The following is a 71,552-nucleotide window of genomic DNA, read 5'->3' on the forward strand; positions in this document are numbered from 1 at the left end:
GGTTTCACCTGCCCAGCTTCATACAACAGTTTCTCAGGGCTTCAGAGACACACGTTGGCTAGCCACACATCTATGCTCTGAAGCTATGGAAGGAGACACAGGGATCCTCTCAGCCTTGCATCTTTCATGCCTGTGAACCCATCACCACATGGACAATGCTGTTCAGTTCTGCTGTCAGCCTGGCCGCCCTTGGACCACAGTGCAGCGGTCGACCCTAGGGGAACTCTCCCAGGCAGTCGCTTTCCAGGAGCAGCGAGCCCCTTAGGCATTCTGAGTTTAGGCTCCTTCCTTTCAAATTATTTTGGATTTTCACATGTCGGAGCCTTTGATGGGCAGGGTCTTGCCCTGGGCTCCTTTCTTACTGCCCCAATGCAGAACACTTTAACAGTTACATCCTCTTTCTTATTATGCGCCTTAGCTGTAAAGTTAAACTTGCTTGGGCTTTTTTTTTTTCAGGAACAACTGCACTTTTAAAATGTGTTTTTGCCCTGCTTTCTGCTCTTCTTCACTGTAGGCCTGGATATGTTCAGTAATAGTAGCCATGCCTCAGCCTGAACCTTCTATTATCTTGAAATTACCCCACCACCACCACCACCTATGAGATTAGCCTGTTGCTTCTTACTTCATTCAGGCCCATTTAAGCTCTCAAGCCATAGGTCAAATGCAGTCAGGATCTTTGTCAGAATATAATTTGAATAGACTCCAGCCCTGTTTGTGATAGAGTCCTTCCTGCTCCCTGTCTGAAACCTCATGAACTGAGCCACCCACTAGTTTTCCAAACTCCCACCAGAATGACCTTTTAAACTCTGCTTACAACATTCAAAGTTTTTTTTCTTTCCCTATCCGAGAATTTCAGATTCTTCTACATTCCTCTTGCAAACCAGATCTAAAGGCCAAAGAACCACATGGTCAGGGTTACCATAGCAACAGCCTCATTTCTCAGTACCAATTTTCTGTATTAATTACATTTCCTATTGTAATAAAAACACTCTGACTAAAGCAACTTAGGGGAGAAAGGGCTCATTCTGACCCACAGTTCTGAGAATCGTTCTGTCATTGTGGGGAAGACATCTGTCTTTTGTTGTTGTTGTTGCTGTTGTTGTTTTGAGACAGGATTTCTCTATGTGACAGTCTTGGCTGACTTGGAACCCACTTTGAAGACCAGCCTGGCCTCAGACTCAGAAATCTGCCTGTCTCTGCCTCCCAAGAGCTGGGATTAAAGGTGTGCACCACTATCGCCCAGAGATATTGTTATTCTTTTTCCTCACTTTTTAATATATCCATCCTACCATGTGTGAAGTGACACCTGACTGTGGTTCTGATTAATATTACCCTACTTACTAATGATGTTAAGCATTTTCAAGTGTATATTAGACACTTCTGTATTTTCTTTGAAATATTATGTATTAAAATTTTATTCCCATTTTGAATTGGTTTACCTATTTTTTGTTGTTGGTGTTGAGCTGTAAAAGTCCTGTATATGTTCTAGGCATTATACTGTTATCAAAAATACAATGGTAAAATATTTTCTCTTTGTGTGTTGTCTTTTCATTTACTTTGTGGTATCCTTTGAATTTAAAATGTTTAAAGTTTTTCTTCATTTGGCTGCATGTATTTGGTATTGTATTTATTGCATGGTGATAAGACATACTCCCCAGCATTATTCTGAGAGTTTTATTGTGTTAGTTTTCAGAGTGAAGATTTGCATCCTGTGTGTGCATACATGCATCGGTGTATGTGTGTGTTGAGCTAAAGAGAGATCCACCTTCAGTCCTTTCCACCTGGTTTTTCCAGCACTATTTATCTAAAAGACTGTTCTTTCTCCACTGAATTATGTTTCTGTCTTCATCAAAATTCAGTTGCTAATAAAAGTACAAACTGTCTATTGTATTCCAATGATTTCTATCCTTAAGCCAGTGACATACAGTCTTCTGAAAACTTTGCAATAGATTTTGAAATACAGAATTAAGAATCTTCCAATGCTATCTCTTAAAGATTATTTGGCCATGCTAGGTCTTGTACATTTTCATATCAATTTTAGATGGCTTATCAGTATGTAAAATTTTTCACCTGGGATTTCGACAGAAATTGTATTGAATCTGTAGCCCAAGAATACAAATACCTTCACATGTACTCAGGGTTCCTTTAGATGATATTTTGTACTTTTCAGTGTGCATGTCCTATTTCCTTAACTTTATTCCTAGGCATTTCATTCTAATTGTATTTTTTTAAATTTTCGGATTGCTCATTATTGATACAAAGAAATATAATTGATTTCCAGGACTGGAGAGATGACTCGGTGGCTGGGAGAACTAGATGTTCTCCTAGAGAACCTGAGTTCAATTCCCAGCACCCACATGGCAGCTCGCAGCTGTTTATAACTCCAAGATCTGACACCCTCACATAGACATACATCCACACCAATGCACATAAAATAAAAATAAAGAAAGAAAGAAATATAATTGTTTTCATATTGATTTTGTATATTATACCTTGTTGAATTCTTACTTCTTTCATTTGCAAAGAGATTAATTTTTTCATATGTATGAGTGTTCTGTCTGCATATCTGTCTGTGCACCATGTGCATACCTGGTGCCTGTGCAGACCAGAAGAAGGCTTCAAATCCCCTAGAACTGAAGTTACAGATCATTGTAAGTCACGTGTAGGTTCTGGGAACTAAAACAAGTCACAAGTGCTCTTAACCTCTGAGCCAGCTCTCCAGTCTCTAAACTCCTCTCTCTCTCTCTCTCTCTCTCCACTTTCTCTCTTCTCTGTGTGTGTCTTTGTCTTTATCTCTCTGTCTGTCTGTCTCTATGTCTCTTTCTTCTGTGTGTGTGTGCGCGCATGCGTGTGTGTGTGTATGTGTGATCCTTGAAATTTTCTACAAGATCATGATGATGTTATCTACAAATAGAAATACTTTTATTTATTTATTTCCAATCTGGGTGCTTTTTATTTCTTTTATGTTGTTATTGTTGTACAAGTTGTTTCTTTATAGATTATATGCCGCCAGCACCGATTTATAATCAGTTCTTTACATAATAATCTAGATTTTATATATATACAGATTATTATGTAAAGAACTGATTATAAGTCGGTATACTTATATATATATACCGACTATATATATATATATATATATATATATATATATATATATATACTGTGTACCTTTATCTTTTGAAATGGAGTTAAGATAGTCCTGTGTCCTTTCATTTAATCAAAGAATTCTCTAGGTTTTGTTTTGTTTCTTTTTGTTTTGCTTTGTTTTGTTTTGTCTTTGCTTGGTTTTGGTCTGCTTGTTTGTACTGGGACCAGGGAATGAAACCATAGTCCTCCACGTACAACACAAGTTCTCTCCCATGGAGCTACACCCCAGTCCTGTTTGATTGGTTTGGTTTGGTTTGTGACATGGTCTCACCATGTAGCTCAGGCTGGCCTTGAACTTGTGATCCTGCTGCCTCAGCACCTCAAGTGTTGGGATTATAGCCACAAACTTAACACACCACCCACCTGAAATAGGTATTTGCTTCTTTGTTTTGGTGTTCAAGCATTGAACCAGAGTGATGGACCAACCTGGACGAGCTGTCTACTACTGAGGTAGGTCTCCAGCTCTTTGATGCTAATGACATATTCTCTCCATGCTTTTGTTCCTCTAGAAATGTCTACATTTTTCTTGTTTTTTAAATACATCATGTTTTTTACATCTTATTTATTTATTTTGTATCCATGTATATGAGGCAGTATGTACATGCCATGGCACATATGTGGAGGACAGATAGTGTGGGTTGATTTTTCTCATCATGTGCATCCCAGAGATGAAACTCAGGCCATCAGCTTTGATGACAAGTACCTTTACCTGTTGAGCCATCTTTCTGGCCCTGGATACTTAATTCTTGATGGACAATCTTTGTCTTTCAGTGCTTTGGGAATGTCATCGCTGACTTCTAGCCTGCATGATTTCAGGAGGGAACTCAGTTGGCTTGTTAGACCCGTAATACTAGATGAACCACATCTTTCTTTTTATTTTCAACAATTTCACTGTGATGTGTCCAGATAGGGAGCTTAGAATGTGTGCTATTTAGAACCGTTTATTTTAATTTTTTTCCATAGATTTTTTTTCCTTCAAATATTCTTTCTCCTAGGAAGGCCATGGTGTGTGTGATTACGTCCTGCAGATCTCCGCTGTTCTGTTCATTTTGTCGTTGTTTTCTCTCTGCTGCTCAGACACGGAAATCTCATTTGGCCCACTCAAGCTCCCTAATTTTCCCTTTTGCCTGTTCCAGTTTGATATTGCCTCCTTCTAGTGAATTTTTCATTTAAATTATATTTTTCAACTCCTAAATTTCACCTATTTCTATTTAAAGCACCTTGCAACCTTTTATTATCATTGCCTTTTTAATGAGACGTCATTCCACTTTACCTTGGCTCTTCGTAAGTAATTTCTTTGGTTCTCTGACTATATTTTAAATATATTACTTTTTTGGGGGGAACCTGTCCTGGAACTAGCTCTTGTAGACCAAGTTGGCCTCGAACTCACAGAGATCCGCCTGCCTCTGTCTCCTGAGTGCTGGGATTAAAGACATGAGCCACGACCGCCTGGCTTAAATATATTACTTTAAGTCTTTGTCTAGGAAAGTCCGACACCTATGCTTCCCCACAAACACTTTCTTTGATTGCTTCCCCCACTGTGTGTCTTCTGCAGTTTATTGTTTCTTCGTATGCTTACTCATTTTTTTGTTGTTGAAACCTGGAGTTTTTATATGACATAGCATAGATACCCTAGGTGCTAGCTGGGTTCCCCTGCCCTGCATGTGTTGCTTGCCGCAGTGACTTCTGGGGAGGTTTTCGGGAAGGGTTGCATCCTTCTGTGAGTATGGTATTGAGATTTCCACTCAACTACTTTAGTGGTTAATCAATGACTGGGCAGAGATTTCCTAAAATATTCGAAACTTGTAAATCATCCTGTCTATGCAGAGGGGTTCTTTGTGGATGCAAAGATTTGCTCTCAAAACTCAACTAGGCACTTGGTTACCTGTAAGGCCCGGGCCTTCCCCTGCCTCTCGAGGTGCAAATCAAGGACTGTTTTGGCAACCAGCTAAAGCTTCCTGCTAAGTTCCGTGCTTGTTCTGCCCTAGCCTGGTATAATAGCCTAGAGCTCTATATCACTTTAAAATGGTAATTTCTCAACCTGCCCAGAAGAGCTCAGGCATCAAGGTACCTCTCACCTGTCTGACACTGCCCTGCACTCTTCGCCCACCTGCCTGCGGAGAAGCTCACTCGGCGCCAGCTTCCCCATCCCCCTCTGGCTGGGAGGGGTTTCCGTTACTGGGGCCAAAGGGTATTTTAACCCCGGATTAAGTTGAATAAACGGGCATTCTCTCCCTGGAGAATGACTCGAACTCTCTGTATGTGTTGTGTCCGTCTTGTGTTTTAACCCCCAGGACCTTACCTAGCTCGTGGAAGGTATGGAGTCTAGGTCCATACCAGGTGGGTGGTGATGCAGACCCCATGGCGTGGAATGTTCACCACAGTTACCTGTTGGGCTATCATTTTGATGCTGTTCAGAGAGGAAATGCAGAACCCTTTGCTGGGCCTATGCGTGAGTGTGGGCACTGCACAGCCCTGCAAGCATATAGTTTTGTAGATCCCCAGTAACTGGTCAGAGTTTTCCGAAGCCCCTGTGAAGCTTCTCAGTCTCTAGTTATTCAGTTTAAGTTTTTTTTGGTTAGTCTATTGTTCTCCCCAAATTTTATCTGCCACCAAAATCGTTCCAAAGTTGCACAATTGCTTGCAAATGCTTTAGCAAACATTGCCCAGAGAAAAAGGCATGAAAAAAAAAGCCTTCTGTGCTGGGTAAGTTGGAAGTCAGGTAAAACAAAAACAGTCTTGCAAAGCGGGGTCTTCCAATGACTCACCAGAAAAAATGCCTAATTACAATTCTTAGGCCTTGAAGGAACTTTTGCCCCTATCTGCCCCTTCTGGTGGTTGTCGGAATGATGTTTCACCATGGATGTGGTGTCGTTATCCAGAGCTATCACAACACTGGAAATGAGTTAAGATCCACAAAGGCCACTGCCTCGGCTCACACTCAGCCTTCTTTCTTCGTGTATGTGTGTTCATGTGTGTGTGTGTGTGTGTGTGTGTGTGTGTGTGTGTGTGTGTGTGTGTGCGCGTGCGCGCACATATGGAGGCCAGAGGTCAACATCAGCTATCTTTTTCCATCATTCTTATTTTTTGAGACAGGGTCTCTCACTGAACCTGGAGCTCACTGATTGTCTATAGACTGACTGGTCCCAAAAGCCAAGGGATCTTCCTGTCTCTGCCTTCCAATCTCTGGAGTTAAAGGCATCTACCCTGTGCCCAACTTCTCACACGGGCATTGGAGAGTCAAACTTAGGTCTTAAGTCTTACAGAATGAGCATTTTTTAAACCAACTGAGCCATCTCCCTAGCCCCTTCACCTTCTTCTTTGAATAAATGATCCCTTAATTGCTTCAAGCCTTTGATTAATCACAAAGTTCTGAAAAGGTTGGTTCTGACCACGCTTTCCAGTTTTCTTGTTGCTTTTCTGAAGGAGAGATGTTCAGTTTTCGCTCCTATTTCCACCCTCTGCATATTGACCAATTATCACCACAGCCTCCCCACAGCTCCCAGCACTGTTGGGTATGAGCCCATAGCACTGGATCAAACCTCATCTCAGCTTCCTCCCCAGCTCCTGCACCAACAGGTAAGGAGTCTCGGAATCCTTAGTCCACAGCCCAAAGGTCTACAGTTCCCTTAGTTCCTGGTATTGACATGCAAACCATTCCCAGAATCTCAGATCCCAGATCACCATTCCACTCAACCAATTCACAGATCTCAGCACAGAAAAAAAATAAAACAAAAACAAAACAAAATAAAACAAACAAAAAAACATGAAAACCCAAGATGACCTGTCTCCCTAGCTATCACCACAGCCCTATGGGAAGGTAGTCTATCCATCACTAAATCCACTTGCAGAGGAAGAAAATGGGAGCTAGACATGCCATGTGCATTGTCAACGCCCCCATCCAACTGGCGGTAGAGCTGGGATGCAAAGCAGAACCTGGCTCTGGGGCTGGTGTGGTGTAACAATCTCTTCCCAGATGGAAGCATTCATCCCTGCTCCGTAAGGGAGGCAAACAAAAAATTTAGCTTCAAATTCCCTGAAACTGATCAGATTCACTAGGTCCCTCCCTGCCAGAGGGGGCAGGTCCCAGTTGCCAAGAAGTCTCTCAAACCAGCTTAGCAGCAAAGATTCTGAGAGAAGACAAGACGCACAGAAGACTCTCAGATAAGAGGGGCTGCCCAGAAGACGGTTAGACCAACTGAAGCACCTTGGAGGGACACTCTCCAAGCTGGAGAGCTGACTGCAGGCTGTGAAGTGGGCTCCGGGTTTCCAATGCTAGGGTGGGCTTTAGTGATACAGCTGTCCTTGAGTCTTTTCTGCTCCTGTGAGTAACACTCATCCATATTTCTGCAAGTAACACCAAGAAGACTCACTGTGGTTCACCACGTGGGACTTTGGTGGTATCTGTACTTTGGTCTGTCGTGTGTTCCCTGTCTCAGGTGACTCCCAGGAAAAGTTCTGTCACACGAGTGTACACGCGGATCTTTGGATCCTCAGAACTGAGCAAGGGAGACAGGCTTTGGGGAATCAGAAAGTCGGGTCCCAGCTTTGTTTCTGTCCGGTTGAAGCTTTTCCGAGCCTCACTGTCCCACTTCCTGTCATTCTGTCACATTTTCCTGATCTGTAAAATGAAGCCGTTGGCCGGGTTTTCCTGTGCCCCCTCCAGATTTTGGGTTCCCAGGAGGCTTGTAATGTCTACGCTACACTCTCTCCCACGAGGCTGTGATCCTCAGCCGAGGACAAGCCTGAGCACCGCTGCCACTGCAAAGCCCTGTCACCCAGGGGATGGTGGGTGGTAGCGGATGGCAACATGGTTTGGCACAGGCCACTCACCTGGGGGCTTCCAGCATCTCAAAAGGGTGGCAGCGTGTCACCAACAGCAAGATCCTTGGTCAGCCTTGCTATGTAACCAGACACCAGTCTTCCCTCTGGCTCCTCACCTGGACATCCCGAAACTGAGGGCCAGGCTGGTTGCCAGTGGCGGGTCTTGTTTTGTCTCTGTGTCCTCCACTTCTGTCCCCTTCATCAATGCCCTGCACCAGCAAAGTCTGAAAGAATCTAATGGTTTTCAGGACATGGAATAAAAGATTTTCCTAAAATATTTTTCAGCTCAATTCCCTGACCCTACAGGGCCTGGGTAATATTTGTCACCTCTGGCTTCAGGTCTCATGCCATGCCTCCCTCTCGGCTTGGGCCACATATGTCAGGCATCCGTGTTCCTCAGTCTTTGCACCTGTTACCCCATCTACCTATGTTATCACCTGACTCCATTCATCATTGGGTTATTACTCAGACATCTTCTGTCAGTATGGCCTTCTCAGCTAAGACCTACTCACCCTTGACCCCTCATCTTTCCCTGCTTTTTTCTCCTTAGGACAGTTTGCTATATAAGCCATAAATCCATTCTTTTAGCAACAGTTTGAGTTGTTTTTCTTTTCAAACTGAGTCTCTAAAAGGCAAGGGCTCTTTCTGCCCTATCAGTGGATGGCATGGATCTGGGTCATTAAAGGCCCTAACTGTTAGCAGGAGGCCTTATCTTGCTGCCAGTGTTGGAAAAGGGGGGGTCCTGAACTGGTGGCTCTAACCAGGTGCCAGCGAGGTCACCTACAATGCATGGGAACACTGTTGCAGAGGAGGCTAGTCCCTGACCATCCTGCTTACCCTTCCCATGCACTTAGGTTTGACCCAGTGGGTGAGATATGTCTTTTTCTTTCCTCTTATTAGAGTCCAGCTAGTCCATATAGGACCTCTTATATAGTCCTGTCTGCCAGGCCATGTGAGCAAGGTGGAAACTCTGGCAATGCTGGATGGTCTGAAATTCGCATGATCGAGGCTGGAAGCCACCCTGCTCCATCCCTGCCAGTTGCCATGACTCACCACAGTCATGCCACCTGCCAGGCCCTTCCCAGGTGGCACTGGTCTGGAAGCTTGGCAGCCGTGCAGTGCCCGGCAGGGTGGATAAAGCAGAGAAGGCAGCCTTCGGGGGGGTGAGTTCTGCATCTCTCCTGGGGAGATGGGCAGAGGAGGAGGTCTTGTCAGGAAAGGAGACCTGCCTGAACCATACAGACATTCAACAGAACCACTCGTCCCTTCCCGTGACCTACAAGGCCCTGATAGTATTTGGCTTCCCTGTTATTACTCTCTGACCTCATGGCCCATTCGTTCCTTATCTCCCTCTGCTCTCTGGATGCTCATGCCAGGCCAACCCTAACCTTCAGTTGCACTTGCGATTCCAAACTGTTCCTGGGGCACCACTTGATTCAATAACCTTCATTAGGTCTCCAATTTGTGATAGTTCTCAGAGCATCCTTGAAGTGCCAAACCTTGGTGGGTTTGGTCTGCTACTCAGAGTTTCGCTCACGATGGGATGTGCCAAGGATGGAATAAGACATACCAAAACAAGGCGTCTGATCCAGGCATGGAGGATTCTGGTGAGAATATTAAGATGCTTTGAAAGGGAGGTCTAAGCTTGCTCACACATCATGAGCCTCATTTTAAGTAGCTAGCAGTTCATCCCACCTCCTCAGCAACTCTGCAGGGAAATCAGTTAGTAGACACATTTTTACAGAGGAGGAAACCAAGACCCAGACAAGCTGAGGAGAGCAGCATTTGCCCAGGATAAGAAGCTGGAATCTCCGAGCCTGTAAGTCTGTCCCTTAGGCTTGATACCAAGGCCCTACTCCTGTAAATTATAGATAACTATAGCTGTGTAAGCTTTGTCTTGTCTGGTAGAATCTTTTTATTTCCCTGTGTGGGAAAACAGACTTGGCTTTTATAATTCAATCCCTTTAACAAGTTGTAACATCCGTGTGGGTCCCCCGTGGTTTAACAAGTGAGCTAAAATCTTACGATGTGTGTTGTTTTCATAGCTCTGCAAGAGTTATGATCTTAGTTCCTTTTCCTGACAACTGTCTTTTAACAGGGCTGTAGAAACCAATGGCGGATTCTTACTAAAGCGGCCAAGGAAAGAGGCACCTCTATGCCTCTGGTTCCTCTTCCCTGACAGGGTTCTGGGAAGGGTGTACTTCCAGGATCAGAACATCAGAATTCCCTGAGGACTGCCTCTCCTGAAGTCAAATGAAGTGCAGAGCTGAAGGTCGTGGTGTGGACACAGCTTCCTGGGATCTTGGGCCAAGGGCTCCTTGGAAAACTGAGAAAACAAAGTAATGTAATGATGTATGCCCCTCCCCCTCCCTGGGCATTTGGCTGGATACTGGTGCCCTCTAGTGGCTTCCCTCACCTCTGCATGGGCCATTCTAAGTCCCTGCAGGTGGAGGGGTTTTTCTTGCTTTTATTATTCTTCTGTCCCTGGTTGGTCTCTCTTCCTGATTCCTAGCCCTTCCTGGCCCCAACTGATGCCTTTAAAATAGCACTTTTTTTTTTAGTAAATTTTATTAAATTATAAAAGTTTCCATTTCCGCCCCCCCTCCCAACACCCTCCCACTCCCCCCACTCCCCCCCTCCTTCCCCTCCGTCCCCCAGGGCAGTCAGGGTTTCCTGCCCTGTGGGAAGCTCCAGCTCCCTCCCCCTCCCTCCAGGTCCAGGAAGGCGAGCGTCCAAACAGACTGGATCCCCAAAATCCAGCATATGCAGAGGAAACAGGTCCCAGTGTCATAGTCAATGGCTTTTCAGAAAGACCCCGGGCCAGCCACAGTCAGAGAATCCGGCCAAATTCCGAGAATCTGGCTAGATCACGTCCTCGTTCAGTCCCAGTCCGACTGGCCCTGGTAAATTCTCATCAGATCCGTTCCCTTGTATCAGTGGGTGATAGCATCCCTCGCAGTACTGATTTCGTCTTTCATGTTCCTCCTCCTTCCGCTCCCCCTCCGGACCTCGGGGGGCTCAATCCGTTGCTCCAATGTGGGCCTCCGACTGCATAGCCGTCCTTCGCCAGACGAAGGATCTATGGTGATAAGCAAAATATACATCAGTATGGTCATGGGCCACGGCCGATTCAGGCACCCTCTCCTCTGTCCAGAGAGCAATCTGGGGGATTTCTCCTTGGACCTGGGATCCCATATATAATCAAGTCTCCTGTAAACCCTAAAATGGCTCCCTTAGTTGAAATATATTGTTCCCTGATCCCATATTCATCCTACCTCCCTCCCCCCCCATCCCCGGCCACCAAGCTTTCCCCGTTCCTCCCCTACTCCCTTCTCTCTAGCCCTCTCCCCCTCCATCGACCCTCCCACCCCCCCATGCACCCGAGGTTACCTGGGACTCTTGTCTATTTCCTACCTCCTGGTGGATAGCTAAATAATCTTCATCAGGTTCATCTTCTTATTTAGCTTCTCTAGGATCACGAATAATAGGCTCAAAGACCTTTAATTATGGTTAGAATCCACTTATGAGTGAATACATACCGTGTTCCTCTTTTTGGGTCTGGCTTACCTCACTCAGTAAAGCGTTTTCTATTTCCACCCATTTGCATGCAAAATTCAAGATGTCATTGTTTTTAACCGCCGAGTAAAACTCTAATGTATATATGTTCCACACCTTTTTTAACCATTCTTCTATTGAGGGGCACCTAGGTTGTTTCCATGTTCTGGCCATTACAAATAGTGCAGCTATGAACATAGTTGAACAAATGCTTTTGTAGTATGTTAGGGAATCTTTAGGGTATATTCCCAAGAGTGGTATTGCTGGGTCCTGAGGGAGGTTGACTCCCAGTTTCCTGAGAAACCGCCATACTGATTTCCACAGTGGCTGCACGAGTTTGCATTCCCACCAACAATGGATGAGTGTTCCCCTCACCCCACATCCTCTCCAGCATAGGCTATCGTTGGTGTTTTTGACTTTAGCTTAAAATAGCACTTTTTAAAGTGCTCTTTTTCCTTTTTCCTGCGTTGACCTCAGAATTCAGGGATGGGTTCCTGCAGGACAGGAGAGACACTGGTAGAGGGACGGCCATGCAGTGTGTTAGTTATTAATGCTACTCTTCTTGCCATTAGATAGCAACCCAACAGAAAGCAGCGTGAGGAGGTGAGTTTATTTTGTTTCGCTGTTTCCCTGAGAAGGCATTGGGGGGGGGGGGGGCTTGCTTCTGTCTCTGGCCACAGGAGACCATAGCACAATTACCTCACAACACGGTGGATAAGGAGGCAGAGAAACTGGGCTAGCTTTGGGATGGGCCTCCCAGAAGCCTCTCCTTCCAAAGGTTCCACAGGCTGGGGACTACTTTAAACAGATGGGCCTCAGGGTGAGGTGGGGAAGGGGAGACTTTTATAGGAAACCATAATAGCATTCTTTAAAAAAAAAGTCCTTTTATTATTTTAATATATATATGAAGTACATGTGTGGGTGATGAAAACCAGAGTGTAGATACCCCTGGAACTGGAGTGACGGGTGGTTGTGAGCCACTTGATGTGGTTGCTGAGACTTGAACTCAGGTCCTCTGGAAGAGCAGTTTGTGCTCTTAACCACAGAGTCATCTCTCCAGCCTTTCATTGTTTATGGTCTCTTAAATAAGCTAAGACATTGGAGGCTGGGTTCATTTGACTCCCTAGTTTGTGCTGTTGTTAAAACTATCAGCTCGACACACTCTAGAATCACCTAGAAGAGAGTCTTAATGGGGAATTAACTAGGTAAGTTAGCCTGTGGACGTGTTCATGGCACTTGACTTGATTGTCAGTTGATACAAGAAGACCCAGAGCACGCTCAGTGGCAGCTTCCTCTGGTCTTGAACCCTGGGATATGTAAAAGCAGAGAAAGCCAGCTGAGTACTAAGCAAGTAGAAGTCCCCATGCTTATTTTTCTCTCTCTTAACTGGACATGACGCTTTAGGTGTCCACCTTGACTTCCCCACAATAATGCCAATCCTGGCAGCCGTTCCTATCCAGGAGTGAGGTGCTGCCACAAACACAGTCCTCCAGCTGCACTAAAGACTGGCATGACCGGTGCAAATGCCTTTGCTGTCCCACTTCTGGTTTCGGCTGTAGGCAAGGGTTAGGTTCTCTTCTCCAGCCAGCCGGGAGACACCTGCCTGTGCTGCAGCATTAGGCCCGTTTAAAGGATCCTCTTGAATATTTTGTTTTTGTTTTGTTTTTGTTTTTTTCAAGACAAGGTTTCTCTGCAGCTTTAGAGCCTGTCCTGGAACTAGCTCTTGTAGACCAGGCTGGCCTCAAACTCACAGAGATCCACCTGCCTCTGCCTCCCAAGTGCTGGGATTAAAGGCGTGCGCCACCACTGCCCAGCTGTTGTTGATTTTTTAAAGACAGGTATCTTAGATACTTTTCTATTGCTGTGAAGAAACACGGGCAACTTAATGGCCAAAGTCTCTTTAAAAAGAAAGTGTTTAATTAAGCTCTTGCTTACAGTTTCAGATGGTGAGTTCATGACCGTCGTGGTAGAGACCACAGCAGCAGCCAGGCAGCCAGGCATGGCACTGGAGAAGGAGCTAAGAGTTAACATGTTGGGACAGCAACTCTGTGTGTGTGTGTGTGTGTGTGTGTGTGTGAGAGAGAGAGAGAGAGAGAGAGAGAGAGAGAGAGAGAGAGAGAGAGACAGAGAGAGACTGACTCTGAAAATAGATGGCTTAGGATTTTGAAACTTCCAAGCCTGTCCATCCCCAGTGACATTCCTCTTCCAATAAGGCCATGCCTCCTAATCCTTCCCAACTGGGAATTAAGCATTCAAATATATAAGCCTATGGGGGTCATTCTAATTCAAACCATCACACAGGGTCTCACTGTGTAGACCAGGCTGGATTTAGAGTCATTGAGACACCCCACACACACACACCGCTTCCCATGTGCTGGGATTGAAGGTGCGCCACCACACTCCTGCCTACTTTTAATCTTTAGCATTAACAGAACAGGATGAACTGATAACGGGAAGGGGTGGGCACAGACGCAGTAATGACAAGAGATGTGCTGGAGACCTCCAGAGAGTGGCCGGTGGTGGGGAACAGTGGGAAGTGACATTGGCCATGAAACACAACTGTGAAATTCTGCCCTCCTTGGCATGGCCATCACACCTCAAAATCAGAGCAGCTCTGATTACCCACGTGACTCTTACTGCGGCAGGAGAGCACAAGAGGAATTGTGGGAACAGGGGAAGGGACCACAGCCTTTCATGCACACCAGAGTCTGATGAAAGCCTCTCGCCAGCTGGGAATCCAGAATTCCAGCACAGTGAACATTGTTGTAAAGGTGGTTACAGAGAAATCATAGTCCTTTCATATGTAGATTAAAGAAACAATGGTCCAGGCTTGTAGCCAGAATGCAAATGTCTTTGAGCTGCGACTGCTAACTTTGTTTACAATAAAGGTAGTGTGTCTTCCTGCCTCCTGGAAATCTCATCAAGGGTAATCCTCTCGGGCATCCATCAGGAACCACCCTTAAAGATGGTGTCTTATTAAGGTTTCTTTTACTGTGATGGAACAGCACAGCCAACCGCAGCTTATTGGGGAAAGGTTTGCTTCTATTGTGCGTCCACGTCACAGTGCATTATGAAAGGAAACCAGGGCAGGAGCCTGGAGGCAAGGACTGATAGAGAAACTGTGAAGCAGTGCTGCTTACTTTATGGCTTTCTCCGCACGGCTTGCTCAGCCTGCTTTCTTATAACACTCAGGACCCCCAGCCCAGGGTCTTCACTGCCCACAGTAAGCTGGGCCCTCCCACATCAATCATTAATTGAAAATGCACTGCAGGCTTGCCCGTAGTGTTGGGTCCAGGGGGGACGCGCAAAGATGAGAGCACCACCAAGTCTAATAAACCAAAAGCAAACTTTATTCCAGAAACCAGATCCCAGGAAAACCAAAAGCAACTTGAAAAAAAATAAAAAGCAAAAAGTAAAACACCGCGGGGCGCAAAAACTTATCAGCTAGCTGAGACCACAGGCAGAGTTCAGGCTTCTGACACTGTGGCAAACAGCTGGTTTTTGAACCTACTTTTTATAGCAGGGGCACCAGGCATTATCCTTGATCAAAAGAATTTTACAACCTTGCCCCTGACCCTTGGGTTGGTCAGCAGAGACCCTAAAGAGGGGAGTGAGTGCTAGTGTCCATGAATAATTAGGCAGCCATCATGAAATATGTTTTAGGAGAGACTACAACGAAAGTCACTAATTGCAAGAAAACATATATCTTTAGCAATTTGTCAGAAAGGGGGCTGCTTGTAACACTAGAAGGTTAATAAATTAGGATTCTTGGACTGAGAACTTAGAAGAAAAGTCTTTCACATTATTTTTAGGTAAATTTTCAGATATTGACTGCCATACTTTACAACCTTCATTATCAGAGCTCATTAACTAAACCTTCTTTTATTTATCCACTGTCTCCTGGTATCCCCAAGTACAAACTGAGGTCATGCCTCTCCTCTGGTAGTGCCAGTTTCCCATGACAGAGACAGTGTCTGTCTCAGAGGTCACATATCTCTGTCTCCTAAGGGTTAAACTCAGTTCACACCTACTGTTTGTTAAGGACAGTCAAGACACTACCCTCAGTTTACAGGGAGATGCTCTGGCCTTGTAATAAAACAGTCAGTTGTAAATAGCTAACGTGATGGAGATTTCCCAGGCATCCGAGAAAGTAATCCCTGTGAAGATTGATCTGTGATCTACTGAGAAAGTTGTTGATAGTTTACTTAGGTTTACAGCTTTATGTGTCCTTCTTCCTACATCCTAAACTTCTACCTTCTAATCTTTAGTGTCTATATTTTTATTTCTATATTTTTATTCTTGTCTTCAGACCCTTCAGTAGGCCAATCTGATGGGAACATCTTCTCAACTGAAGTTTTCTCTTCCCAAATGACTCCACCAGAATCCAATATATACTTCTTTTAGAGAGGTGGGGCGAACTCTTCAACTCATCTTGGAGAAGCCTACGTCCATTCTCTTGGGTGTGCCTTACTTTCTTCTGAGAATCCCTCTTAGCCTATGGCTTAAGCTTATGTTAAAATATCTTTATTAAATCCTAACCCTGACTTGTAAACTCTCTAGTTCTGAAATTCTTTTCTGTTCGGGCCCACGACGAGATCCCTGAAGGCCGAGAGGAGCTGCTCAGGCTGCCGAGGGTGACAGTGGGGAGTTGTGCTCTTGTGGCCAAACCTCACACCTCTGACATCCCATTGGCATTCTGAACTGGAAGAGGGTTAGCAATCACTTGAGATTCCAGAGCTTCCACACACATACTTCCTCCTCCTCCTCCTCCTCTCTCTCTCTCTCTCTCTCTCTCTCTCTCTCTCTCTCTCTCTCTCACACACACACACACACACACACACACACACACTCTACCCCCATGCACACCACACTGAGTCCTACTCCAGCTGGATATGGCCTCAGAAGGTGTTGTGGCGTGCAGGAGGTGGAAGGCACACTCTACCCCCATGCACACCACACTGAGTCCTACTCCAGCTGGATATGGCCTCAGAAGGTGTTGTGGCGTGCAGGAGGTGCAAGGCTAACTGAAGAAAGACTTCCTCTATGCAGTTTTGGGGAAGTCATCACCCATGCTAACGTGGGACTTTTCAGGAAAACAGCGGGTTCTGTCCTTTAAGTAACCTTAATAGACCCTCTGATCCCCCCAACATGGGTTTGGGCGGAATCATGTCTTTGGTATGCTGCTGGTACTGTACCAGGGATGAATAGAAAGAGACTCCTCGGGAAGTGTTACACTATCCAGCTGTTTCAAAAGCACATTCTTTATTAAATCCCTTCCTGCTGGATGTGAAGCAACAAGGACTCTCATTCAGTGCTGGGGGTGAGGGGACGGAGTGGCATAACCATTTCATAAATCCATCTGGCAGTGTCTGATAAACATGGGCCAGTATAACACAAAGCTCTCACTGCAAGGAGTTCTCTCAAGACTAAAGGAAGCATATGCCCACACCAAGACTGGTACATGAATGTTCACAGCAGCGCAATCCATTTGGCCCATGGAAACAGCCCAGAGGTCTATTAATAAAGAAATGGGTACATTGGGCTATATCGGTACAACAAGGCTATTAATCAGAAATAAAAACAAAAATGAGATTAGCACCTCCATCAGCATGGGCAAATCTCAGACATGCTGAGGAAGACAGGCACAAAGAACTATGTATTTCATGTCAGCCATAACATATGGGGAAAATCCTGAAAAGCAATTCGAAAACAAGCCAGGGCATTTCTCCAAATAATGGCAAATAAAACCAGAGGCTGGTCAGCAAGAGGGAAATGGAAATTAAAACCACAATGAATGTCATAATGAAACTAACACTGTGTCTCCTAAGAAAAGAATATCACCTCAGTCCCATTAGGGTGGCTCTTGTCAAAAAAAAAATATATATATATATTGGCCAGATATGAGCAGAATGAAACCTTTATGTTCTGCATATGGGAATAAGAAGTAGTATAGACCCTGGGTAAACAGTGTATGGGGGCCTCAGAAGCTTAAAAATGGGGTATGGGGATGTAGCTTCCTTGGTGGAACATTTGTCTAGAATGCAGCAAGCCCTGGACCCCAGCATCACATTAGCTGGGTGCGGTGGCACACACCTGTAATTTCAGCACTCAGGAGGCGAAGGCAGGAGGAGCAGATATTCAAGGTCGTCTATAATGAGTTTGAGGCCAGCCTGGGATACACAAAACCCTGTTTCAAAGTAATTAAAAATAGAAATGTGATATGATTCAGCAATTCCATTTCTAGGCTTAAACCCCTAAGGGATTAAAAGCAGTCTTGAAGTCATATAAGTGTGTCCACGCATGTTCATAGCTGTGTTGTTCATAAGAGTCAAATTTATAGAGATAGAAAGTAGAACAGTGGCTGCCACCCACGGAAAGAAGGGGATGTGGGAAGTTATTGTTTAATGAGCACAGGGTTTCAGTCTGGCAAAATGAAAAGCTTGGAGTTGAAGGGTGGTGATGCTTACACAATATGAATGCCCTTAGTGTCACTAAATTGTGTGATTACAAATGATTAAGATGGCAAATAAGTTCTGTTCTGTGTGTTTGGAAACAATAAAAAGTCTTTGAAAGACTAATAGTATTACATGAAAATTATATTTCAAAAGAAAGTTGTCTGCTCTTAGTGTCAATTATATTGTAACCCCAGTGGCAATGGGGATGGGAAGTCTTGGCTTCTGGTCAGCCATTTGGTGGAAGTAAAGGACAATATCTATGACATAGATTCCTCTGGAGAAGGTGGGTGGCTGAGCTGAAGCCGAAGGAGAAGGACACTGATCGGATTCCTCCCATTGCCTGCCCCGTAGCTCTTAATAGTTTCCAAGGGAGCACAGAGCTTGGAATGTACACATTGCTCTCACTTGGCAACCAGGAACTGGTGGCTGCAGCCACCACCAAGTCCTTCCCATCACCCTGTGCCCTTATCTGGCATGGGCCCTTTTCCACCAAGATAAACAGGGCATACCTGGTGGGGAGGCATCTCCCAACTGCTCCCTATCACACAGGCAGACTGGGGCCCTTGCTGATGTAGGTAAGTCCACGGGAAGATCTGGATGGACCAGGGAGGTGCAGAGAACGTCGAGTCTAGAGAACCTTCTTACTTGTTCTCCGTGGGTGGAAGATGCAGGGGATGGGGTGAGTGGAACACAGTCAGGCCCTTGCAGACTGGTGTGGGGAAACAGAGCTCAGCTCCATTCTTTCAATGCGCTAATGCCTTTTCCAAATTGACTGCTAAGACACAGACTTTCTAAGGCACAGGTCACCATTAGCTGGGGATAGGAGGACCACAGACGCCGCGCCCTGACCATCTCAGCAGTCACCTGTAAGCACCAAAGCCACTTCCTTGGAATTCTGTAACTCTCACCTGAGGGTTCTCCGTAATGCTAGAAGTAGCTTTTACCTGAGTAAAACATTCCCAGTACCCCAGTCTTGAGTTGGGACATCTCTGAGATCTTTCATACTCTCCCCTCACTGGTCCCCAGCAAGTGTGAGCCCCAACTGCCCACAGAGGCTAGCTCAGGCACCTCCTTTAGCCCACCCCTCCTGATAGGTACTGAAATCCACTTCCAAATAAGCCACTCAGAACGTCTTTCCCCAACAGGATCTCCTGAAGCCCAGGATGGCCTTGAACTCATTATCCTCTGCCTCTTCCTCCCAAACACTGGGCTCACAGACACAAGCTCCCATACCTTCAGCATCGACTTTGGGAGAAGTCCTGCTAAGATAGCCACTGGTGTGTAAAAGAAAGGGGAGGTGTGTGAGCTGCAACTCACAATCAATGACTTGCAGTGTGGAACCAAAGGGTAGGAGAGAAAGAACTGACTGCTCGGGAAGTAAGAGGCTGCATTAAAAACAAAAACAAAAAACAAAAAACAAGCCAAGACAACAGGGAAGGACAAAAAACTTAAACACATTAATAAAGCTGACCGAAAGTCTAGCCTGCCTTTTATTATCATCATGAGGCAGCAATTCTAACCTACCTCAGTGATAAAATTCTCCCCCCTACTGGTGCTGATAGCTTTCTCTGCTGAACGCTAACCCCTTGGCATGCCGCTGACTTCTGGAGCAGAGTGTAGGGAGTAGTTAAGACGAGCAGATGAGAGAGGCGGTGTTGATTCTCCGGTCTCACAGGAGGAGCTGCGTTTCACATCGCTGCCTTTGCACATTTGGTTCCCTTTCACAAGGAGTTTTTTTTTTTCTTTATTCTTCCATGAGAGCTCTGTGAAGTCAGTCATCTTTCTCCAAGAAACCTTTCCTAACCCTCACATGCACAGACCACATGATTCCTCTGGCCTTGTGTGGGCCTCTGAGCACTTCCAAAATGGTAGTTTTCACACTGGATTGATTTTGTCTGTTTTGCTTTTTAAAACCACTAGACAGCTCCATTAGGACCAGACAATGGCTTGTTCACCTAGGCAGGGGAGCTGAGGGAAGTCAAGCTCTTATAGGCAGAAGAGCAGGGGGTGAAAGGACACTTGGAGGTGACATCAGAAAGGCGTAGGTCTGTAGAGTAAGAGGGTGGCAGACCTAGAGTGGACTTCTCTTCTTCTTTGTGGTGGGCGTTCTGGGTAGTTTGTACTTAAGGAACATGATCTTCCCTGTGTGTTAACAGAACCTCTCTGGTTGCAGGCTCAAAACAGCGTAGCAGAAAAGGCTGGTGCCAGGTACCCAAGTGAAAAACGATAATGGCTTGGGTCATGGTACCAACCAGAATGGGGAAAGTGAATTTATTTGACTACCAAAAAGTACTGAACTTGAAAAAACTTGGAGAAATAATAGGTGGTAAAAATCTTGACGAAGACAGACTAACAAGTGACTGACACATTTGACTATTGGCTCACGGGCTCCAACAATGCTCTGATCCGGTTTGTCACTTGCAAAGGGAAGGTGGGTAACAGAATAGACCCCATGAATTTGTTAAAAGGGAGTGTAAAGGTTTTGGCACAGGATTTGGCATGTGATCTACATGTACAAAAGCTATCCTAGAAGCCAAGTTATCAGCTCCCAGGAGCATCTAAACCACTTACCGGCTGACTGTGACACGGCTTCCAAATCTACAAAGTGCTAGAGTGCTGTCATTAATACCAACTGCATAAGAGATAATCTGGGGAGTTCAATAAATGCATCCAAGTTTAGCATGAAGAATAAGGTGCTACCAGGCAAGCACTACAGGCACGCTAATAAATTACTATAAAAAAAAAAACCCAAAAAACCTAAACCAGATGGTCTTAAGTTCTTCCCCAGTCTTCCCCACACTCCACTTCGCAGATGAGACGGCTGCTGTAGTTGGCAGCAAGGTGGCCCTCTCCAGGAATTAACTGCCTGACACTTAGCGGTCGGGTAGGCGGAAGCAGAATCTGGCTTTGAGTAGCCGCGTCCCCGCCCGCGTGCTCCCTGGTGGAACCTTCCAGCGAGGCGCCGACAGTTCCAGCCCGGAGCGTATACAAAGCTAGGAGCTATTTCCGGCGCAGGTTTCCGTGTTTCTGCGCAGGTGCGAACGGAGCCGGAGCCGAAAGCGAACGGAGTTTCTACCCCAGGCGTCGCCACTGGGCGCAGTCCCGCTCCTCCGAGGCGGAGTGGCTTGCTGCACTGCCAGCTCCTTTTCTTCCTTCCCTACAGAAGCCGCGAGCGTCCATGGCGGGCTTGGAGGTTCTCTTTTCTTCGGCCGCGCCGGCCATCAGCTGCCCGCAGGACGCGCTCGTCTGCTTCCTGCACTGGGAAGTGGTAACAAACGGCTACTATGGCTTGGGCACCGGCGACCAGGTACGCTGCGGAGCCGGCCTGGGTGGAGGGGAGTCTGAAATCAGAGGCTCACAGGCCCAGAGGCCTCGCCTGATCCTGCCAAGCCAGGGCCCCAGGCTTCTGACGCCGCACTTTAGCGCGTCGGGGGCTGGTGCCAACGCTGGCACAGCGTGTGTGTAAACCCGAGAACGGAAAGGCGTCCCGGCAGAGCCCAGCAGTCGCTCAGGCCATGTTATGTGGATCTGACACCGAGACAAGCTAGTAGCTTCCTTAAAGTCCTTATCCACCCAATTTCCACAAAGCATCTTTATCATACAGTCATGGCGTGGAATACTAAATGCTACACACCTCACTCTAGACACACACCGCCTCGCCTCCCCGCCTCCCCCCCGGTCTGGTTCCAAGCACAGGTGTGGTGATGAACTTTGACCTACTCAGCCATATTCTAGAACCCCCACTCAGCAGGATGGACCAACCACCATCTACTCACTACTCTTCTTCCCGTTCTTCCCTTAGCTGTCTCCACCAGAATCCCATCTACTCTCCCATCTCCAGGTTCTGCCTCTTAACTAATGGGGCCTTGTTGACATCCCCGTACAGGCCCAGTATGGACCCAGTATACATGACAGATTCTCTGTCCTGGCCGCCTCCTTTTCTCTGCCCCTTCCTCATGACCCCTACGTCTATCTGTATGGCAAGTTTTTGGGTGAACTGACCCTAGTCCCCTTACTGCCCCATCAATACTTATCTGTTCCATCAGAGGAAGTATCCTCCCGGCCACAGTCCCACGAACACATCCTTGAGGACTCAGGGACTTCAGGCTTGCCCCTCTATCTCTGTCTTGAGAGTCAAAATTCAGACCAGTTCTGGAAAGAAGGTCCTCTCACCCCCTGGATCTTACAGAGAGATTTTCATCTTCATCTCATTTCTAACTGCATCAGTTCCCAAGCCCCTACGTATTTTTAACTTCTTTGATATATATGTTAGTACGCTTTCTCTCCTAACACAACTTTATGAACTCCTCCTTTGACACACTTTGAACTGTCTGAACACTTAACCAGGCATGACCCTACTGGAGTTCCATTCTTGTCTGTACTAAGACCACTCAACCCCTTTCACGTTTTACCACCCATCAGAAGGAAGCAATACACAAAGATTTTTATTGATTTCTTTCCTCTCCCTGTTCCTTACCAAACCTCAAGTAGCTCCCCAGAACTAGAAGATGCAGAATCCAGACGTCTTCCAGAAGGACAAGGAGCCTGGGAGCTGGGGGTTTTGGAAGGCATTGCCTGCTGGCCCTTTGTCTACCTGCATGCCCTTAGAGGGGATAGGGTTGTGGTGTGTTTGTTTCCTGCTGCCCCATCTCCGAGTCCTTGCGGGGCTCAGGTTGCACTTGTCCTCTTGCTGCAGATGGGTGTACTCGTGTTCAGAGTAGAAGCCAAAAGGATTTGAGAGCCATCTTTCCTGTTAATTTATCTAGTAGAGAACTTTATTTTCCAGCCAGGGCCAGCAAACCAGTAGTGCTTGCCTGGCTCAGAGGGTATTTGTATCGTCTCTCTAGCCGCCTCCTGCCACCCACCCTCCCCAGAGTGATAACAGGGAAACAAAGTCCTCAAAGTATGCACTGGATTGTGTGACACCAACTCAGCAGCTAAATGGAAAGCTATCTTGTCCACTTTCTCTTTGGCTTTGTGTCTAGCACTGTAGAGCTGTGCATGGAATATTTGATTTGAAGACCAACAGATCCCTTGACTTGGAACAAAAATCTGACATTGGTTTGGCCTCCTTATTGAGGTCAGGGCAAACAGCTCAGTAGCTGTGTGGGATGACTTAAGTGGCGGGGGCATGGAGATGGCCACAGACATAGAATTTGGCTTTCTGTTGTGGGAGTCTGAAGATTATGAAGAAAGAGAAAATGACCTGTTTGTGTGTGTGGTTTTCTTGGTTTGGTTGGTTGGTTGCACTCTATCCTGTTGGCACTGGGGTGAGCTCAGCGGCCATTAAAGGATGTTTCTAACCTCAGGATTTTGCCTATGATGGCAGTTCCCCTTACCTTCTTAGGACCAGTCTGCTTGGGAAGCTCTCCAGCCTGCCCTGCACTGCCCTGCCCTTGAACAGGTCTCAGCTCCTCTCAGGCCGTTGAGTTTTCATCTGAGGGAGTTAAATTATACAAACATGCATTGGTCACTTGCCAATTATCGCCTTCTGGGACACTTGATAGTTATATCAAGGTGCCGAGGGTGGCCACATGATGTGTTGGGCCTGTGCCACTGCTGTTTTCTGGGGAACACCAGTCTTATCACAGTGAGGCGTCAGCTTTACCTGACCCCAGCAATTCTCTCTTGCTCTGGAATGAAGGTGTTGAGGTGGGGAGCAGAGCAGGTTGTCTGTATGCCAAGAGCACATGCCGGTGGCACATGTGTAGAAGGCAGGAGAAAGCCAAAGGTCTTGACAGAACATATATAAGGTTTGTCACCCCGGCTTCCAAAGTAACCCTTAAAATCCACAACACTGTAGGAGTCACCCAGTTTAGGCAAGAGAGTGGTTTCTCAGGGCCGTGGTTAGTTTTGCTTTCGTTTTCTCAGGCTCTCCCTTGAGGCCTATATGATTGTCACCTAGCCAAGTTTCACTGGGCCTCCTCTGCCAGTGGATTTCCAAGCACCAGGGGTGGCTTCCTTGTACTTGTATGTAAAGTCCTCTTTGTCAGTGTTCTCCATCGCTAGCCTCCTTCCCTCCCGCATGTTCTCATGCACACAGCTTCTAGTCATGTCCTAGGTTGGCAATGTAAATGTGTAGGTTTTATAGGTTTTTTTCATAAATGATATTGGACCTTAAACCATTTTCTAATTCCCCCACTCCCCCTGTAAATTCACACTTCCCAGATAGCCCCCCCCACCATAGCCCCCCTTGTAAACCCCAGTCCAGTTAGTGCTTCCTGCTGGAATATTGCTTATCCTGTTGACTTGCTCTTATGTAGGTAACTATGTCAGTGTGAGCTCATGTGTGTAGTGGCCATGATGTGTCCCGGAGGACAGTGTTCCATGGAGTTCCCCCTCGTCCTCTGACTTGTACATTGTCTTTGCCAACACACATGCGGAGTTTTCTCTAGAATGCTGTATTTAGATCTAGTGTGTTCTTTCTAATAGCCATGTTATATCTGCTGTCAGTGTATTTTGCATTTTACCTCTGCTTTGACTGCTCAAGCCCAGGCTGAGGTGAAGATCCCAGTTGCTTATCAGGTCCCATGTGTCTGCACAGGTTACTTCTAGGAGGACATTTGAGTGTTGGCTTATAGGCTAACCTAATAGCACTAAATACAGCTAGATGGTATCCCAAAGAGCCTGTGTAAGTTTAAATCCCCATAAGTAGTTATTTTAATTCTAATTTTTGGTGATTCTGGGAATTAGCACATGGTCCTCATACATGCTGGACACGCACGCTACTACTCTTCTGTATCCTCGCCCTAGGCCGCAGATTGCTGACAGGTTCCTCCTGTGCTGTGTTGCCAAGGCCACTAGGTAGCTGAGTGAGAGTGCTGGTTCCCAGACCTCTGACTTTCTGTGCATCCCTGAGCATACATCTGTGATGTGAGGGACGGGATTAGGTATGGGTAAGATGGTCGGTCCTTTACAGTTCTGTGTTCTGAGGCCAAGATCTTTCTGTTCTCAACCCTTGTGTCTTCTCAGCCAGGTCCCAGTGATAAGAAGTCAGAACTCCTACCAGCTTCATGGAACAGCAATAAAGAACTGTATGTCCTCCGGTATGAGTCTAAGGATGGGGCCAAAAAACTCCTCCTGAAAGCTGTCTCTGTGGAGAACGGCATGATCATCAATGTCCTGGTGAGTTCGAGCCCGGGCCTGCCGACGGTGTGGGGTGAGATGCATCCAGAGACTCACTTCAGCAGTGCATTCGGAAATGTCCCCAAAGTTTAATCTAGTAATTCTCCTGAGGAGAGATACTGTAATAGATGTAGAAAAGCTTTGTGTATTTATTGCCTGTATTATACAGAAAAGGAATGTCCTGCCCACAGCAATGTTCACTCAGTGACAGCGCAAGAGAAAAAGGCTAGTGTAGTCTCAGCAGCTCTTTTCGTTTCTAAAGTAAGAAGTTTTACTGCCTTGGGCCCTTTGCATTTCATGTTTCTTGCTCTGCAGACTCTTCCCCCACATTACATCATACACATATATACCCTCCATCATTCCGTCATTCCTTTAGTGCCTCTCTCTCCCTCTCCTTCCCTCTCTGTCTGTCTCTGTGCCTCTGCGTGTGTGTGTTCATGTTCTACTCAAAAAGTTCAGTCCTGACTATCCACCTCCACCTGCCAGACAAGTCTAAATGATAGCTCTCAAGTCTGTTTATTTTCCACTTGATAACGTAACATCTTGTATTTCTGTACATATATATATATATATATTATATATATGTATATATATAAAAATATATGTGTGTTTGTGTGTATATATATGCTCTTTTTTAATGCTGGTGTTTTACCCCTGAACTGTGAGCACCCTGAGGCAGATGACTTTCTTTCTGTTCCATTTTGTATTGGTGGTTTGCATGTGCTCTTGAAAGTGTCTGGCTGTATTAGTCGTACTTGGCTTTTTCCACTCAATATGTTTTGGAGATCTTTACATAACACAGATAGATTGACAACATTCTTTTTCAGTATTATATATTATTGATGAACTGGGTTCTTAGTTGCCAACAGTTAATTCCTTCAGATTAGTTTAAGTGGATTAAAAGAACTGAGATGGCTCACTGAAGTAGGTTCTAAGCTAAGCTTCCAAAAGTAGTACCTCAACCCCTAGAAACCACTGTTGATTGCCCCCTTCCAGACTTGGGTATTGGTTAGTACTGTCATTGTGGAGTGTCCCATGCTGTGACTCCTGCAGCCTGGTTGCTCCCCTCATGAGCAAGATGTCTGCCCATAGCTGGGGATGCTTTCCAGTGTTGTTCTAGGTTATGATTATGTATCCATTGGGTACCTCAATTCCTTGTCCACCTTCCCCTGTATACCAATGAACTGAGAACTGTACCCCCATCTCTCATTTTCTGTTTTCACTTCTAGGAACATGGCACACAGCAGGTGGCAGACTTGACTCTGAACTTAGATGATTATATTGATGCAGAAGACCTGAGTGATTTCCACAGGTACTTCTAAAGGATGTCTTTTCCGTGAGAAAAGGCAGAGGGGGTCAGTAGCAAGAAATAAGGAATGGTATGGAAGTGCCCAGAGAACCAAGTCTGGTTGACTGAGGAGCTTGCCTCCTAGGTACAGTCAGTTCTCCATTCTCTTATTGTGTGTGTGTGTGTGTGTGTGTGTGTGTGTGTGTGTGTGTGTATTTGAAGACAAGACTCACATAGAAAATAATCCCATGAAGTAAGGTGATGCATTCAAGAGTCCACAGATGCTACAGTTGCTAGAGACTTGGGTCTAGGCCAACTCCAGCAAGTGCCTCCATGGGTAGAGACACTTTCTACTAGAGGCTCTTGTGCACAGGCATGACAGCCTGAGTTCTGACCCTGAGTCCCACAGGTGGCAGGAGAGATCTATGAGAGAGTTGTTCTCTACTCATGTGCCATGGCATACACACACACACACACACACACACACACACCGCACACACAAAGACATTCTAAAAAGGAGGAGCTTCCTTAGAGAAAGTATGCTTAATCAAATCTCCACTCCACTCCCACCTTTTTTTTTTTTTAATAAACATTTTAGAGCCCAGAGTTAGTTCCCACCTGCCCACTGTTCCCATCATCATCCGATGCCAGAGTATCTGTTTTAAGCCCTGTACCTACACCGACACATCACCCCCATGGTGGGGTTCACTCTCAGTTGTACCTTATGGAGTGGCATACTCAGTTGTTGTAGTGTCATGTGGCATCCTTTGTGTTCTGCCTGTTCATTTCCCCCTTCCACACTGTCCCAGGGAAATGTTGATCCTGTTACTGTCTCCATAGTTTTACCTCTTGCAGGATGTTGTGGTTGGAAAAGGAGCCCACACAAACTGTCTTCTGATGTGGCTGTGCTGCTTGCAATCCTGCTGGCAGTGACTAAAGAGAGTTTCCGCGGTCCCACACCCTTGTCAGCCTTTGGCAGTGTAATAGTGGTGTCCCGTTGTTTCAAGAGTAGCTCTTTGGAGATAGGATGTGGATCCTCTTTCTTAGGCTTATTTTTCCATGTAGTTCTTCTTTGATGAGGCTGTTCAGATCAATTTTGCTCAGTTTTGACTTAGTTGTTCATTTTCTTACTGAGTTTTAAGAGTTTTGTATAATTTAGGTGACAGTGCTTTATCTGGTAAATGTCCTCCACATATTTTCTCCAAGCTTATGGTTTCTCATTCTGCTGACATCCTAAACTTTTAATTTTAAAAACTGTAAGCTGCAGAAGAGAGACGATTTACAAAAACACACAGTGGATACCCATTTACCATTACCCAAATTAACCAACTTTTAACATTTTGCTGCTTTTGCTCAATAAGAAATTATGGCATCTTTTATTCTTGAACCATCTGAGGATTATTTATAGTCTTTATGTAGTTTGATCCCTAAATACTGTAGTATGGAACAACAGGGTGGGAGGCTGGTGTGTGTGTGTGTGTGTGTGTGTGTGTGTGTGTGTGTGTGAGAGAGAGAGAGAGAGAGAGAGAGAGAGAGAGAGAGAGAGGGAGGGAGGTATGTTCATGTGAACATGCAGGTGTGCATGTTCTATAATAATGTGTTTGCAAGTCAGTGCAAGCCAGAGGACAGCCTCAGGTTTAAGTCCTCACTTGTGACAGGGTCTCTGTTGTTTTGCAGCTGTGTACACCAAGCTAGCTGACCCACAGCTTCAGGGGTCTTCTGCCTCTGCTTCGCCACAGGATCACTAGGATTACAGATGTATGCTACTGTGTATGGGTTCTGGGGATTTGAATATGAGTCCTCACACTTGAGTGGCAAGTGCTTTACCTGTCCTTCCCTCAAGACCCCAACACAAGCCATCTCCTTAGACTAGCAATCTCATAAGGATGTCCTCTTCCTTAACTTTAAAACAATTATCACACTTAGGAATGTAGCATTAGTTTAATGTTTAATATGCACTCCACATCTGACTTCTACACCTATCCCAACAGTGTTCTTCAGAGCTGTCCTTTTAGTTTTTTTAACCACCTAAAAAGTGCCCATTGCATTAATTTTCATGTCTTTTAAATTCATTTTAATTAGCATAGTTCCTAGACTTTCATTTTTTTCATTTTCTTGTTTTATTAAGACTTGAAATGTGTAGTGTATGTGTGTCTGTGTCTATGTGTGTATTCCCCCTTGTTTTTGTGGTGCTGAGATCAAAGTCATACCTCATGTGCCGTGTTCCTGGTATTGCACAAAGGAAGAAATCATCTCATGAAAACATAGGCTCTGAGAGCTGACTATGATCACCTCTTCAACACTAGCCCCTTCCCTCCTGCTGCTTCTACCTACATTGTGGTGCTTCTAGGCGCCTCCTTCCATCTGATTCTCCTTTTAACAGGTATGGGCACCACCTCTTCTAGGTAGGAGTTTGTGCCCCTTGGTATGCTTTCTGGCTAGCTAAGAAGTGGAACCCTGGTTTATCCCTCTTTGCCTTGGCCTTTCTGTATCAGACAGCATAGTAGGCTGTCTTTTGCCGCTACCAAAATGAAATGACATTTGTTCTTCCAAGGAATACTCTTCCTGGAAATTCTTTAGGAAGTTCTGCTTTAGGAGTTGGTAGTTCTTGAAATCAGGGCTCATTTCTACAAGTGAAGCCCATAAAGGAGATAGATGTCTTCTCATATCACATCTGCATAGGCAGAGAAACAACAGAGTCTGTTGTGTTTTGTCTACCAAATAGGAACATAATCGGTGTAAAGTTTAGTGGGCAATAGGCTCTCGGGTCTTCTGACCTATGACAGCTGCTAAAGCATTTGACTTTTTGTTTTGTTTTGTAGTATTTTGGTTTGGTTTTTATGAGACAGGGTCTCATTCTGTAGTCCTGACTGGCCTAGGACTCACTTTGTAAACCAGGCTGGCTTTAAACTCACAGAGATCCACCTGCCTTTGCCTTCTGAGTGCTGTGATTAAAGCTACAATGCTTGCCCCTTTGTTATTTTGGTGTGTGTGTGTGTGTGTGTGTGTGTGTCTGTCAGGATCTTGCTAAGTAGGCCAGGATGCCTTAGCCTCCCTGGCAATTTGTTCTCCATTTCTAGAAATTTATCATTTCAAACGTTTTATATAGATAGAATTCATATATAATCTTGACTTTGCCTTTTCCATTCAGCATAATCTTGTGATCCATCTAAGCTGTAGTGCACATTAACTGCTTGTTACTCTTGTTTACTGAGTATACTTGATGCTGTGTATACAACAATTGAGTTAATAACTCACTGACTAAAGGACAAGTTAAATGACTAGGCTCTGTCCAGTTGGTGCAGCTATGGATAAGGACGCCATAGCATTTACAGACCTGTGTGCAGTTAGTTGTGATCTCATTTCTGGGGAAAATGCCCCAGAGTGCAATGATAAATTCATACTTGATTTAGTTTTGCCGTGTCTACTGTTTTACATCCACTACCATTATGAGTGAGCCCACTTCTGTGCATCTGTCCTAGCATTTGATTTTGTATTCTTTATGCAGTGTGCAGTGATGTTCGGGGATCTCTCATTGAGATCATTAATTTCCATTTCTCTAATATTGAATGACATTTTGAGGTGTTTCATTTTGTTGGCAGCAGATTTTCCTTGGAAATTTGTCATAGGAAAATAATTTCATTGTTCACTTTTTAATCTTTATGATTTTTTTCTTTTCCCTTATTATAATGCCATAACTTCCAGTGTTATGTTAAATGAGGGTTGCCAGATTCCCACAGTTAGGGGATAAAGGATTCTGGTTCCACCGTTGCTTGTAGGGGCATATAGCAGACTTTTTACTAAACTGAGGATGGTTTCCTGTGTTCTTCGTTCTTTGTTAGTGCTGAGTTTTTATCTTGAGTGGATTTCTCATATTGTTTTGGGAAATGGTTTTGCTTTATCAGTTGGCTTGATTTTCTGATTTTTTTTCTTATTTGTTGAAATGGTGGGCCACACTGATTTGTGTCTACTAAGCCTTGCTTACCTAGAATAAATCCTATTTGGTCAAATTGTATGGTTTTAATATATTGTAAGCTCAATTTTAATATTTTGTTGAGTTTTTTGTTTGAGTTGGTAAAGAAATTATTGAGTTTGTGCTTTCTCTAGCTTTGATATAGACTAGTGTCGGCTTCCTGAACTAACTGCAAAGTGTCCTCCCCACCTGTGTTTCTGAAAGTGACTGTAAAGTTTTGTAACTAGACTCCACTGTGTTTCTGTCTGGAATCTCTGGCGGAGGCTTAGGTTTCAGTCTCTTTTCTGTTGCTATGGTTTACCGCTATGACCAAGGTGACCTGTAGAAGGGTTGATTTGGGCTTCTGATTCCAGAGGGACAGGTGTCCGTCATGGAGAGAGAGCATGGCAGCAAGCAGGAATCAGGATAAACTGAGAAATGATGCATGACTTTTGAAACCCACCCAAGTGACACACTTCCTCCTGCAGGGCCACACCTCCTCAGTCTACCCAAACAGGGCTCCAACTGGGACCAAGTATTGAAACACCTGAGACCATGGGGGATATACCTTCTAAGTCACTACAGTGTGGGTCCCTACACTGTCTGGAAATGCTTGACTTCCACAAGTTCAAAGACTTCTATTGTGAGTCCTAATGTGGTTCCATATGACCAGGAACACTGCAGGCTCTCAGGTGTGGAGTTTGCTTTATAAACCAGGGTGTGGCTCATTTTTAAAATGCCAGTTTTAAGAAGCACTAGAGTCCTGCCCACTTGCTGCTGCCTCATCTGGCCACCACACCTCAGCCATAGCTCAAGTTGCTTATTTCTCACAGGCAAGAGGGACACCTGGTAGGGGCAGCCTTTCCAGGATGTGGCTGAACTGAGCCCAGGATCAGGAACCTGGTTCATCCTCCCACAGAGCCTTTGCCTTCCATGACCCTTCCCATGACACGTGATGAACACACAATGAAGCTGAGGGAGGGGTGGTATGGGGATAAGGAACAACCAGTCCAGGCCCTGCGCCCCTACCTTCACCTCTTTCTAATGGGGTGGTAAATGAGGAGGGGCAACTCAGATGCCTAAGAAACTTAGGCCTAAATCTCGGAGACAGCTCCAGGCTGTTGCCCCCCTCACCCAGGTCCGCCGGACGGCCCGTTCCCACCGTAGAAAACAGGCCAAGCGCAAGGCCAAAAGTTCTCAGGGCCACCGCCCCCGCCACCAGAATACTGTACACAAGAATCGCAGCCAGCTGCAGGAACCTGACTCCTCGTCTCCTTCCTGTAGGACCTACAAGAACAGTGAGGAGCTTCGGTCTCGGATCAGATCTGGAATCATCACACCTATCCATGAGCAGTGGGAGAAGGCTCGTGTCAGCAGTCCCCACCGGGAGTTCCCACCTGCCATTGCCAGAGAGGTGGACCCACTCCGGATTTCTTCACACCACCCTCATACTAGCCGCCAGCCTCTTTGGTGAGTACGGAGCCCCCAGTGGCCAGCCCAGGAGCCTATGGTAGAATTCCACTGTCCGCCCCATCCTGCTGTTTGACCCCTCCCTGGCCTCCAAGTGTCTCCAGCAGGATTGTTGAAAGTCTTGATGTGTGGAGGTAGATAACAGAAGCATTACTAGATGGATGTGTTCTGGTGCTGCTGCTGCTGCTGCTGCTAGTTTCTCTGACTGTGCAACTTCCAAGCTACCTGCCTCATTTCTAGAGATCACACAGCCCCTCCATCTGCAAGATTCAGGGGCTGCTTCCCAGGTGAATCAGTTACTCTTTGGGTGGGCTGAGTGAGACTTTTGGGGTGAATGCATCGGGACAGAAGTGCTATCCTGGAGGGGAGGCAGCCCCAGTGTCTTCTCTATTTCACTGCCTCTCATTGTGTACCTTTACACTGACAGCTTCAGAAGAGGGCCAGAAAGCTGCTACGTGAATGAATCATCTTCAAGATCTTTGCAGAGTAGTTTAGCAGCAATAGTTCTAGAGACTTCTACTCTGATGGAGGGGACAAAGACAGGGGACTGTAGTCTCTATCCGAGACCCCATGTCCTACAGTATAGTTGTATGCTTTTGGTTAGTTGACATAGCTAATCAATTAAAATCTTATAATTAATAGTTAGCAAGTCAGTTTGGTGAACTCTTCTAAAATATTGGCTCCTGTAGAGAGAATGGAGAACTACAAGAAATACTTGGAAATTCTAGGGACTGCTTATGCTGCAACCTCCTTATTTCATGGAAGGGGACTGGCAGCGTGCCCTGCCTAAGGTCCCCAGCCACTCGTAAAGAGGCAGAGGATAGGTTGGGGTCCAGCTATGGTCTCGGTGAGTATGTTTGCGAGATTTAAGAATAAGTGCTGGGCAGTTGTCAAAATGAGTGCTCTTTAGACCTGAAGCAGTGGCGCCATCACTGAAGAGCTTTACACAGAGCTAGGAGCCTCTGCCCTTCACACATGACACAGACCCGTGTTTCACTTCTCACTTCCCACACTTTGCCTACCTCACTCCTGGAAACCACCACTCTGCCCTCACACATGGGTTTATTTTCCTAAGTGTGGAGTGTCATGTCTGGAGATTGTGGGGGATACTGGATGCATTCTCCTAAGAGTATAGCTGGAGAGTCAGTCTGTTGTAGTGGGGAATGCCAGGTGGATAGGGGCCTGACTCTCCTGATCTCCGAATTACTAAAAACTGCCTGATAAAGGGAAAGTTGTGCATGTTGGGTTCTTTATTTTTTTTTATCTAAGCCTAACTTTTTATTGTTGGTCTTATCAGTCTAACCCACTTATGTTGGCTCCATCTGTCTGCAGATAGGAAAGTGTCTGCCTCAGATCATGTCCATTGTTTTCGAAGCAAATTTTTCCTATGCTTATCCAGCATCACTAAAAGTAAATCTTTAGTATAAAGCCCTCATTTGGGTCATTCTAAATTAAATTTTGATCCTTATCAGTTTGTCTTTACAAGTGATTTTTAGCAGTTTGTGTTCTGCATGTTACTATTCTGTTTATTAAAATGCTAAATATGTCTTTTTTTAGTATCTGATAACTTCATTTACTAGTATGCTGTATTTGTCTGAATGCCAGGAGTATTTCAAGCATTTCAGGTTTTAATTGAAAGTTGTGTACACTCTAATTCTGTATTTGTACGTACACACATAGTAATAAGAAATTAAGTACATATTTAAAAGGGGTATCTGAATTTCATTCACCTTCTTCCCTTCCTCCCTTAGCATTTGGTTTCCCCCTTTTTCTTTTTCTTTCTCTGGTGCTGGAAATGGAACCCAGGGCCTCATACAAGTTAATAAATAGGCACTGTACCACTGAACTAGATTCTGATTTCTGCTTCTGCGCTCAGTGGTGTGGGTCTTATTGAAGGGTTACACAGATTTTGGAGTTAAGAATAATAGAGTGTTACTGCTCTAGTTGGCAGCACAAACCTGGGAGAGAAGGGCCTAAAAATGAGGTGGACGAAAGTCTCATGTCATAGCCAACTTAATTCAGAGAGAGCATCAGGCAATTCATACTCTGAGGGTTAAGAAGAATCACATGAATAAGGTGTTCAGTCACAAGGATGAGCCACACGTGGCAAAACATGTTTTTCCATAGAAGAATGAATAACAACAGCTGAAGTAAACTCACTCCTTTCCGCTGTAGCTGGGAAAAGTACAAAAACACATTGAAAGAACAACTCTGTGTTTTGAAGAAACCGAGGTCACATGACTCCATTCAGGTTTATCATATGTCCTTAAAACAATGACAGAACTATGCCTGAGGTGTGCTGAAACAGAAAACAGTGCTAACCTGAAGGACTGAGGAGAGCAGGCTAGAAGGAAAGGCTTCACAGAGGGGGTACTGGAGTTTAATTTAAAATCATATGGAACTGAAGAGATGACTCGGTGCTTAAGAGCACTTGTTGCTTTTGCACAGAACCTGGATTAAGTTGCTAGCACCCACATGGTGACTCACAGCTGTCCATAACTTCAGTTCCAAGGGATCCAATGTCCTCTTCTGACTTCTGTGGGTACTAGGCATACATGTGGTGCACACACACACACAAACAAAACATTCATACACAGAAAATTAAGTAAATCTATATATTTAAAAGAAAATCCAGTACAAACTTGATGCTATTAGAAGTGATTGGGTTTTTGGTCAAAAAACAGGTGAACAAATGAGATTATGAAATCTTCTTGGCTGGGAGTAAACTCTACAAGTGCTAGCTCATCAAAGAAGAAGAGGTACATGTGAAGTATAACAGTGAACAGATAGTCTGTGCTTCAGAGCTGGATTTGACCTTGAAATCATGGGAGCCATCTAAAGATTTTGAAAGTAGTCTGATTATAAGCCCTTTAACTGTTGGTTTTGTTTCACCCTCAAGGAATCTCAGTGAGAATCTGATAGCTATGATGCTATTAACATAGTTAATAGTTATTGAACTCTTATTGTGTCCTGAGTAATTATATTAAATATAAAGATTATATCAGGCATAATCTATAAGAGGAGGTAGGCACTGTTGTTTCCTGTATAGAAAAGTGAGGCACAAAAGGTTACCTGTAGTAACACAGCGCATGTGTGCTGGGTCATGGTGCAGCCCTTTTGTGTTTCCCCTTTTTGACATGTGTATCAGTCACCGCTTCAGAAGTGATGATCCAAGAACAAAGAAAAGTCTACATGGCTGGAATACAGTACAAAATCAGGATCAAAAGATGGAAGATGATACCATAGTTTTAGCACAGATCACTGGATGTTGAGCCTTAGGGTCAAGATTAGAGGCAATGAGAAGGTTTAATTAAGGATGGAGGGACTTCATGTTGTCCACATTTTAAAAAGAGTTCCCCAGTTCCTTTATAGAGCATTATAGATTCTATAACATAGAAGGACAAGAGTAAAATTAAGTGTTGCATGAACTTTTCATGAGGATATGTGAGCAGACACTTGTTCAACCCAGGGGAACACCAGTGACAGTCTAAAGAAACAGTTCCACCCAAGTCCTGATTGGTTACTTATAGAAGCCAGTACACTGAAGAAAGCATCTGCCTGGCCCCTGTCTCAATAACTTACATGGCCTCAGGGAAGGGGGGCCTGTGTTCCTGCTTTCTTCCTGCATGACGCCTCTTGAGCAGTGGTTATCAACCCTTCCTCAGGGGTCACATACCAGATATCCTGCATATCAGATAGTTACATTACAATTTATAACAGTAGCAGAATTACAGTTACAAAGTAGCAATAAAATAATTTTATGGTTGGGGTCACCACAGTGTGAGTAACTGTATTAAAGGGTTGTATCATTAGGAAGGCTGAGAATTACTGCACTTCAGCCTCCCATCTCTGTGAAGGAATGTTGGTGAGCACAAGCTTGTGGGAGTCCTGTGAGGAACTGTAGCTTCTAAGAGTTCAAGTGGGCCATAGCCATGCCATGCCAAAGGACAGTGAAGAGACTGGCACTGGCATCTGAGCAGGGAATCTGGAAAGCACGTAGAGCACTTGGGAGCATGCCTGACTGGGAGTAGGAGCCAGAGCTGATGCCAGGGATGATACAAACTTGTTTCTAGTTTGTTTCTTTTCTGGGCTGCTCTGCTGATTTGAATGGAAAAGTTCCCAGTTGGTAGAACTATTTGGAAAGGATTAGGAGGTGTGGCCCTGTTGGAAGAGGTATATTACTGGGGGCAGGCTTTGAGGTTTCAAAAGACTCACACTATTCCCAATACTCTTTCTATTGTGGTTATGGATCAAGATATGGGACCCTCAACTGTTCCTTTACTCCACCATCATGGATTCTAACCTTCTGAAACCATAAGCCAAATTAAATGTTTTCTTTTATAACTTGCCTTGGTCACGGTGTTTCATCACAGCAACAGAAAAGTAATTGAAGCAGCAACTATAGCTAATGTAGACTCAGGAGGCACATTTTGTGTACCTTGGAGCCCACCTCTAAATATTCTTATCCTACGTTACAGAATCATTCCTATCTTAAAGACTCAGTCTATTTTTAAGGATTTTGATACACCTAAATAGCTGTATTGATTCAACTTCCCACTGTGCTCCAATGTCATTCCCCTGACCTTGCCAATGCTGGAATTGGTCTCAGGTTTGGGTCGTGGTTCATTTGTTTGTTTAATTCCTTAGGAAAAAATATTGTCTCCCGTGACACTTGTAAGTTCAGTAAGTCATGCAAACACACTAGGTAAGTCATTTGCAGTACATGTAGACAAGTTTTATAATGCTGCATAACAAGTTGTTTAAAATTGTACCTATTTATATCACTGTTCTTTAGATCGGAAATAGGGATACACTCAGCTGATCTCTGCTCAAGAGTATGAGAAAGTGAAAGCCACTCTCTTCCGGAATTTAGTCCTTTCTGGGGGCTCTAGGAAACAAGGCCCCTCCAGTGCTTTGAAGCAGAGGGCCTTGCTTCTCTTCCTTACCTCACCTCTACATTTCCTCCTCTGGCCTTCGCCATTACAGCTGTAGTGTATCCAGTCCTCATGCTTCCAGTTCCCCCTTTGTCTAACTTCTCTACCACCAGCCTCTGCGGTTAGTTTATAGCTCCTCTTTGGAGAGCAGCTGTGCCATGTGTCAAAGCACATGTTCATTCAAGTCACGGGGTCTGGGTAGAGGGGTGTAGAGTTCTGACAGAGGCCCAGTTTGTACCTATTGCAGTCTGTCTCTGGCTTCCTAAACAGTTCTTTCTTCAAGGTTCCCAAGAGCCTTATACCAATTCTGTATCAGCTTAGGTTCAAAGTCTTACCTAAATTGTATACTCTTAAGAGACCCAGTCTCACCCTCCAACCCCACGGCACTGGAGGCTCCTGAGTGAGTGCAGCTTCTCTCTCTGTTGGCCAGAACAAGTCATGTGCTCCTGATGCTTCCTCGTACATTGGGCAGGCAGAGGGGGAAATGCAGCAACCTCTAGTAGAAGAAAACATGTGATACTCAGACTGGGGAACAGACTGGAGAATAGCAGAATTGGAAGTACCACCAAATTTCCAGGCAGTGAATTAACTCATTCACTGTTTGCCTGAGGTTGTACAGTCTGAAATCAAGGAAGTCTGGGAGGACACTGGCCTGGACAGAGTGCTCCAGGTTAGCCCTGTGCTTCTAGCCTTTTCTCTACCTGTTTGCACTCCAGACTTCAGTCTGTAGACACCTACAACTGAGAAAGAAGAACCTTCTTTACACTGGGAAGATTCGGTGTCTCTAAGAGTATAAGGCTGAGCCAGGTGTAGCCTATAATCCCAGCACTTGAGAAACTGAGACAGAATTCAAATTCAGCTCCAGCTGGTGCTACATAGTGACTGTCTCAAAATGCTGCCACCACTAAAGGGTGGGTTCTGCTCCCTTTGTCTTAGTGGCACTTGAGATTGACATTGGCACAGTTTGGGGAAATCTATAGCAGAGCAGTGTAACTAAAACCCAGTTTTCCAGCAGAGGACAAAAATAGGGGCTTTCCTCACATAGAAATGGAATGTGCCAAAAAAGACCATAGAGAGACGAGAACTGAAAGGCCCCCATAAGCAGTTGATGGGATTCTGGCCTCAGCTGCAGACTACACAAATATATTCAAGTTTAAAGAGTATTTCCAACATTTCAAGAGCAGAACAGGAGAGCCTACCATCCAGATAGACAGGCTGCTGGAGACCACACGTGTAGTATGGAGCTTAGTGGTATTGGAAAAGCTCTAGGAACAAACAAACCTGGTTTGTTGGGTTTGTTTTAAGGTAGTGTCTCCCTGTACAATTGAGCTGGCTGCAGAGCTCAAGATCTTTCTGCCTCTGCTTCCTGGATGTTGGGATTATAGGAGTGCACCACCATGTCCAGCTCAGCACCAATACTGGAGCCAGAATTTAAACCAACTGCATTGGTTGCCCTTTAAAATACAAATAAGATGATTTTTCCTCAAGACTTATAACAAAATACTCAAACTGTCTGAGGTAAAGTCCACACCTTAAAGAACCAAAAACCCTTAGCTCCCAGAAAGATAGTCAACAGATGTCAGTACCAAGAGGAAGTACAGATACTGGGATTGCCTGACAAAGACTTTAAAAGAGCCCTTGTACAAATGCTATGGGGAGTGAGGGAAGCCATCTTGAATGGAATGATAGGAAGTCTTAGCAAATAAGACAGAAGATACGAAGAAGGACTAAATGGAAATTTTGGAACTGAAAAATTGAACGAAGTTTACTAACAAGGTTTGCCTCACTGGATAGATTAGTAGTAGAATTAAATCAATTAAAGGGTTTGTTAACTTATAATCAAAGGAAATTACCCACCTAAAAAAAACAGGAAAAAGATGTTTTCTTTTACCTGTATGAGCATTTTGGCTGCATGTGTGGGTGTGCACTACATGGGTGCAGTGCCTGCAAAAGCTAGAAGAGGTCGCTAGATCCCCTGGAACTGGGGTCTCACAGCAGATGGTTGTGAGCTGTCATTTGGGTACTGGGTACTGAACCCACGTCCTCTGCAGGAGAAGCAAGTGCTCTTAATCACCCAGCCATCTCTCCAGCCCCAAAGATTTAAAATAAAATTATAGAATACCTAAGAAGATGACTGCAGGAGTCTTAGGAGAGGAGAAATTGCAGTCAGAGGTATACTGGATAAAATGGTGACTGGAAGGTTTCTTGATTTGGCAAAAAAAAAATCTAGAAAGCTTGGCGAATTCTAAACAGTGTGAACCCGATGAACTCAGTGCTTGGACATATGACCTGCTAAATCTAAATACAGAGAAAACATCTGACAGCAGTGAAAGAAGATTCATTGCTTGTGCAGACATAAGAATGTGAGTGAGTGTTTGTCATCAGAAATTGTGGAGACCAGAAAATTAAGTCCATATTTTAATATGGAGAAAGAATTATCAACCAGTAAGTCAAGCAAAAGACCTTGGAGAAAGCCTCACAGATAGAATGAATCAATGGGAGAACAGAATGTCAGGGTCTGAGTATAGGGTCGAGCAGTGGTTCTCAACCTTCCTAAGGCCACAAACCTTTAATACAGTTCCTCATGTTTGGTGACCCCACCCATAAAATTATTTTTGTTGTTACTTCATAACTGTAATTTTGCTACTGCTATGAATTATAATACAAATATCTGTTTTCCCAGTAGTCTCAGGCAGCCCCTGTGAAAGGAGCATTCAACACTCCCACCCCTCTCAAAGGGGTCACAACCCATAGATTGAGACCACTGGGGTAGAGGAATTAGAATATTCAGACAGTGGCAAGGATAAACTAATAATAATAGCCATGAAAGTCTGAGCACACGGATTGTTGGGCTGGCCTTGCAGCTTCTTCTCTCCTTCATTCTGTTTCTTTCCTCCCCACACTGATCCAGAAAGGCAAACGGAGATGCTGGTTACTTAGGAACCTTTATTTATGCTCTTTATTTGTTCTCAGAGAGGGAAGGACTTGATCCTTTGGAGGGGAAAGAGGAAATATTAGAGATTGCAAAGGTTTATGGCTAATGGCCGTCCAGCAGGCTGTGGTGCAAAGGTCACAGTAGACAGTAGGGCCGTGGATGAGCAGGTTAGGAAGCTCATGAAGCTACACCACGGTCAGGCTCTCATGTCTCTATCTTTCCCCACCTGAGAAACTTCTTTATTTTAGCTGTCAGGTTTTGGTTTTGAAGTAATATTTCATACATGGTGGAAGTTTTTGAATCTTATATAAAAATACAAGAACTTTGACAAAGTATGAATAAAATAGAATGTATCTGGGGTTATTATTTTATCTTGATTCAGACTCAGCTCTTCATTATTTTAACTTTTTAAAGATTAATTAATTTTATGTATATGTGCCTATGTGAATTTATGTATAGTTCATGCATGCAGATGAGCATAGAACCAGAAGAGGGTGTCAAATCCCCAGGAACCAGGGTTATAGGTGGTTGTGTATGTGGTTATTGAGGAGGGTGCTGGGAGCCAAGCAAAGTCTCCTGTAAGAGCAGTATGTTCTAGCTGCTGAGCCATCTCTGCTGCCTCAGTTTTAACTTTTTATTATTTATTTTATGTACTATGGGTATTTGGGCTGCATGTTTGCGTGCCATGTATATGGCTTGTGCCCATGAAAGTCAGACAAGGGCATCACATCTCCTGAAACTGTAGTGACAGATGGTTGTGAGTCATCATGTGGTTCTGGGAATTGAACCCAGGTCCTCTGAAAAAGCAGCCAGTGCTCTTACCCACTGCGCCATCCTCTCAGGCCCTCCCATCCACCCACCCAGTCTTAACTTTTGTTCAGCTCTTTTTCACATGATTTCCAGTTTAATATGATCAGTGTTAATCACTGCTAAGGACCACTTTGAAGTATTCCTTGTGTTGTGGTCTTATGAAAGGTTCTGCCTTGTCTGGTGTTCACTGTGCCCCCACTGGCATCAGCTTTAAGTTCCTGGGAGCCTAGGTGTTTGGCTGCTCTGGGAATTGTGGTAATTGTTCTTGTTTGTTTCAGGCGTGATCCCCTGAGCCCATTTGCTGTCGGGGGAGAAGACCTAGACCCCTTTGGGTGAGTATTTCTGGGGAGGCAGCAGCAATGTAACTTGCTTAGTGACTTACAGCCCGGCTCATCTAATTTTAGAGTTTTCGTCAGCCTCCCTTTGGCGTGAAGGAGGTAGCTGCTGAGTGGCTGAGGAGTCATGCTACTTTCTGGGCCCTGCCGTAGAGGACCCTGGGAGGACCATTTCCATCCCCTCTACATAGCAGGGTCTCAGCTCTTCCCTGGATAAGAGTCATGAGAATTTACCAGATGAGGAATGAAGACCACAGTGGACCGCATTCTACCGTAGAGTGGTAGCTCGGGGATATTTGGTGGTTACCTCTCTCCACAGAGGAAGTCTCTAAGCCCCGCTGTGTCCTCTGGTTCTCATCCTACATCCAGCAGACTCATTCTGCAGTCTCAGCTGTGCACTCTGCTCTCTGAGCGAGTCAGGTGACCTTTAACTCCTGCTGAAGAGTAACCCCACTTTGATCGTCTCATTTTCATAGTAGGACTCACTCGGCTCTGCAGGGGCTGCTCAAACAGTACCTCAGCATGTACAGAGCATTAGCCTACTCATCCCAGTTGGAGCGGATGAAGTCAGGTCCATGGAACTCGGTGAGGGACAACATGTCAGGAGCCAGGTGTGGGCAACCCACAGTTGTTAGCAACTTTACTGACACCCTTAAGGAAATAGCAAAACCACATCATGAGCGGTCACGATATCATTACTCCTAGGTTTAGAATAATACTCTGCAGAGTCTGACAGTTCTGTATTGATCCTGGCCAGTTCTAGCTCCAGTTCTTGACCAGTTGACCCCATTGGGTGTAAGACATGGCAGAGATCTCAACCCTGTGGACTCAGGAAATCGTACAGAACTTCCTGTATTGCTACAGACCCTTTCGGCATTAGCAGTACACACTTTTGTGTTCTTGCTCACTTGTTTGATCTTGTGTCTGCCTGGATCACTACAGTAGCCCCAGTCAATTTTTACTTCACTCTATGCCTGTCTCGTGTCTTCAAGGGCAGTAAGTCCCCATTGCAGCTGCTTACCCAGCTTTCTTTCTGTCTCAGGTGTCAGAGAGGTGGCATGATTGTGGATCCCCTGAGATCTGGCTTCCCAAGAGCACTTATTGACCCATCCTCAGGCCTCCCGAATCGACTTCCTCCTGGTGCTGTGCCCCCAGGAGCTCGCTTTGACCCCTTTGGACCCATTGGGACCAGCCCATCTGGGTAGGTATTCATTCAGGTATGCTGAAACATGGGATTTGATGGCAGCTCAGCTTGGCTTCGTTCAACATTGCAGCCCAGGTATCCAACTCCAGACACAGTTACCACTGCTGCCTCCCTGGAGCCTCCCAGGAGTCCTCTCCTCACTTCCTTCCCTTGATGTCTTAAAGTTATCATTGCTGTGATAACACACAATGAACGAAAGCAACGTGGAGTGTAAAGGGTTTATTCTGCTTACAGCTCCACATCAGTTTTCATCATTGACGGGAGTCAAGACAGGAACTCAGAGAGAGCAGGAACCTGGAGGCAGGAGCTGTTGCAAAGGCCATGGAGTGCTAGTTACTAGCTTATTCCCCTTGGCTTGCTCAGCTTGCTTTCTTACAGAACCCAGGACCACCAGCCCAGGGATGATCCCACTCATAATGGGCTGGTCTCTCTCCCATTAATCACTAATTAAGAAAATGCTGGGCGCGGTCGGGGGAAAAAAAAAGAGAAAAAGCTGTACAGGCTTTTGGAGGCATTTTTTTCTCTCAATCAAGGTTCCCTCCTGTCAGATGACTATAACTTGTATCAAGTTGACATAAAACTAGCCAGCACACTTGGTGACCCACCAGGGAGGACTCGGAGGAGAGGTGCTTGTGCCCATAGCCCTTTCACAGATGAGAAGGGCAAGGTCCAGAGACTGGGCATTTGAACCAAAGATTTAGACCCAGGCCATCTGGCCCTAGAGTTCATGATCTTAAACTCCATGTCACTCGTGTAGGCCTCTTCTATACCGGGCATAGTTCCTGTGCACTCAGCCCCATTCCTGCAACTCACTAGACCCTCTTTCCATTGCAGACCTAATCCAGACCATCTCCCCCCACCGGGATACGATGACATGTACCTGTGAAAGCCTCAAGAATGTAACCTCTCAGCCTCCCTTTCACTCTCCTGGAGCTGCCACCACTAGCCCCATCAGTGTCTATGTTCTTGTGGGCTCAGGGCAGAGGATTCTGCCAATGTGTTTGCAGGCCCGCTGGGGTTTCATCCCCAGCCCTTGTCAAAGCCAAGGTACCTGCTGCAGCACCCCACCCAGCTGCAAATAGGTCTCAAGGAGAAATCAGTGTGTCTCTATCATCACCAGCTCCTCCCCACTTCTAAGGGAGACTCCGGCAACATAAACCCTCCACCCGATGCGGTCCCGGTCACAGCACTATAAGAACAGAACGCATTTTGGATGTTATTATTAAGAACCAAATGTCAATACAGAATTCGTGTTGCCGGTCTTCCACTTTCCTTTTTATGCTGATGTACAAACTCTTAAGAGTTTGATCCTTCATAGGACTAATTGACTCCTAGAAGTGCCCATTCTTCTCAAGCACACCCCCTTTTCCTAAGTTACTCTTACTTCTGACATCACTAAGATAAGTCCCACTCAGACTTTATGCCTAGAAGTGCAACTGAAACCCCATGAACCACAAGGATGATTTCACCAAAGCAGGCACACTAGAAAACCTGCCATTTCCTTCCAAGGGCAATCCCTTTCCAGTTGCTCCTGTCTGTGCAGCCCTGTTGGCTGTCTCCCTGGGCTGCTGTGTCCAGTAAGTAGAGGAATAAACAGAACAGACCTGTAGGCTAATCTCATTTTCTCCCCACAGTGACCCTAAAGAAGTCCTTTCTCTTAGAGCCTAGTGAAAGCAGAGGCTCCTTCACTGAGGCTTTGTGATGCGTCTTTATGTGAAAGGGAATTAGCCCTAAGGACTGGAGAAGTGGGAAGAAGGAAGGATGTCTAACTGTGCTGCTTGTCCTCTTGGGGCTGACAAAGAGAACAGGAACATGGGTCCAGCCAAGTGTGGTATTAAACTTCAGAAGGGAAGAGTACGTCCAAGCTCTGGAAGCCTATGTCCAGGCCTGCCCAATCTGTAGAATTCTCTGGATCCCTTGATGGCTCAACTGACAGGCATTAGCAGTGCTCAGCCCTGTGCTTTAGTGATGGAAGGAACCAGGCCAGGAGACACCAAATCAAGATACCCACAGCCAGCATTCAACCATGTGGCTCTTCAACATCTCGGCTCCTTGCATTTCTTCCCTCATATTAGAATTTACCCTTTTTACCTATAAGTGGCAAGAAGCAACTGTAGCTTTTCTGGGGTATATTCTAGGAGGGTGTTCTGTGTGCCCAGCCCAAGAATGGGTAGGTAAACTGAGCTGACAGGACCCTGACCAGGAGGCTGGGCCTCAGAGCCAAGCTAGCATGAGCAGGCTCCCTAGCTGTTGAAGTGGGTCACATGGGTCAGGCACTGACAAAAGTTGGGGAGTTAAGATGCTGACCACCTTGAAGTTCCAGAACATCCCAGTCTGTGGGGACAAAGACGACCATTCATTGTGTACCTCATCCTTGAGTGCCGGCAGATGGAATGTTCGGGTTTGGTTTTGGAATTGAATCATACATGCTCAAGAGCTTGGGGTACTTTGCTCATTAAAGCATTTAAAGGAACAGCTGGCTGAATTCTTAAGATAGGTTGGGAAAGGTAGATAACTCCAGGCCGATTTGAGGAAAGGTAAAATGGAAACATTCTTCCACTAGGCTTTTTAATAACAAAGATGAAAAAAAGATAGATGTACGTTAGTTCTATTTTCTGGAAACAAAAGTTATAGTAGTTCTGTAGAAAGGGCCGTTTTTATTGTTACTGTTTTTACCTGTGATCTTATAATATCCTTGAGAAACGCAGTATCACAGATGCAGGTAAGCTGTTGGTGCTTGTTTGGGTCTCTGTCACTTCTCTCCTTCCCACTGTGAGTTGCCAACAGCAAGAGTTGGAATATTTCAAGCATATGTCCTATAGAACCTCCAAATCAGAGCCTTCACAATAAACAGATAGCACTTTGTAATCTGGTTTTTTTTTATTAACAACTTTATTAAGAGAATTTACATACCCCGGAAATTCACCCTCTTAAAGTACACAACTCAGTGAGTTGTAGGGTATTCACAGTGCTACATGTGCATCCACCCCCAGATCTAATTCCTCCAAAACAACAAAAACCAAAACCCACTATCCCCATCATCAATCACTCTCGTTTCCCTCCCCAGCCCAGGCATCCCCAGTCAGTTGTCTACAGTTTGCCTACTCTGGACAGTTCTCATAAGTGAAGTCACTCACTGTAGAGCCTTTGTGTGTCCCGCATCTTCCACACCTTGCTTTCACTGCTCGTGTGATCGGAGCAGCAACACTTGATCCTGTGACTGTACAGCCATGGTATGGCTGCGTCACATCTGACATTTATCAGTTGATGGATACTTGGATTGTTTGTCCCTTTCCTTGTTATGTTGAATGCTGTTAACATCCGTGTACAACTTTTTTGTGTGGGCAGATGTTTTCAAGTCGAATAAGTCTGGGATGGATTTGCAGGGTCCCATGATAATGTTTTATCTTTTTGAGGAACTGCCAGTATTTTCCAAAGCAGCCACACTCTTCTTACTTCACCAAACACTTGCTTGAGGCCAAACTAAGGGTGTCAAGTCATATCTTGTTTATATTCTTGCCCTGTATTTTGTATTCTTTAATGGAAAATTTTGAGCAAGACCATGCAGGACAGAGACCAGAGCAGTTTACCTTTGAGGAGGAGGACTTGTGGCTTTGATAATGGCCACCGTGGGGTGGCTGTGGCCAGTCATGGAGTTGGGTTTGACTTTGGGGGTGTTCTGGGCTGGATGTGATGTTCGATGGTTTTTTCTCTGGGGGAAATTCCTGAAACCTTTGGACATGTAATAAGATGCAGCGCGTCATTCTCACTTGGTTTGAAATTTCATAGCTCATCCAGTGGCTTACAAATAGAAGCAAGGTCTACTTCTAAATCCATTGTCTTTTGGTGCTAAATAGACCGCTCATACTATTTCTAGGATGCACCGGCCCACATCCCACCTTCTCTTCTTGGCTTGCAATCTTTTCTATTCTTAGAGCTGGCTGAGTTTTGCATTACATTTATCTCCTTAGTCATCAGCTTCAGCCAACCTCCAGTCTAAGGCATGAGTCTCCTAAGACCCTGACCCCAGGAATGTATCAAGTACTAAATGGGGCTGCATTCATTTAGTACTTGATACTCTAGCATAACATCTATGCTAGAGTTAGTGCCTGTTGACACACAGGTGAAGAACAGGTAACAAGTCTGCACAGCCTCCCTCTGGAACCTAGCTTTCTCGTGACTTCTCGTCATTGCCGACATGTTGTCACTGATGCATGGCTATCGTCACAGAGGGAAAACATCCATGGATCCCTTCATATTCTCTTACCACCTGATCTTGTACACTTGGGTGCAGTTCTAGTAAAGATAGGTTCCACCAGCAGGCATATTCCCAGCTTTACCTGTCAGTAACATTTGTTTGCTCACTGACCATCGTGCATCTCTAGATGCTCACGATAGGCATCCCAGCCACCAGGCCTAGGCCTTGTTTGCCCTTGGAATGCCACATTCTGAATCACTTCACCTGGGCTTGACCCAGAATTTGCTCCCGAGAACAGATCAGAAGGAAAGCATGGCCAAGAGTGAGGGTATGGGCAGTAAGAACCAGCAAGGCCCTGATCACTGAACGGATCCCTAGAACGCATTGGTCAGTCTGAGCACCTCACTAAGGCAGTGCTTGTGGAAGTGAAAGGCCCATCTCCTACTCACAGTAAAGGACCTGGGTAACCACTGAACCATGACAGTGGTTATGAGCTACATAAAGCAAGTGCTGGGAAATTCACAGTGTAATGGTTTTCAGGGACAACTGAATGGGACGGGAAGTTCTGTCTGGAAGTTCAGTGCAGTAAATGCTCATTTAACCTAAGGGCCAGATAGCTCATCACCATGGTCTGAGAAGTAGGAACTGTAAGACAGCAGCTGCCCAGATCTGCCTCAGAAAGTGAAGTCTTTCACTGTCACCTTGTGCCCACTCAGCTCAGTTCCAAGTTCAAGGCTCAATGGACTGAGTCCACCTGGGTGTGATAACCTGTATCACCACTCAGACGAGCAGCAAGAGGTTCCAGGAATGCCCTTATGCTTGTCCCCGTCTCAGCCATTGGGAAGGGGCATTGGCACAGGTCTGCTGAGCCTTTTGTGATTGTGCCCTATGGTGTAGATGGGTACCACACTCTTGCTTGCCACAGCCTCCTGTCTCCTAAATGCTTGTTGTATGTCGACAGTGCATCCTGGGCCCCAATCCACAGCTCTCAGGAAAGTCCCTTGTTGGCAAGGGCCAGTTGTAACTTGAGAATCATGCAGGTTGGAGAACTGCAAAAGGAAGTCTTTCCGCATAGCACTACCAACAGCAGTGCTGCCTGGAGTCTTGATAGAAATGAACACTCTCGGGGCCACCTCAGACTTACTATATGTGAACCTGAATTTTAATTCTTTTTGTGTATACAGGTGTTTTGCATGCAAGTATGTATGTGCGCTGGTTGCATGTCTGGTGCACACATGGGCCTAAAATGGCATCAGAACCCCTGGAATTGGAGTTACTGATAGTTGTGAGTGGGTGCTACGGATTGAACCAAGTTCCTCCGGAAGAACAGCCACTGTTCTTAAACATTGAGCCATCTCTCTAGCCCCAGTGAACTTGCCTTTTGACAAGTTCCCCACATTCCATGTGTACACTGAATTTGGGGTGTTCAAGTGAACAGGTAGCCCTTTACCTTCACCTGGATATCAGGAACAAAGAACTAAGTCAGCCAGTCTCGGCTGATGGCATACATGATTGGTGCATTCATATTTACATTTTACCTGGTTGTACCCCTAATAGCCACTTCATCCCCTTAACCCTATGGCTCATTCAAGCATATTTCATAAATGTCTTTAAATATATGGGTGCCCTTTTGATAACCATGCTCAGATCATTAATCATTCAGCCTCATTTCTAAACCAGAGAGGATTAGAAAGGTCTGGTAGGTTGACAGAAACCAAGTCAAGTGGAAATGACTCCAGCACATGACTGGTACAGCCTTCCTCATCTGTGAAATGGGTGTTACACCTGCCTGCAGACTGCTGGGAAGTATCACTAAATGTGTCTTATTAAAGGATGTCAGCAGCTGTCATTACTAAAGGCATAGGTGTAAGTGAGAATGGAGCTCAGACACAAAGGAGAGCAACTCTGGGCCAACCAGTGAGGAGACAAGTGTTTATCTGCTGCCCATAGTACGCACAGCTTCTTATCCCAGACTGTACTTGCTACAACCCGAGATGAAGGTTGAAGGCGTTAGTCAAGGTACTGGACACACCCCTGAGGGGTGGCAGAGCTAAACCAGCCTGGCTCTAAAACTCTTAAGTTCTTTTCAGTAGAACCAGACCTCACCTGTCAAAACCCATCCCAGAATCTGAGAAAGAGGAGCTATCTGAGAAAGGAGAAATTCTGCATAATCCCAGGGATGGACGCAGACTCTGAAACAGCCTGTTGGCTGGGTGTACATGTTCCTGAGCACTTAACAGCTACCTCACTGGCAGCACCCAGATTAGAAGGGGTATCTGATACCATGTGACAGAACCTCCACTCTGCAGGAGATAGGCCCCGTTAAACCCCTTTGGAGGTGAGTTAAGGGGCTCCTCTAGGTCCCAAAGCGGGGCTTGGGCTCTGTGCTGGATCTTTCCATTAGACCCCAGCTGCTGCTGCTCTCCTTGGCCCTCTGTGGTTGGTAGGATGGAAGCTACTCTGTACTAAACAAAGGAAAAAGCCAATTGAAACAGCGGATGCATGAGAAAGATTTCCCCAGGGCCACACAGACCACAGAAATTTTGTCTTCATATCCAAGACTTCCCTGCTCAGTGTGGACCAAAACAGTCACAGGGGTCCTTAGTAAAAAGAACACACTAGCTTCCTCGAATTACCATGTCAATTCAGCACCCTGGTCAGCACCCAGCCTCCTTGGTCCTGAGGAAAACTCTTGCTACATTCAGCTTGGCTGCTAGCCAAGCCAGGATAGCCCATTTCTGGAGGTAGGCAGACCTCTCTGAGAGGACAGGGCCTGCCCTTCTTCCTGATCCCTGACACCATCATCCATCCAAGCCTTCATAGGTCCCTCTGTCGGTATTCCTTGGGTTTTCGTCTCTTAAATGCTAAAATTTAAACATAACAGCTACTCAGACCTCTGCTGAAAGAATGACTAAGGGTGCTTGAGTGGGTCAGAGCAGACACTCCCTTTAATCTTGCCACCGCTGCCATGACCAACTACTGTGTTCGCTGATATACCTGCAAAACTTTGCAGACATTTGCATTTGGACTCCTGCCTTAATGTCTGATGGAAAGAATCATGACTCCTGGGAAAGGATCGGCAATGGTGACACAGCTCACCCATGAGTAGTTTCAATGATAGATGTGGATACACAAAGGAATCAAGTGGGGAAGAAGAGGGAAGAAGAGAAGACAGGTTTTGCTGAATGTCATTGGTCCCAGAGTCAATACTGACCCAGATGCCACACCTGCTAGGAAGAGGTTGGCATGGCAGCTGCCTTCTTTCCCTGTCCTTGTTCCCTTGGGCCAGAACTGATTAGTGAGTCTCCTTTCACTTGCTGCTTTTCCTTAAACCCAGGAGACCATCAGCCGCCACCCTGACCTTGGAGACTGAGAAGTCAAATACAAAAAGGCTGCCAAGTTGAGGCATGGAGTTAAGGCCATGTCCTCTAGCTGTAATTCTTACCCTAAAGGAGGGTCAGAGGATGCTACAGTATTGCTCCCACAGTGCATCTGACATAGAAGTCTTCCTTCCAGACAAATCTGAAAGTATAGGGAGGACAGGCCCTGTCACCGCAATGCCACATCCATGCCTTACAGCTTTCTCATGGTATCCTGCTCCCGTCCCTTCTCCAGATGATGAAGCCCCAGCACCCACCAGGGGTCTCACTACTCACTCTTCAGTCACCTGTGTACCACCCATCTACCTCATCTCACTAGTTGCTGAGGCCTAAGCCTCTGACCACATGCCTCTCTCCGCCTGGAACCCTCCCAATTCTCCACATCGGTAATTCCTAGTTGTGTAAGATCCTTATTAAGCACTCCCTTTCCAAAACACCCTAATCCCCAACTCACACAGGTCCTCCTCTTCTCTCTCTCTCTCTCTCTCTCTCTCTCTCTCTCTCTCTCTCCCTTCCTCCCTCCCTCCCTCCCTCCCTCTCCCTCTCCCTCTCTCTCTTTCTCTCTCTCCCCCTTTCCCTCCCCTCTCTTTCTCTCCCTCTGCATCCATATCACAGAAAAGTCTTGCCATCCTGCACAAGACAGCCTGGATGCAGCCCAGTCAGGACTGTGCTTATCTGTCAAACCATAGCAGGATACCATGGATGAATAAGAGAACATAAATAGCAGTTTAGAGCTATTAGAAAATGCAGGGCACTGTGCTAAGTGCTTTAAAGACACATTTCCCCCTCACGAGTCTCACGGGGTAGGCGTTGCAACTAGCACAGCTGCTTTCCAGAAGAAACAGGCCAGGGAACACTGGTGATTGTCAAGCACCCGAGTAGTCATCCTTTACACTGATGAACCAGCCCCCATGGACCCTCGGGTTCTGCCTCTTGTGCCTCTGAGATTTATGTCCAGGCAATGCTCCAACACTGTACACCACCCTCTGCACTATGCAGGTGTCCTATGCTGTCCATCTGCTCAGGACAAATGAAGAAGGGGAATGATGTAGGAAAGAGGATGCTCAAGAACAAGAAGCTAGAGCAGGACCAAAAGTCAGGTTCTGGCCTCAAAGACTCTGGTTCTTCTCAAATAAAGCTCAAATGGAAGCTTGGGGGAGTCTTGGCTAAATCCAACTAATTCTACTATGCTCCATGTGTGAAGATACCTAACTCCTGGCAATGTTAACATACCTCCACTGATGGGCACTCCCTGCCCCTCCAGTTCAGCAAAGACTTCAGCAAGCTTCCCTCTCAGATCAATCTAACCCTGGAGAAATTAGAGAGAAAACCAACAAACCAAATGGGTGACATCTCCCCACCAATGTCCATACCACTGATATCCTACTTCTAACGTAACCTTGCCTCTGGCTTCTTGAAGCCTCCCACCTTCTTTTCCTGCCCTGTGCTTGCTGTCATCCACAGGGATGTGGTAACCAGCATGACCTGGTTCTCTCAGTTCTCAGCTCAGTCCCCTCCCCGAGTGCCAGGGTTCTGGAATCCCCCAGAACTCTCCTCTTTTCCCAATAAGGAAACAGGAGGGGAACTATAGAGGACACTGGACTGTTGCTAGGAGGATGGCAAGCTTAAAATCATGGGGTCCATGGCAGACAGAGGAAGAAACCATAGCTCTGCAGCCGGAGGCTGAGTCCTTGGCTCCCAAGCAAGGTCAAATGAGAAAGCTGCAGAGGTGTAGACAGGTTCAGAGTGTGTGTGTGTGTGTGTGTGTGTGTGTGTGTGTGTGTGTCCTCGTGCACAGAACTGTATATGCAGGGAGGAGGACATTTGAAAGAGAATCCCTAGGAAGGTGATACTATTCCCAAGAAAAGAAGCAATGGTGGTCAAATCAGCCAGAAACCCTTGTTGGCTGGGAGACCCAAACGGTACCTGTAAGGAAACGGAGATGGTGATGACAGGCCTGGCCTCAGATGAGAAAGAGTCAGGGTCACAGATTCCTCTGCCCCAGCAAGTGTCTCCTGGGTCCAGTTATCACTGGATTATGTCATGCCAGGGCTGGGAAGAGAACCTTTCTCCCTCAGGGAAACCCCTAAAAGCTAAACCAAGGCCCAGAGAGGACGTTCTGGCTGCAGACCCCACTGACAAGCCACGCCGCCCACACTGCTAGTCATGGGGTCTTCTGACCCCAAGACAGTACTCCAACAAGGCTCCAGGGAGCTGGGCAGGTACTGTGGGGCTCCAGGACATTGCATAGGGCACCACCTGCCCTGTCAGGAATAGGATGTTTTTGTTTCATCGTCTCATTCAAACATGAAGACCTACTACATATGCCAACCATGTTTCTCACCCTAGGAATGTGGTATGGCCCAGTTAACACACTTAAACAGAGAGGTGGGGTAACTCGCCCAAGCTCTCACAGCCCGTAAGTGGCAGAGTTCATATTCAAACCCAGATCTTACCAGTTCTGAAAGCTCTGTCTATTCAGATACAATGAGAAAAGCAATATTGGGGATGTAATGGGATGGCAGAGGCAGTTCTTAGAAGGGAGGCAGGCATGTTCCAGCAACCACAGAGACAAACCCCACATCGAATCCCAAAGAGACCCACAGAAGGTTCTCAGCACTCCTCATCCTTCCCTGGCTCCTTCCTAAGCCTTGGTCCATGGGCTGTGAGATCTCGGCTGCATCTTGGGGAAATACTGTCAGCATCTCTCAAATCGTCTTAATTCACGGACAAGGTAATGCCTGTCTTGATCCATTTGCATGTGGTTTCTAAAGAAGTTACCCATCGGAATACAAAGCAGGATCCTCTGGCTTGGAAAAAAAAATCTGCCATTCCTTTATTTTCCAGCAGATTTAGCCCCTAAGTACATTTCATTATGTTTAAACTGATCCAAATGGACAGTCGTAGGCATAGACTCTCAGTAGGCACTGTAGCCTAGCATGCCACCTCTACCGCCACAGGAATCCATACTACTCGGATTGATACATTTATTACCAGCACGGATTTGGGAACCTGGGGCCCATCACTGGCAACGTCCTACCTCACTGTGATTCATCTAGCATGGTTCCTGCCACCTTGTCCAGTATTTCCCCGCTCCAGCAGGGGAAAAATCAACATATATAAAGAAGCCCTTGGATTAGGACCTTTTGCTCTTGTGAGCTTTGTCCTATTTAAGCCACACCTTCTCAGTACCATAGCAGAACCTCCGAAGCCAAGCTGCACAATTTTGTCCCCCTCAGCCCTCCCCCAGCTCTCTGCTCTAGGCAAAAACTGCCAATGAGCAGACATTTGATCTGTCTCAGAAGCTGTGACCTTATACTGCCCAGATGTTCAAGCTGCCTGAGCTGAAGGTTCATGTTCCACACAGTCAGGACCTCTCCAGCCTACAGACCCTGTGCCACCCCATATTCTTACCCCCACCAACAGCTAGGATCTCAGCTTATACAGACAGCTAAGATGGAGGGCAAGAGACCCGCCTGGAGCAAGGGCTCATGGAAATGACCCTTTTAGAGTCTTCCCATAGCCTAGATAGTATGTGCTCTGGAAGTCCTCTGGGGCCTTTTGGACTGGACAGTGCTCCCCAAATGTCTGCCACCATCTCCTTGCCCCCTAATGCCTACTTCCATTGTCAGAAGTTTAAATAGAGTTTGAAGGGATCCTGGAAATACTTCACTGAAGACAGAATGCAAACAGCAATCCATGCGGCTGGAGTATCCAGGCTACTTAAGTGTACCTTATATGTCCCCAGATGACTGGCAACTGAAATTTACTGAGAAGGAAAGGCAGACATTACAAATTTAGCATTAAGGAAAATTGTTTTCTGCTACCAGGATGAGATCAGGCCTAAGTAACAGCTCACTAAGGGAGGGGGAAGGTGATAAACCCCCACCATGCCTACAGAAATACAATCAAGTCCTCACATCTAGGTGCCCAGTGCACTTTTGAAAGGAACCACTGCAGAAAATTAGCCACCATAGGAAACCAAATTCCAAGACCAATTCACACTGGGTCAAATTCTGGATTGAACCAAACCCATTCACCCAGGCTCTGTAGCAGGACCATGAGAACCACTGCTCCTGGCACTGGGAGGCACCAATGCAGGCCAGAAGGCGGCACTGACAATGGTCCGTCCCTGTCAAAAACCGTCATCTCTCTTTGTAGGTTGGACAGAGGCAGACTGGCTTCCTACACCCAGGGCAGATGTGGCTCATGGTGGGGCGCCCAGTCCTACTCTTCAGAGACTGAGCAACCGAGGTCTGGAGAGGGGAGGGTCATGGTTCAGTCAGTAGGGTACTGCAGGGGGTCAATTCAGAACCGACTTCTCCCACCACCATGAAGCCACGCTCTACTCCAGATGGTCACCCAACACTCTCACTTGGCTAGTGAGGATAGCAGGGGTCTCAGAATTCCCAAGGCATGAGGAACAGAGGCAACCCTTTCACATGAGTCCCAACCCTGAGAAATGGCAACCTCATCTTCTAAGAGCAGTGGTTTCCAAAAATGTATTTTTAGCAGCAGAAGCCATCCTCCAAACAAAGCCTTATGCAAAAACTTCAAGCTGCAGAACACATCAACAGTGCTTGCCTGAGTCGGGCCTAAGCCAGAACCCAGGCTGCTCCCACCCCAGCACCAAAACTCCCTCCACAGGGCCCTCTGTGGATCTCACTTTGAAGCCCCAGGTTTGGGGGACTTCCAAGCTCTGCAGCTAAAGCAGCAAGATAGGATGGACTCTTACTTAAGAGCCCTGTGTGGTATAGCTGGTCTCTGAGACTTGGACAACCTCATTCTCCACTAGGACCTGGCCCCCATCCCCAGCGAGCTGCCTCATACGCAGGTTGATGGAGCCATAGGTCTTCCTGGATCCCCTGCCAGGGACGAAGGTCTGCCTGCGGTACAGCTCACCCTTGCACAAAGAGACCATGAGCAACACAGACAGAAGCATGCCACCCACTGTGAGCAGCCCCAGGCCCGCGATGATGCACTTGTCCAGATGCGAGCCCAAGCGGGCGTAGTACATCTCCAGGCGCTCCATCTCCCTCGCTGTCACTGTGTCAGGGTTGACTCGGGCCTCTCGAGGGATGGCATATGCTGTTACCACCAGGAGGATTCCGCTCACCAAGAAAACCAGAGCAGAAACAAAGCCATAGTCCACTGGGCGGCTCACAGGTTCCAGGCCTGGCCCCTCCTCTGAATGCAGAGAAAGATCATCCCGCTGGGACCGGGGCAGTGAGGGGACACCTCCAGGGGGACTGGGGGAGCTACCCAGTCTGGCATCCCCAGGGTTCTGGAAATGAGTCTCATGCTCCTCAGAGAAGAAGCAGGCATTCTCCACACCCATCCTGGATGGCGCCACTGGGCCCAGTGGGGCTGGTCTCCTTGGAACCTGAGGACCATTGCTCAATGTCTTCAGTTCCAGACCAGGGGGAGATGCCATTGGGAAGAACGACCCCAGCTCATGCCTTGGCCCCTTGGCAGCTAGAAGAGAAAACATAATGCCAGTTGAAATTGCCTGCTGAAGCTCAGTATCCCACTTGTCCCTGGCACAATTGTGGGGAGCTATGGACAGCAGAGTGATGTGGCTCATGCTAGGGCACCACTCCACAGTGGCAGGTGCAATTAGCCTCTCTGGGCCTCATTTTCCCATTGAAAAAAAATTTCCCAGTGACAATACTGATACTACTCCCTCCTGCACTGTGCTAATGGAGAGGCTGCAGTAGCCCATGTGTAAGGTGTTCAGTAGAGTGCCTAGTAAGTATTAATAATGGACGGAGGAATTTAGAGTGGACATGAGGTCCATATCCCGGCCTCCTTGAGCACGTGATTGAGTTCCTCTGCAGAATCAGTGTTCTCGACTGTAAAATGGGAATCCTTCCTTGTAGGGGCAGTGCTCAGCAGGCTGTGGCCAGTTCAGCTAACAGGCAATGTTGTAGAAGCATGCGTGAGGTGAGTGGATGATGTGGGCTGTGACAGACACAGTCCAAGTGTGGTAGGAACTGGTGGCCGAAAGCTTAGGGTGGGGGGACGGCATCTAAAAGCTGCCAAAAAGAAAGAGTGGGACATTCCTCTGCGGGCAGAGGATAGGAATATTCTAGAAAAGGAAGGGGGACCCCAGAGATCAGCTGGGCCAGTTCACAGAGGACTGTGAAGCCTGGCTGAGAAGCAGTAGGCAGTCAAGTTGCTGGAGCAGGAAAGGCTAGGGTTTGTGTGGGTTTTAGAAGGCAGAAGGTCAGACACATCGAGGACAGAGTCCAGGGAGGAAGCCCAGGGCATGTGGCCTGGCAGAAAGGAAGCTGGAGAATGGAAAACCTTACCTGAGCTCCAAGCCAAACATCTCTGTGTAAGCAGGCAGGGACTGGGGATGGGGGCAAAAAGAAAACACTACCAAATTCCTGGACACATACCATACAGACTCAGTGCACACATGCTCTTGTGCCAAAAGCCCACCAACCCATAGACACGGGCTGGACTGAGTTCACTGGAGTTTTGCTTATTTCTCTTCCAATTCTATTCAATGAGTTTTTGGTGCATTAGTTGCCAATATTTTTTTTTTTAAAAAAAAAAAAAGATTTCACCTCTTAAGCTTCAAGTTCCTGTAGGAAGCAAGTGAAGTTCTCAGTTCTCAGAGAAGGTACTGTTGGCATGGGCACGGCCATCTCAAGGACTGGTCCCACAGAGTGGCAAAGCCTTCCCCACATGAGGTTCAGAGGGATGGCAAAGCCTTCCTCAGGTCCAAATGCAAATACAGACAGTGTGTGCAGAAAATGTCCGCTTTAGCCTCCCCCTCCCCGACAAGTCTATGACCTGGTGACTTCCCCTACAGAGACTGCTCCTACCAAGTCGGCTAGACGTGTTCAGCGGTACATAAAAGCCCTGCCCTCTTGTCTATCTGTAATATCCCTGTTTCTTTCTTTAGCCATATACAATAACCCTGCCTCCCTGTTCAGCTGCATATAATAAACATGTTGATCAGGATTGCTGTGGTTTCTCACTATAGAGCCCAGGCCAGCTTTTCCGCATGTCCATGTGTCTGTCTTTTCTTCTTTCCCTTACTGTCCCAGTCAGGCCAATCCTTAGAGCCATGCAGATGCAGCAGGCTCTCATTTCCACCTTCTCCTGCAAATCTGACTGCCATGGGCCACCATCCCCTCATACCATACACCTGGCATTGGTGACTGGGCCATTCCCATATGGGGGCTGTACTCGTCTCCACGGGCACACCTCCCCATGTGTCACTTCTGATGTCCCATACATACACTGACGTCCGTCCTTCGGGTGCATACATCCACGGCCCAGACACTAAATGCCCAGGTAACAGAGACGCTAGGCCGAGAGTGACTCTCGTGTCGATGTGTTTACACACCTGAAGGCTGGTTCTCTGTGTTCTCAGGTCATTCTCCAGTGCTCTGTGGGCGCCCGTGTTTCTGTGCAAACGGGAGCAAATAAATGAAGCCACGGTAAATGAGATGAATAAATGAGCAAAACTCCAAGGGGTTGAATGTGGTCTCTCTGACCTTCCCATGTGGACTTGTTCTCTCAGCAAGCATATGGCCTTTCATCTCAGTTCAAAGGCTGCTCCTGCTTACAACTCCTCTCTATGGCTGCATCCTCCTCTACGTGCCCGTTTAATACACGCTTGCTGAGCTTCGACTGCCTGTTAGACTCTCACCTTAGCACCTCACTATCACCATCTTAGAAAACAAGAGCAAGACCTCACAGTATGTATGGAGACTAGGGACTAATAGTTGAATACGGGCACCCCAATAATCTCTATTCCCTAAACACTTGCAAACCCACACGCTCCACCTTCCTTCCCTGGCTCTTTCAGCCCTCACTTGAGACATCAACCTTGGGCATCCTGAGGGCAGAGATCCCTCTGAATCTCCCTGGGTCTCTGTCTCCTGCTCAATCTCCTCTCAGTTCACAGAGGATAAATAGGAAGGAGGGAAGTACTAGTTGACTTTTTGCTCTTAGCACTAAAAACTAAGACCCTGAAAGTTGGTGCCACTTGTGGCCCCCACCCATCAAGCCCTCAGCAGGCCTGAAGAACTTGGGAGTGTCCCATAACTCCTATCTTAGACTGGTACATTAGAACCTCCATATCCAAGAAGATATCTGGGGCACCCAAATTCTTAGAGCAAGACTCTCTTTTACCCAAAACTTTTTCCTTAGGATGCCTGGGTGAAGGAGCAGACACAAGGAGGTCGTCTCTCTGATAGCTTTAGAATGTCTGTTTAGTCTTTAGACACTTGGTAAGTTACTCAAGGGCATACTCATCAATTACCCAGACATAAGCAGAGTCACACAGATGTTGGTGGCCACGGATCACACCCCAAACCCTAAACCGCCCCAGCTATTGTATCTGCAGTCCTATAGTTCCTGAAAGGCAAGCACTCCCGAACCCCGACTCCCGTTCCTGTTCCACACTCACAGCCTTCGGGACTGTTCCCACAGCAATACCCACAAAAACCTGAGAAATAAGTGTGACTCACAGATCCACGGGTCACTCTGGTGGTACCCACAGAGGGTAAAATTGAGGGAGATAGGGAGGGATGGATGAGAGAGGGAAGGAGACAGAGAGAAAAGAAATAAAGGCTACCTCTAGCACTGCTAAGATCTAAGCCGGATCCACCCAGACCTGCCCGAGTCCAGCACCCCCACCCATGGCGCACGCTGACACCCACCAGGGAACTCGACACTCTGCAAGGCAGGGTGAAGCTTCGCAAACCCAATCGATAGACACACGCACTCGTAGTACACAAAGCCTCGGGCGCGCAGATGCACACACGCAGGTTCACGCTGTTATACCCAAAGTTCCGCGCGGAAAGCCCCAGAGCCCCGGCCTCCCGCCTCCCCCGCGCCCGCCGGCCCGCAGTTCACACCCCCTACTCCTGCCCTTGACCACCAACGCCACCGGCCACACCAGGCCGGACCCGGCCGGTCAGCGATCGCAGCGGGGTGGTCCAGGAGCCTAAGCTCGGCTGAGCCTGCTTGCGCTACGGTGCCCGGGTCGCGTGTCCTTCGACCGGCCGCGAGGTCAGGAGAGCTGTCCTTCGCTGCCACTCCCCGCCTCGGGCCCTGCGCCGGCGGCTCGCGGTTGGCGTGCGGAGCCGTGCCGGGCCTCCCCAGTCTCCGCACGCGGGATCACAGGGCTCCCGGCGGCCGAGGGTGTGCGCAGATCCCGGCCCGGCCGCCGCCTCGCCTTCCCCGGCACCCGCCCCCTTTCCCTGCCCGCCCGCAGCGGCTGCCCGGGCGCACGTACCTGCTCGCTCCGTGCCGGGCTGCACCGCGTCGGCCGCTGGGGGGCTCCGAGGAGGAAGGGACAGGGCAGGGTGGGAGCGGGGATCCTGGAGCGCCGCCGTTCTAGCTCCGCCCGTGGCGGGCGAGGGCTCCCGGAGAGTTAGCGTGGGGAGGGAGAGGGAGGTGGTTCTAGTGACCGGCCCCTGCCGTCTCTAGGGCCACCTCTGTCTAGCCCGCAAGCGCTGGCGAGGGAAACCCGAGGCTAGGAGCCCGAGGCGCTGGGCGCAGGGGAGGGGCGGGGCGATGGAGAGACAGAGGAGAAGACCCCGCCCCCGCCACTGGGGAGACCCCGCTGCACCCAGGGATGCCTTTCCCACCCCAGGTAAAACCCAGAATCCTCTTCAAGGCCTGCAAGTCGGGCATCTCATCACTCCATGAGACTCGATGGCTCACGGGCGCCACGTGAAGGCTGAAACGAAGCCTCTGCCCACCTCAGTTTCTGATGGGTGACTTCCTGGGGTATTGTCCATGACCACGCACACCTTTACCCTCCAAAGCCACCTACAAGGCCCCTTCGCGGACAGCCTGTCTGACTTACACACACACACACACACACACACACACACACACACTCACCCTGAGGGATTCCTGCATTTAGCCACTCCTTTGACCTGGATCGCCCCTGTGCACAGGTTTCTGTTTTAAGGGGAACTTTTTTCGCTTGGGAGCCCAGGCCAAGCCCAGAAAGAGGACTTATGGTAAGGAAGGTAAGGTTATGATTTCTGGGAAGACTTGATGGCTAGCTCACATAAGTCTTATCATCTCTCTGAACATCAGTGTCCACCTTTGTCCAAGGGAATCATGATCATATAACTAGGAATCCACCTGTGTGATCAGATGCGGTCCAGAAGATAAGAGAAGGTGAGAAAACCCTGCCCTGACTCCTTAGCTGTCTCACTGGCAAAGGCTCATGGGTCCTCCTCCAAAGGCAGTTAGTCCTCACCCACCAGGAGTGCAGTTTGTCTTGGAAGTCTTGTGGGCCAGCCTTGCCAGGTCCTGTGCTGAGCCACCAGAGCTGAACAGGCCTGTCTCCCCCATCATTCCAGAGGCCTGGGCCTCTTAGGATTTCCACGGGGAAGCTGGCCCTGGCACCAGGTCCTGTGCAGTCCCATTTCCACCACCCACAGGTAGATGACATCGTGCAAAGGTCCCTCTTAAAGCTCAAGCTTTCCGTCCTGTAAACGGACTCAGGACTTATGGAATGCCACGAGATCCCAACCATTAGCGTGGCCATAATCCCTCCCCTGTCCTGTGCTGTCCTGCTCACAGCGTGTCCTCAGAGGTCACTCTGCACCCTCACTTCACTCAAGTCTTTGCTCACATGTCACCTCAAGGACACCTGCCCAGGGCATCCTAAAAAGAGTAGTGTGGCGCATGCCTTTAATCCCAGTACCCAGGAGGCAGAGGCAGGTGGGTCTCTGCTATTGTGGCCAGCTTGGTCTACAGAGGGAGTTGCAAGACAGCCATGTCTACACAGAGAAACACTGTCTCCAAAAACAAAAAACAACCAAACAAACAAAGAGCATAGGAGAGGCGTTGTCTGCTTCTCTCCCTGATGTGTCCCCAGAGACTTTCAAAGGAGCCAACACCTAGGAGGCTCTTGATAAATTCTCTTTGAATAAAGATTGAGACATGCACGACTTCTCAATTTTAGAATCCCTGTTGTATACTAGCAACTAGGCAGAGCCCATCCCTGTCTTTAAGAAATTCCTGTGGTATTCCAGAAGAAAGGGATACCCACAGGTCACACTGAGTAAGGATTGCCGAGCAGCTGAGTAAGGATTGCCGAGCAGATACAATGTGCTCTATGTGTCTCACACAGGATGCTGGCCCCGTCTTGGGGATGGAGCAGTTTTCCAGCAGAAGAGAGGACTAAGCCAAGATGGGCAGGTTATAGATGGCAACTGGATAAAGAGCAGGGAGGAGAGATTCATCAGAGAACTAGTATGGGCAGACACCCTAGAGTGGGTGAAAGGGAGGGAAGGGAGTGTGGGGAGGAAGGGGCGTGGCCACAGTGGGAGACCCAGGTAGGAACAGGGTAGGAGATGGGGCTGTGCTGGACAAGAGCCAGGACTCAGCAAAGCCTTCGAGGCCAAAAAAAAAAAAAAAAAAAAAAAAAAAAAAAAAAAATGTTCTTTGTTCTCAGAACAGTGGGGAACCACGTGGAAGAGACTAGACAGAAAGCTAGCCACCATGCTGTTCCCGTTTTACATGTGAATTTGACTTTTGGTTACTTGTTAAACTCAGACTTTTTTCGATGTTTTTGTTTTCGTTTTGTTTTGTTTTGTTTTCGGAAATAGAGACATATATGACAAGTTACTGAACAACACTGTTTAGATAAATATGACTCCTGGGGAGGGAGCAAGCATGAATGAGAGTTGGAGATGCTAATATGAACTCACGTTCAGCTTAATTTAGAGGTGAGTGATTACATATACAAATGTTTACAGAGTAGTCCTAAGCACTTCTGGACCATGGGTTCCCATGTAGACATGGCAAAGTCCAGGAACCAAACCACACACAACCAGTTCCAAAAATGGCACAGAAAAGGCATCAAGAAACCCTGGTCACAAAGATACAAATTTCTTAAAGAGGTCAACTCCAAATTCCTGAGGAACATGCACTTTGCCAAGAAGCACAAGAAAGGCCTGAAGAAGAGGCAGGCAGGCGATGCAAAGGCAATAAGCTCACATGCAGAGGCTATCAAGGCCCTTGGGAAGCCTAAGGCAACCGGTTAAGCCCAAGATGCCAAAGTCCCAACTCCAAACTCAACTGTCTTGCTTTCATCACTTCCCCCAAGCCTGGGAAGCAGATTCCAGGCTACATGGCCAAGGGTTGCCGGCTGTGCCATCCATAGCCCAAGCTCAGACCAAGGCTGAGGCTGCAGCTCTAACTCAGACCCAGGCTTCAGCTCCAGTTCAGGCTCTCAAAGGTGCGAAGGCTTCTCTCTGCTAATGTGAAGACAGATGGACTGGTGGGACACTCCCACGCACTATTTGCAGGTGGTCAGTGCCAATGCTGTTTTCACAAATAAACTTGAGGTGAGATCTGCTTTAAAATATTTACAAAAGCATGCACATATGCCTGGGTTCAAACACATATGTATTTCTGTGCTAGAAACAATCGTACTCCATAGCGAAGAGCTCACCAGTGTAGAGACCTTGGTGTCTTGTGTGTGCATGCTTGCGTGCGTGTGTGCGTGCGTGCATGTGTGTATGTGTGTACCTACAGGAGTCAATTCTCTTCTTCCACCATGTGGACCCCTAGCATCTAATTCAGGTTATCAGGTTTGGCAGCAAACACCTTACTAACTAAGCCTGAGATCTTGGTTTCTAATACCATTCAATAAAAGAAGCCAGGGCTCCTCGGAGCAGTGAGGCAGAAAATAAACAAGATGAACCAGAAAAATAAAGAAATACTATGCATAGGGCGGAGAGATGGCTCAGCAGTTAAGAGCATTGGATGCTTCCAGAGGACCCAGTTTTGATTCCCAGTACCCACGTGGCAGCCAACAAATAGCCATCTATAACTTCAGTTCCCTGGGATTCCGGATATGCTTCTGGCTTCCATAGGAACCAAGCATGCATATGGTACATGGACATGCATGCAGGTAAGACACCCATACACATAAATAAAGATAAATAAATCCTTTAAAATGTTTAATCAAGAAGAAAGAAATTGACTAGGGGTGATTGCACATGCCTTTAATCCCAGCACTCAGGAGGGAGAAACAGATATATCTCTGAGTTTGAGACCAGCTTGGTCTACAGATTAAGTTCTCAGACAGCCAGGGCTACACATAGAAACCTTGTCTTAACACTCCCACAAAAAGAAAAGGAAAAAACAACTACACACACATACACACAATCACACACACTGATGTGATCATACCGAAAGACACAGGTCAACTTAAAGTGTTCCCAGACAATGCTGGAGGAAAAAATTAAGCAACAAAATAATATAGTAATACCACGTTGTAGCTGAAAGTATGACATAAATATCCCCAATTCCGTACTGATATAAACAGCTGAATGAATTAATGAAAAGACAAACCACCACACAGTATTTCAGCTGGGTGCCCCACAGTCCTCAAAGCATGGAGCATAATGCCCATCCTGAGGTGCTGACTGCATCTGATAGTGGCCTTTCTAAGAGTGTGTATGGAGATGGGAGTTAACTAAGTACCTGAGAAACTGGTGCACTTACTCCGGCCAGATGACCATATCCACATTAGCGGTCAGGTTATGGAACCAGTGTGCACCGTTGTGATGAGGCCAAGCAAAAGATACTTTAGCTGGACATGCTGGTGCACACCTGTAGTGTAGTACTCAGAGGACTGAGTCAGGAGGATTGCTATGAGGTTAAGGTTTGCCTCAGGTATTTTGATAGACCATCTTTAAAAGATGGCAAGGCTGGAGTGATGGCTCAATGGATAAGAGTGTTTTCTACTCTTCCAGAGGACCCAGGTTGGGTTCCCATCACTCACATGGTGGCCACAGCTGATTATAACCCCAGTTCCAGAGGGCTCAGATGTCCCCTTCTGTTTTCCTCAGGCACCAAACACGGCATGTACACAGTACATATACCCACGTGCAGCAAAACACTTAGGCACACAAATATTTGAAAAAAAAGAACCTCATCACAATTAACATTTTTATATTTTTAGTTGTGAGCCTAGCCTTTAATGGCTGAGCCATCCCTCCAGGCCCACAATTAACATTTTAAATTGTCCTTTTACCTCTGTGGCCTCACAACTTACAACCTCAATCTAATCATGAGATCACAAGAATCCCAAGCCATGACTAAGGGACAGGCTATGAAATACTTGAGCAATACCCCTCAAAACTGTGAAAGTTGCCCCAAACAAGGGCAATCTGAGAAACTTCCACAGTCCAGAGGAGCTTAAGGGGGAAGTAGTAACTATGTGCATGTGTTCCGGGGTTGAAATGGGTTAGCATCAGAACTGGGAGGTTGGAGAAAGTATGGACTTTAAAACGCTAACATCTCATGTTGATCCTTAAACAGAAACACACACAAAACTCTAATTTAATGACACTTTGGGTGAGATACATGAGAACTCTGTACTATCTACCTCCCCTTTTTATAAATCTAAAAGAGTCAAAGTTGTTGCCAGGCATGGGCGCACACAGCTATAATTCCAGCACTTTGGGATGCTGCGGCAGCAGGATAGAAAAACCTTGTCTAATAAGTTAGTTAATTAATTAATTATCATTTTCAACAACAGCTGGTAAAAACTGTAACTATCTAGTGGGAAATTATCCTTTGGGCTTCCTAAACATGGGGATTATATGCCTGGAGATGGGCCTTAAGGGACATGAAGCCTTTAAGCCAAGAGTGGACTTGTACCCACCCTTGGGGGTTCTATATTGCACCGAAGAAGTACTGCTCTGACAGACACAGCAAGGATTTCCACTCACAGGAAGGCACAGGAGTCCCTGTTCAACATCTTCCTGAGCAGGCCGATGTGAGGTGGCCTAATGACATCTGACAGTGGGGAGAACCTGGGAATGATGTGGGCAGATTTACATGGTGAAAAGTTTTCACTCCTTCTATGTAAAAGCGACAAGAGCAAGAAGACAGTCTTTGTGGACACGTCGACGTAGGAGCAGTTCTCAATAAATTAGCTATGATTCTGTGTGATGTGATTTGTGAAACAGAGTGAGGTCCTTCTAGAGAACATTAGAGCACCACCTGGTGGTCCAGAGCATTCCAGAGTAGTGGAAATGTGATCGGATACATAGATGTTTGATTTTCTAGAGAACATTAGAGCACCACCTGGTGGTCCAGAGCTTTCCAGAGTAGTGGGAATGTGATAGGATACAAGGTGTTTGATTTTCTCCTGCTGCGTTACCAACTACCTCAAAACTTCCTAGCTCATGGTTATGTGACACGACACAGTTCCATTGCGTTCTGTGTGGTGTCAGCCGGGTGACACAGAGATCTGGGACCTTGCTTAAACAGTCAGACTTCACTGTGTATCTGTGATTTGGTTCTCACTGTCATCCAGGGATTTCCATTCTCTTCCACACAGACCCTCAGTGTGGACAGCTTGGGCTTTCTTACCTGATGGTGTTATTGGGGGTAGTCAGAAACCTTTCACAGCACTCAGATTTCTCAAGATTACCAAAAAAAAAAAAAAGATGCTTCAGGATATTTTAGAGTCAAGACCCAAAACTGGCCTGGCATTATGCCTACTGCATTCTGTTGTTTACCACAGTTCAGAGTCAAGAAGAGGGATGGATCTACATGTAGTTGTAAACATGGGTCTCTGGATGTCATTAAAGTAAGCTTTGCCATCATTCATACTGTATCTATACACATATATCTATCATTTCACACACACACACACACACACACACACACACACACGCACGCACGCACACCATTTCAAGAGATTAGTACTTATTTTAAATTGTTTTAGAAAATAATGGGATCATGATATTGGCACTATCCTGGATATATTTCTTGGAGTAATGGTAGAAAAAAATGCTTCTGTTTGAAGTTGATGATATCAAGACTGTTATTTTCATCAGCATTCAATTCTCCTTTCTCCCATTGGCACCCTAGAAGGAGTCCACCTCCCAGATTCTCTTGCAGCTAGGTATGGCCAAGTAGATAGTAAGCTAAGCTATTCGGCTATCATTAAAATGTGAAGAATGCATTAAATTCCTCACTAGGTAATGGATATATTCTCCCTGTTCCTTTTGTCTTCCTTGCTGTCAAGATGTATGTATGCTTAGTGGCTGGTGCTTAATTATAACAAATCTTTTTCTGTCCCACCAGCCAGCTCCCAAATGAAGACATAAATACTTATTATTTATGAAAGCTTTACTTTAGCGTGGATTTGTCCCACTACCTCTTATAACTTAAATTAACCCATTTATATTATTCTATGTTTTGCCTCATGTTTTTTTTTTTTTACCTTTCTTTCATTTTGTAGGTCTGACTTCCTCCATGTCTCATTGGCATCTGATGCAAACCTGGACTCATCTATTCCTTTCTCTTTTTCTCTGCCCAGAAGTCCCACCTATACTGCCTGTGTAGCTATTGGCTGTTCTGTTTTTATTAAACCAATCACATTAATATATCTTCACACACATAGACTCATCGGTCAAAGAAAACATTAAATCTAACAAAAGCTTAACACAAAATATACAGGAAATATGGGACATCATGTAAAGACCAAACCTAAGAATAATAAGTATAGAAAAAGGAGAAGAACTCTAGCTCACAGGCACAGAAAATATATTCAACAAAATCATAGAAGAAAACTTTCCCAACCTAAAGAAAGATATGCATCTGAAGATATAAGAAGTGTATAGAACACCAAATAGACTAGATTTTAAAAAAAAGAAGAAGAACCCTTGCCACATAATAATCAAAACACTAAACATACAGAATAAGGAAAGAATATTAAGAGCTGCAAAGGAAAAAGGCCAAGTAACATATAAAGGTAGACCTATCAGAATTACATCTGACTTCTCAATGGAAACAATGAAAGCCAAAAGGTCCTGGTCAAGCGTTATACAGACATTAAAAGACCATGGATGCCAGCCCAGACTACTATACCCAGTAAAACTTTCAATCACTATAGTCTGACAAAACAAGGTATTCCATGACAGAACCAGATTCAACCAATACCTAGCCATAAACCCAGCCCTACACAAAGTACTAGAAGGAAAACTCCCACCCAAGAAAGTTGGCTACAACCACAAAAACACAGATAATAGATGATCTCACAGCAGCAAATCCCAAAGAAGGAGAAAACACAAACAATAACATCACCAACAGCGAAAACTAAAATAACAGGAGCTAGTAATCACTGGTCATTAATATCCATTAATATAAATGAAGTCAACTCACCTATGAAAAGACACAGGCTAACAGATTAAGTATGAAAACAGAATCCATCCTTTTGCTGCGTACAAGAAACACACCTCAACCTCAAATATAGACATTGCCTCAGAGTAAAGGGTTGGTAAATTTTTCTTTCAATCAAATGGACCTAAGAAACAAGCTGGTATAGCTATCCTAATATCTAACAAAATAAACTGCAAACTAAAATCAATCAAAAGAGACAAAGAAGGACATTTTATATTAGTCACAGGAGAAATCCATCAAGAAGAAATCTCAATACTGAACTTCTATACCCCAAATACAAGGGCTCCCTCATAAGGGCTCCCTCATATGTAAAAGAAACACTTCTAAAGTTTAAATCACACCTTAAACACTACACACTAATAGTGGGAGACTTCAACACCCTACTATCACAAATAGACCTATAACTGTTAAAGAAATAGAAACAGTTATCAAAAGTCTCCCAACCAAAAAAAGCCCAGGGCCAGATGGTTTCAGATCAGAATGCGACAAGATTTTCAAAGAAGAACTATTACCAATACTCCTTAAATTGTTCCACACAATAGAAACAGAAGCAACATTGCCAAATTCTTTTTATGAGGCTATAATTATCCTGATACCCAAACCACATAAAGACATTACTAAGAAAGAGAGTTAAAGACCAGTTTTACTCATGAGCATTGATGCAAAAATACTCAATAAAATGATGGCAAACCAAATCAAAGAACACATCAAAAAAATCATACACCATAATCAAGTCAGCTTCATCCCAGAGATAAAGAGATGGTCCAACATATGAAAATCTGTCAATGCAATCCACCATATAAACAAACTGAAAAAAAATTACATGATCATCTCATTAGATGCTAAAAAAGCCTTTGACAAAAAACAACATCCCTTCATGATAAAGGTATTGGAGAGAGCAGGGATACAAGGAACACACCTAAACATAATAAAGACAACATACAGCAAGCCAAAAGCCAGCATCAAACTAAATGGAGAGAAATTCAAAGCGATTCCACTGAAATCAGGAACAAGAAAATGTTGTCCTCTCTTTCCATATCTATTCAATATACTTCTTTTTTTTTTTAGTAAATTTTATTAAATTATAAAAGTTTCCATTTCCACCCCCCCTCCCAACACCCTCCCACTCCCCCTACTCCCCCTCCTCCTCCCTCTTCGTCCCCCAGGGCAGTCAGGGTTTCCTGCCCTGTGGGAAGTTCCAGTTCCTTCCCCCTCCCTCCAGGTCCAGGAAGGTGAGTGTCCAAACAGACTGGATCCCCAAAATCCATTATATGTAGAGGAAACAGGTCCCAGTGTCATAGTCAATGGCTTTTCAGAAAGACTTCGGGTCAGCCACAGTCAGAGAATCCGGCCAAATTCGGAGAGTCTGGTTAGATCACGTCCTCTTTCAGTCCCAGTCCAACTGGCCTTGGTAAACTCTCATCAGATCCGTTCCCTTGTATCAGTGGGTGATAGCATCCCTCGCAGTACTGATTTCGTTTTTCATGTTCTTCCTCCTTCTGCTCCTCATTTGGACCTCGGGGGGCTCAGTCCGGTGCTGCAATATGGGTCACCGACTGTATCGCCGTCTTTCGTCAGATGCAGGATCTATGGTGATAAGCAAAATATACATCAGTATGGACATGGGCCACGGCCGATTCAGGCACCCACTCCTCTGTCCAGAGAGCAATCTGGGGGATCTCTATACTTCTTGAGGTTCTAGCTAGAGCAATAAGACACCAAAAAGACGTAAAGGGGATACAATTAAGAAAAGAAGAACTCAAACTCTCACTATTTGCTGATAATATGATAGTTTATATAAGTTACCCCAAAAATTCTAACAGGGAACGTCTACAACTTATTAACCCCTTCAGTCATGTAGCAAGATACAAGATTAAGTCGAACAAATCAGGAGCCCTCCTGAGCACAGCTGATAAATGGGCTGAGAAAGAAATCAGAGAAACATCACCCTTCACAAAAGCCACTAATAGCATAAAATATCTTGAGTAACTCTAACCAAAGAAGTGGAAGACCTATATGATAAGAACTTTAAATCTTTGAAGAAAGAAATTGAAGAAGACACCAGCAAATGGAAAGATCTCCCGTGCTCTTGGGTAGGTAGAATTAATATAGTAAAAATGTCAGTCTTACCAAAAAGCAATCTACAGATTCAATGCAATGCCCATGAAAATTCCAGCAAAATTCTTCACAGACCTCAAAAGAAGAATACTCAATTTCATATGGAAAAGGAAAAATCCCATGATAGCCAAAGCAATCCTGTACAATAAAGGAACTTCTGAAGGCATCACAATCCCTGACTTCAAACTCTACTAGAGCTACAGTACTGAAAACAGCCTGATATTGGCATAAAAACAGACAGGAGGACTAATGGAGCCTAATCAAAGACCCAGATATCAATCCACACACCTATGAACACCTTATTTTTAATAAAGAAACAAAAAATATCAAATGGAGAAAAGCGTATTTAACAAATGGTGCTGGCATAACTGGATATCAACAAATAGAAGAATGAAAATAGATCCACATCTATCACCATATACAAAACTCAAGTCCAAATGGATAAAAGACCTCAACATAAAACCGACCACACTGAATTTCACAGAAGAAAAAGTGGAAAGTACACTTGAATGCATTGGCATAAGAGAGCACTTCCTAAATATAACTCCAGCAGCACAGACACTGAGAGAAACAATTAACAAATGGGACCTCCTGAAACTGAGAAGCTTCTGTAAAGCAAAGGACTTGGTCAACAAGACAGAATGGAAGCCTACAGAATGGGAAAAGATCTTCACCAACTCCACGTCAGACAGAGGGCTGATCTCCAAAATATACAAAGAACTCAAGAAACTGTTCATCAAAAGAACAAGTTATCCAATAAAAAATGGGGTACAGACCTAAACAGAGAACTGTCAACAGAGGAATCTAAAATGGCTGAAAGACACTTAAGGAAATACTCAATATCCTTAGCCATCAGAGAAATGCAAATCAAAACAACTCTGAGATCCCATCTTAAACCCTAAGAATGGCCAAGATCAAAAGCACTGATGACAACTTGTGCTGGAGAGGATGTAAGGTAAAGGGAACACTCCTCCATTACTGGTGGGAGTGCTGACTTGTATAGCTGCTTTGGAAATCAGTATGGCGATTTCTCAGAAAATTAGGAAACAACCTACTTCAAGACCCAGAAATATCACTTTTGGGTAAATATCCAAAGGATGCTCAATCATACAACAAGGACATGTGCTCAACTATGTTCACAGCAGCATTGTTTGTCATAGCCAAAACCTGGGAACAACCTAAATGCCCCTTGACTGAGAAATGGACAAGAAAAATGTGGTACATTTACATAATGGAGTACTACAAGGCAGAAAAAAATACAATGATTTCCTGAAATTTGTGGGCAAATGGATGAAACTAGAAAACATCATATTGAGTGAAGTAACCCAGACCCAGAAAGACAAATATAATATGTACTCAATCATAAATGGCTTTTAGACATAAAACAAAGAAAAACCAGTCTACAGTTCACAATTTCAGAGAACCTAGACAACAAAGAGAGACATACATGGATCTAAACTACATGGGATGTAGAAAAAGACAAGATCTCCTGAGTAAATTGGGAGCATGGAGACCAAAGTAAAGGAAGAAGGGGAGGGTAAAGAAAGGGAGTGAAGTGGAGAAAGATATATAGCTCAATAAAAACAATAAGAAAGTAAAAAAAATTGTATCATCTCAGCCGGGGTGGGCACCGCAGGCCGGGTCAGGCAGTGAGTGCAAAGGGACGGGAGTCCCTTTGTTCTGATAGCCGGCCTGCAGCAAGCTAAGACTGCAGGCAGGGAGTCTTCTAACCAGCGAGGGGCTCTGATCCTGTGGAGGGGTAAGTGTGTTGACCGCCATACAAGTCCGGTTAGGGAACACACAATATTCCCGCCATCCTTATCTCCCTGGCTACTCCAAAGGGGCAGCTTCCCCCAGCTAATCCCTCTCTCCTGCTATGCCATCCCAGCTTTCGGCCTGGAACCCCTCCCCTCCCCTCTCCCTTTTTCGGGGCTTAAATTCCTCCATCTCAGCAGGGGTGGGCACCGCGGGTCGGGACAGGTGGTGAGTGCAAAGGGAAGGAAGTCCCTTTGTTCTAATAGTCTGCCTGCAGCAAGCTAAGGCTGCAGGCAAAGTGATTCCCGGATAGCAAGGGGCACTAATCCAGTAGAAGAAGACCCAGCGGAGGGAAGAGCCATTAGAGAGCATCTGAAGGAAGAGATGGGCAGGCGCCAAGGCAAGAATTCCTCCAACAATCTGAAAAACAACATGAAAACACCAGATCCCAGCGATCTTACGACAGAAGGTCTTGAACGCCCTATTCCGGAAGAAGTGGAAAACAGTGTCATTATGAAAGCAATAGAGTCTCTTAAACAGGGTATGAATAACTCAAAGAAACAGAAGAGAAATATAACAAAAAGATGGAAGAAATGAGTAAAGAAATGGAAGACAAATATAACAAAAAGTTTGAAGAAATGAGTAAATTCGTAAATGATACCCTGGGAAACCAAGAAAAAACAATCAAACAGGTAATGGAATCAGTTCAAGAATTGAAAACTGAAATGGAGGCAGTGAAGAAAACACAAACCGAGGGCCGGCTGGATATGGAAAATCTAGGTAAACCAACGGAGACTACAGAATCAAGCATAACCAAGAGAATACAAGAGATAGAAGAACGAATCTCAGATTATGAAGACACCAT

At 45.9% G+C, this 71,552-nt stretch overlaps 2 protein-coding genes across 5 annotated transcripts; one reads left to right on the forward strand and one right to left on the reverse strand.

Annotated features, from left to right (window-relative positions):
- The first annotated feature begins 21,006 nt into the window (after window positions 1-21,006).
- Psmf1 (proteasome inhibitor subunit 1) lies at window positions 21,007-44,905 on the forward strand. Its single transcript, XM_048445618.3, has 7 exons — window positions 21,007-21,291; window positions 24,957-25,109; window positions 26,339-26,421; window positions 31,634-31,819; window positions 40,777-40,830; window positions 41,876-42,034; window positions 42,872-44,905. Exons 1-7 carry the CDS (start codon window positions 21,163-21,165, stop codon window positions 42,921-42,923), a joined length of 816 nt encoding a protein of 271 aa, XP_048301575.1. The 5' UTR covers window positions 21,007-21,162; the 3' UTR covers window positions 42,924-44,905.
- Window positions 44,906-52,426: 7,521 nt separating this feature from the next.
- Tmem74b (transmembrane protein 74B) lies at window positions 52,427-59,101 on the reverse strand. 4 transcript variants are annotated; one of them, XM_085697233.2, is made up of 3 exons: window positions 58,875-59,101; window positions 56,869-57,036; window positions 52,427-55,090 (listed from the first exon to the last, which is right to left on the reverse strand). In XM_085697233.2, exons 2-3 carry the CDS (start codon window positions 56,891-56,893, stop codon window positions 54,351-54,353), a joined length of 765 nt encoding a protein of 254 aa, XP_085553359.1. In that variant the 5' UTR covers window positions 56,894-57,036; window positions 58,875-59,101; the 3' UTR covers window positions 52,427-54,350. The 4 variants fall into 4 exon arrangements, with proteins under 4 accessions (XP_085553359.1, XP_048301576.1, XP_085553361.1 ...); XM_048445619.3 differs by having other exon boundaries at window positions 56,976-57,036; window positions 58,875-59,099; XM_085697235.2 differs by lacking the exon at window positions 58,875-59,101 and adding an exon at window positions 58,297-58,430 and having other exon boundaries at window positions 56,976-57,036.
- Between the last annotated feature and the right edge of the window lie 12,451 nt (window positions 59,102-71,552).

This window comes from Myodes glareolus, chromosome 10 (genome assembly GCF_982192425.1).
Source record: "Myodes glareolus chromosome 10, mMyoGla1.1, whole genome shotgun sequence".
Classification (NCBI taxonomy): domain Eukaryota; kingdom Metazoa; phylum Chordata; class Mammalia; order Rodentia; family Cricetidae; genus Myodes; species Myodes glareolus.

Coding starts and splice junctions, on each gene's coding strand:
- Psmf1 (XM_048445618.3), top strand. CDS start 21,163: ATGGCGGGCTTGGAGGTTCTCTTTTCTTCGGCCGCGCCGGCCATCAGC. Junction 26,422..31,633: donor GACCTGAGTGATTTCCACAG/GTACTTCTAAAG, acceptor TCCTTCCTGTAG/GACCTACAAGAACAGTGAGG. Junction 31,820..40,776: donor ACTAGCCGCCAGCCTCTTTG/GTGAGTACGGAG, acceptor TGTTTGTTTCAG/GCGTGATCCCCTGAGCCCAT.
- Tmem74b (XM_085697233.2), bottom strand. CDS start 56,893: ATGCACCCGAAGGACGGACGTCAGT. Junction 55,091..56,868: donor CCCGAAGGACGGACGTCAGT/GTATGTATGGGA, acceptor TTTCTCTTCTAG/CTGCCAAGGGGCCAAGGCAT.